Below are 59,811 nucleotides of genomic sequence, written 5' to 3'. Positions count from 1 at the left end.
TGGATGTGAGCACACACACATACACATGATAATCAAGCAGGAGCTCTCCAGCCTTCACAGCCTGCCTACGGACCCAGTGGAGAACCTCCTGGCCAGATGTCCTTGTCAAGCCCCCAGAGCTCACTCCTGCTTCCTTTACAGGTTGGAAGGACATTCCAGGGACTGATTGTCCAGTTCTTCCACCAGGACTGAACTCTGCGAGCCATCGAGCATAGAGCTAGGAAGTGTGTTGGATGCCATAGACTCCGCCATCTTCATTTGGCTGGATGAAGAAGGTGGGGTGCATTTGGAGGTGGCTGGTGTAAGTTTGGGACAATCCAAAACTGTCCCCAGTTCTCCGGAAATGGGAATATGTGTCCCTGAAGGCTGTCCAGGAAGGAGAGGAAGGGACAAAATCCCCTTCCAGTTGGCCCTTGACAACTTGGGGGAAGTCTTGTTTGGTTTCTGTGCTTTATGGGCTTAAAGCCACCAGGTGTGAAATTCCCGCACAGTCAGGTACCTTTTGGGGGACTTGCAAAGCTGTTTGCCCTTTTCATTCCGTTGACTTTTCATAGAAAGAGAACTTTTGTTGGACAAGAATTTCTTACCTCATAGAACTTCCTGGAGCAGCTGGCTTGCAGTCAGGCCTGGTTATGTAAACCCAGCTGGCCAGATGGGACCTCTGCTTCTCTGCCTTTTGGTTCAGAGGGTAGCAACCTGCACACTGCTGAACTCAAATTGAGTTCCATTGGAATACATGGACTTAATTGTGCTATTATTGAGACTTTTCTAATATCTGTGAACCGCCATTACAAAAGACTGGAGAGATTTTAATTCTTGCAAGTGCTGATCTTAATTATACTACTAATAAGTAAACCTGAGTGATAGATAATTGGATGTTATTGAGTGTGAGGGGCCAGGCCTTGGCACAAAGGACTTTCATGCGTGGAGTCTTTGGTCCTGGCAACAGTCCCCCTAGGTAGGTACTGTCATGATGCCAGTTCTGCAGTGTAGGAGATGGGAGCCCACAGCCATGGCTAGAAACAGTATGCACTTACAGAGGGCTTAGTCGCTGCTAGATGCTGTGCTCACATGGTCTCGTTTATCCTCACAGCAATCTCATGAAGCATACACTCTTTTCTGCCCTTGCAATGGGGAAAAGGAGGCCCAGCGAGCTGACATGCCCCAGTCAGGGGCCCCCAGGTGGTAAGTAGTGGATCCTGGCCTGGAGCCCCATGCTCAGCAAGCCCCTGCACTTAGGGGATGTATTGAGCCCCAGGTCAGAGGCTTTAGACACAAGGCTAGGATGCAAACCCCACCTGCACCTACCCAGTAGTGCTTCCAGGTGCCATCTGGTATCCACGCAGCTCACAGACCAAAAAGAACTGGCTGCTTCATCGTTGACCGATGCGTTGACCTATAAGGCAAGAGAATGCACCACCACACAGTGGAGGTCAAGCCACACGTGGGCCTAGACAAGGCACAGTATGGGGGACCCTTTGTGGATCCCGCGTCCTTAGATATAGACAATAGCTGATCAAAAAAGGTTCAAAAAATTGTTTGCTGAAGATGCATAGACTTTTTCCCTTGTCATTATTCCATGAGTAATGCAGTATAACAACTATTTACCTAGCATTTATGTTGTATGAGGTATTATAATTAATCTAGAGATGATTTGAAGTATATAGGATGATGTGGGTAGATTATAAGCAAATATTGGGGCAGGCACTGTGGTGTACTGGGTAAAGCTTCTGCCTGCAGTGCTGGCCTCCCATATGGATGCCAGTTTGAGACCTGGCTGCTCGACTTGTGATCCAGCTCTCTGCTGTGGCCTGGGAAAGCAGTGGAAGATGGGCCAAGTCCTTGGGCCCCTGTACCCACATGGGAGACCCAAAATAAGCTCCTTGCTCCTGGCTTTGGATCTTCCAAGCTCTGGCCTTTGCAGCCATTTGGGGAGTGAACCAGCAGATGAAATTTTCTCTCTCCCCCTGCCTCTGCCTCTGTCTCTCTGTAACTCTGCCTTTCAAATAAGTAAATAAATTTAAAGAAAAATAGCAAATATTGCACTGCCCTATATATAGGACTTGAGCATCTGTAGATTTTTCTTATCCTCAGGGGCCCTAGAACCAGTCCCCTACAGGGACAGGATGGCTGTGCTTGTACCTTGGATTTCACCTTGCTACCCATGGGCTTCTCACATTTCTTCTAAGCCTTCAGTCCCTGGGCATCAGCATTTGTGACTTCCCAAGTGTCCTTGATCATCCAGGGGGTTGCAGATGGATGGGACATCTGGCGATGGGACTGAACAGGTGTCTCGGGGGAAGGAGGGCTTTGGCTGCCACGCTAGCGGGTAGGGGCCTAATGCTATTGGCCATTGGTTCCCAACTTCGGTCATTCGAATGCCACTCTGCCAGTGTGTGCTGTGCCTGAAAACAATATGTAGTTTGTCTTAAGTAATTCATTTGAAGTTAAACAATCCCACCCTCATCAATAAGAAAGAATTTTTTGTACATAAACAGATGTCCCCAAATAGAAGAATAAAAACAACAAAGGAGAATCTCTGAGCGCAAGGCCTTCTTTTTCTTGGTTAAGGGGAGATTGGCAAAGGTACAGAGGGTTTCTAGGGCCTTGTTACAGAATCAAAAGGATGGAAAATGACCACTGAAGAATATTTAACCCTGTGGCTCCAGGCTATAGGTGTTTTGTTTTGTTTTGTTTTGTTTGAAGATTTACTTATTTGAAACGCAGAGTTACAGAGAGAGGGGAAGAGACAAAGAGCTTCCATCTGCTGGTTCACTCCCCAGATGGTCACGACAACTGGGACTGGGCCAGGCCAAGGCCAGGAGCCAGGAGCTTTATCTAGGTCTCTTCCATGTGTTTGCTGGGGCCCAAACACTGGGGCCTTCTTCTGCTTTTTCCAGGCCATTCGCAGGGAGCTCAACCAAAAGGACATGAGCCAGTGCCCATTTTGGATGCCAGCGTCACAGGTGATGGTTTAACTTGGTTTGCCACAGCACTGGCTCCAGGCTGTGGGTTATTTAAGGCTGTGTCCATGGACCACCTAAAATGATTTCAAGGGCCTACTCATCATGGACCCTAGGGGTTGACAACGGGGAAAAGGTATAGTCCCAAGAGAGAATGGATGCTCAGCAGACACTCATGAAGGGCACACAGCAAGAGGCACGCCGTACAGAGTGCTTTAAGTCTTCCTTTCGATGGAGTGTGGACCCAGAGAGGAGTAACAAGGATGTATGTCCAGGTGAAAACAGCCTCAGATGGTCATAAAGCCACCACCATGGAAATCCCCCCCATTATAATTATTTAGCCTCAGTTGTTCTTGGAGAAGCATGTATTCATACCAGAGTATTTTACAAGGTTTATGGAAAAATGAAATTGAAAGATACATTTATTTGGGCCAAACAATTTTGAAATCCATGCACAGTTTTTTCCTAATGTGTTTGCTATAGATTTTTGACATCCCTGTATAGTGGGGTTTCTGTTTCTGAATACAACTTTATTAATATAGCCATTTAATACCTGACACGGGGTGTTAGGACATGAAATGGGACAGTAAATAAGAAAATGTTTAGAAAAAATATCTTAACAGCAAAATTCACCCCATACTTTGAACAAAGTCCTAGGTCTCCTTATTTGAAGTTTTATTTTTTAATTTTTTTTTTTTTTATTTTTTGACAGGCAGAGTGGACAGTGAGAGAGAGAGACAGAGAGAAAGGTCTTCCTTTACCATTGGTTCACCCTCCAATGGCCGCTGCAGCCGGCGCGCTGTGGCTGGCGCAGCGCGTTGATCTGAAGCCAGGTGCTTCTCCTGGTCTCCCATGGGGTGCAGGGCCCAAGGACTTGGGCCATCCTCTACTGCACTCCTGGGCCACAGCAGAGAGCTGTCCTGGAAGAGGGGCAACCAGGACAGAATCCGGTGCCCCAACCAGGACTAGAACCCGGTGTGCCGGCGCCGCAAGGTGGAAGATTAGCCTAGTGAGCCGCGGTGCTGGCCCTTATTTGAAGTTTTAAAAGCTGTGTTCAGGGAAGGAAGTTTTTCTCTTTAATTGCTCAGGTATAAGGTATCCAGGTGACTATATCAAGTGACAGATTTGTGAAGGAAAGCTCTTCAGAAGGAAGTATTGTTATGTGCCACAAGATGAATGAAAAAATATGCTGTGAGAATTCCATTCATAGCTAAGAAAATGACAAAATTTATCTGTGGGGTTAGGAGTCAGAATTCTTGATGTGGAAAGGAGTTATTTGTTTTTGTTTGTGTGTGTGTGCCTTTTAAAAATTTGCTTTATTTATTTATTTTAAAGAGAGAGAGAGAGAGAGAGAGAGATTCATCTTCCACCCACTGGTTCACTCCCCAAATGGCTGCAACAGCTAGGGCCAGACTGAAGCAAGGAGTCCAAAACTCCATCTGGGTCTCCCACGTGGATGGCAGGGGCTCAAGTACCTGGGTCATCCTCGACTGCCTTCCCAGGTGCATTAGCAGGGAACTGGAACCAGCACTGATATGGAATGCCGGTCTTGCAGGCAACAATTCAACCTGCAGCACCAAAGTACTGGCCCAGGTTTGGTTTAGTTTGTGAAAATGTATTAAATACTATACTTATAACTTGAGTAGTTTGCTGTCTGCATCTTATATCTCATTTTAAAGTTGCACACTACAAATTTTAATTTTAATTCAGTTTCAAATCACAGAGTTTGGAAAACGAGGGCCTGTGGGTTAAATATAGGCTTCAGGTATTTCTTGTTTGGTTAGTAAAAAAAAAAAAAAAAAAAAAATTGACCCAGCGAGGGCATTTAGCGTAGTGGTTAAGACGCCTCCTTCCAACATTGGAGTGTTTGGATTGGATTCCTGGATAGGCTCCTGATTCCTGCTAATGCAGACCCTGGAGGCAGCAGTAATGGCTCAGCTAACTTAGTCCCTGCCACTCACGTGGGAGAACTGGATTGAATTTCTGGCTCCTGATTTGGGCTGTGGCCCAGCCCTGGCCTTGCAGGCATTTGGAAAGTGAACCACTAGATGAGAGCTCTGTGTCTCTCTGTCTGTGTCTCTCTCTTTCTTCCTCTCAAATAAATAAAATAAATGAAATTTTAAGTTTTTTTTTTTTCGACAGGTAGAGTGGACCATGAGAGGGAGAGACAGAGAGAAAGGTCTTCCTTTTGCCATTGGTTCACCCTCCAATGGCCGCCGCGGCTGGCGCGCTGCTGCCGGCGCACCGCGCTGATCTGAAGGCAGGAGCCAGGTGCTTCTCCTGGTCTCCCATGGGGTGCAGGGCCCAAGCACTTGGGCCATCCTCCACTGCACTCCAGGGCCACAGCAGAGAGCTGGCCTGGAAGAGGAGCAACCGGGACTAGAACCCGGTGTGCCGGCGCCGCTAGGCAGAGGATTAGCCTGTTGAGCCAGGTCGCTAGCTGAAATTTTAAGTTTTTGACAGAGCAGTAGTAGTCAGCTGGGAGTCTGGAGCTTGGGGGAGCAGTAAATATATACCAGGGTACTTCAAGAAGTCTGTGGAAAATGCAATGCATGCATCCAAGGCATCTTCAAAAAGCTCATGAAAAAGCACCTGTTATTTAAAAAAAAATGCATGGGTTTCAAGATGTCTTGGCACCCAAGTGAACTTACTTTTTAAGACCCTTTTTCCAGGGACATTTTGAAGTGTCCTCGCACTTGCTGTCTCTCCATTGTCCTCATTGCTCTTGAAAAGGCTACACCTGGGCAGCTTCACCGCCGTGGGCTCCCCACCAGACCTCTGAGTGTATCTGAGTTCAAAACCCCCTTCTCCACCACATGGCACACAGGTAACCCTAGGTTGGCTACCCAGCCTGAGTTGTTCCCACAACCTAAAATTGTAATTCAGTCCCAAAAGTTTTCTTTCTCTTTTTTTTCTTAACCAGAATCCAATGGGTACCTCACACAATGCACGCCACATAATAGATCCTAAACGAATGGAAATGATGCAATGATTAGCAGGAACACTCTCAAACAATGACAGTGTTTGTTGAAATGAAATTGAGGATCACTTGCTGCCTCCCAGCCATTCTCTCACAGCGCAGCCAAGCTGGTCCCTGCTTCAGATCCCATTTGCCACGTCAGGTTTTTGCTCAACCACGTTTAATAACCAGTTTCCAGATCTGGATATTGGGGGCTGTAAATTTCCCTGGTGACTGTTGCCAATGACAGGGAAGGAAAGACTTGTGTAATTACCACTTGTACTTCCACAAAACACATGAACTGAAGTAGAGAGCAAGGGTTTTAGACAATAAAACACCAGGTTTTTAAAAGGCAGGAAAGACCTGCCCCACTTGGATGATAAGAACTGTGTGCCTGGTTAGAAAAAGAGAAACAAGAATGACACTGGTGTGGCCGAAGCACCACGCAAAGCCTTTGTTTGGGAAAGAACCATTTCCCCTTTCCACCAGTGGCTGCAGATTCACACACCTCTGGCAGAAGAAATTAAGGCTTTAGGATTAGCCGTGTGTTGGTTGGGAGTTAGCAGCCTTGCCTGTGGCCAAAATCGGTGGCATTTATTTTTCTATATTCCTTTGGTGATGCAGTTACTCTTCTTAGTTGATTTTACAGAATAATTGTTTGGAAATGCTGCCATGCTGTTCAGCATCCTTCAAACAAGGCAATGTAATGAGTTGTATGGAAATATCCCAAGACAGCAACCTGCTAGGACTTTGGAAACTATGAAGACATTGGGAAATGCTCAAGGTCCTCCATTGCAAGGTGTTGGGCTTGGTTTCCAAATCTAGTTGACAATGTTCTGGTTTCAGAAAATGGAGATAGAGGTGAGTTGGCTTGAGTTTGGATTCCCCCAAAAAATTTGATTTTTGAAAATAAGAAAATGCGTAGTTCTTGATATCTTTCCCTTGCAGTGTCTTGTGTTAGCAAGACAGCATCCCTATAGCAGGCTTAGGCTGCATTTGCTTTTTCTGGAAGGAGCTGAACACAAAACACAGGACACAGAGGATTGAGAAGAGGATGAGCAGGTTGTGCAGTGAAAGGAAAGAGTACCGGAAATTTTAAAAAAAAAAAACATTAATTCTTTGTAATAGAGAGAGAGAGAGAGAGAGAGAGAGAGAGAGAGAGAGAAAGAGACATCTTCCCACCTCTGGTTCATCGCCTGAAATGCCTGCAATAGCCAGGGCCGAGCCAGACTGAAGCCAGGGTCGAGAACACAATCTAGGACTCCCACAAGGGTAGCAGGGACCCAAATACTTGAGCCGTCACCATGCCTGTCAGGGTGCACAGTAGCAGAGGTTGGAAGCAGACCCAAATCCAGACTTACACCCAGACTAGAATGTGAGATGTGAGTGTCCCCAGTGGTGACCTAACCACTGTGCCTAACACCCACCCCCAGAACTAGAATGTCTTAGGGTGATCAGTCCCAGATTTCCTGGGCTTCCAGAAATTATGAAATCAAGGAAGAAAAATTTCTCTTAGAGTCAGATTAGGCTGCTCAAAGAAACTGAAATTCAACAAACCCAAAAAAGGGGCCACTGTGAATTCTTCAGGAATCAGCTCAGAGCATGGCATGTGGCCATTCATAAAAGGGTCAATGTCCTCCTATCTTTTCTCCTGATGATAACAGCTTCCCTGAAGTCTCACTTTGCCCCAAAGCGGTCAAAATTGATAGCAGCAGAGTTGATTTTAAATCACTAAAGACCCAGACAGACAACAAGGAATAAACGTTTGCTCCAGGTATTTGGAGGAGCAGAGCATTCTGCAAGATTGCATGAGAGGGACCATTAACAGCACTTTGCTCCGTAAAACAGTTGTCTGAGCATGTGCCCTGGGGATTATTAGCTCAAAGCTCGGATGCCTCCTGGCTCACATCTAAGTCTTCCCTCGCCCCAGCCTATGACCTTGGATCACAGAGCTTCACCTACTGTTGAGCCTGTTCAGCTGAAGAGTAATGGACAATTGGCTGAAGATAAACTCAAAGGTGAGTAATTGCATTTCAGCTTCTGTATCATTCAAAGCTAGTTCTTGTTCATCTCTTCTCCATGTCAACATCAGAGTCATTGCAAGTTGCCCACTAACTCTTCTAACATGCTTCTGATCATCTCTAAAGAGCAGAACACCAGCAGCAAGACTTGTTTGTTGAGCGGTGCTCCGGTTGTCTTTCTAAATGGTGCTGGGAGGCATGAGTAAATGCAACAGCGCTTCGTAAGCTGGATACTCCATTTGGAGCAAGAAGATGTGTTGCTTTCCCCTAATACTTTGGAAACAACATGATGTAAGTTTGGTCATTGTTGTTGTTAAACCAAACTGTGCCAGTCCAGTCAGAGATAGCTGCAGTGATCTTGTTTAAAAGACATTGTTTTCTGTCAGGGGCAGATAACTGGCCATCAGCACCTCGTGGTAGCTAGCTAATCAGTTTGTGCATTTGATTAGAATTTCAGAAGGTAATTGTTTCATTCCCAGGTCTGTCTCTGGCTCAACATTTGACCTTGGACTAATTGCTTATTTTCTCCTGGCTTCAGGTTTTCTATCTTAAAGCAATCATAATAACTTCCAACTACCTGTCTCATCCGGGTATTGACTGGGTTGATGGGGTCATGTTTGTAAGAGCCTAGAAAATTCTCAAGAGAGAAAAAGTTCAATGTCTTTTGTGGTTTTCAATGGGAATGTTGCAAGGCCACAGACAGGTAGGGTCTCATTGAATGGAGCCAGTATAGCAGGAGGGTTTCTCTGCTTCTATATAACTAAGGAATGTCCCCTTTTGAAAGCAGAACTTCCCATCCCTCGGAACTCTCCGGTTCTCTTTGTTAATACCAAAATCTCAGTGTCCTGTGGTAAACCTAGCCTTCGCCTCTGTCTGAATAGGACAGGAGTTCTGAGGAAGGAGCTGCAATGTGATGGCCACAGGCAGTCACTCAGGGTGCTTCTGCTTCTGTAATGCAGCGGCTGACTTTGGGCCCCACAGACCTGGGTTGAGCCCTGCCTCTGCCATTTCCATCTGGGTGACCCCTATCAAATCACTCAACCTTTCTGCATTACCTTTAACCTGAGTACATGCCTAGCACACGGTGAGCTGTCAGGAACTCTGTGAGCCATGTTAATACTATGTGTAATGGTAATAAGTGCCTGGGTTCTCCACTGCATGAAGCTTTGCAGTGAATAGTCCGTCATCAACCAAAAATCCAGCACATCAGAGCTTGGGTGTCCCGGGAACATAGTGACCCAAGTCAGCCATTTTCCAAAGCCTCGTTTTGGGAGTGCTTCCCGGTCGGGGCACCGGATTCTGTCCCGGATGCCCCTCTTCCAGGCCAGCTCTCTGCTGTGGCCAGGGAGTGCAGTGGAGGATGGCCCAGGTGCTTGGGCCCTGCACCCCATGGGAGACCAGGAGAAGCACCTGGCTCCTGCCATCGGATCAGCGCGGTGCGCCGGCCGCAGCGCGCCGGCCACGGCGGCCATTGGAGGGTGAACCAACGGCAAAAGGAAGACCTTTCTCTCTGTCTCTCTCTCACTATCCACTCTGCCTGTCAAAAATAAAAAAGAAAAAGAAAAAGAAAAGAAAATCAAAAGGAAGCAACTTTGTATCAGGGATGTATGCAGCTTCCTGTGGTGCATTTTTCTGTCACTGCTAATTGGACCCAATCTCCCCCATTTCCCAGGTGCATCCCTATGGAGAAGCTCTGAAGAGTTGGCATTGGCTAAGAGAGAACTACAGCCAGTGTTATGCTAAACACAGTGACTATGTTTCCTCATTTCGTAGTCACAGCGGTCCCAGTGAGGTAGGTGCTGATGGTAGTCTCTTGTACAGAAGGGGAACAAGGTTTGGTGAGGTCAAGGATCCTCGTCAGTACCACTCAGTTACTCAATAGAGAAGCCAGTGTCCGGTCCTCACTCTGATTCCAGAATTCCGTTTTGGTCAAGAGAAAATAGCGTGTGAGGGATTGGACGCTTCGTTTAGCAGTTAAGATGGCCGTGTGCCGCATTGGTGCCCCTGTGTTCCACTCTGGCTCCAGCTCCTGACCCCAGCTTCCTGCTAATGCAGATCCTGGGAGGCAGCAGTGATGGTTGGAATAACAGGGTTCCTCCCATCCAACTGAGAGATCTGGACTGGGATCCAGGCTCCTGGCTCTGGCCCCAGCCTGACAACTGGGAAATGAATCAGTGAATGGGACCTCTCTCTGTCTCTCTTTCTCTCTCTCTCTCTCAAATAAATTTTAAAGATTTAAATTATAATTAATGCTGCATATGAAGATAATCTGCAAAGTTTGTGGAAAATGGAATTAAAAGATAAGATTGTTTTTGAAAATCATGCATTTTTTTTTTCATGGTGCACATTTCCCATGAATTTTTTCCAAGATCCTTCGTATACATGGATTTCAAAAATATTTGCACCAAAATAAACTCTCTCTCTCTCTCTCTCTTTAATTTGACAGAGAGAAGCAAGGGGACTCCTATTCTTGGTTCAGTTCCCAAATACACACCTTGGTTGGGGCTGGAGCCAGGAGCCAGGAGTGAAATCCAGGTCTCCAACATGGTGGCTAGAACCCAGTTACTGCAGCCATCACCACTGCCTCCCAGGATCTGCACTGACAGGAAGTTGGAGCCAGGTGCTGGAGCCAAGAACTGAACTTGAATGCTCCCCTGTGGGAAACAGGCGTTTTCACTAGTAGGCTGAACAATCCCTCTGAACCTTCTTTTAGTTCCACTTCCCACCAATTTTTTAAACAAGATTTATTTATTTATTTGAAAGACAGAGTGGCAGAGAGAAAGAGAGAGCGAGGGAAAATCTTCCATCCCCTAATTCACTCCCCAAATGCCTGCAAGATATGGGCCAGGCTGAAGCCAGGAGTCAGGAGCTCCATCAGGGTCTCCCCATGTGGATGACAACAAAGTAAGTACTTGGGCCATCTTCTGGCTGCCTTACATTAGCAAGAAACTGGGTCAGAAGTAGAGGTCCTGGGACTGGAACCAGCACTTTGATGTAGAATCCAGGCCTCTCAAGTGGTGGCTCAATCTGCTATGCCTAACACCTGTCCCTCCATTAACTTTTTGAGGTATGTTGTATATAATTTTAAGTTTGTTAATAGCCATGCTTTTAAGAAGTAAAAAGAAGCAGGAAAAAATTATTTTAGTAATGCATTTGCTTTAATATATCATTATAATGTATAATAATATAGAACTTAATAATGATATATTTTATAATTTTTGTACTGTCTTTGCAAACCAATTTCATTGAATACTTACGGTTTATCTTCCTTTGGAGTAAAGACACATTTCAAATGCTCAAAAGCTTTGTGTGGCTCATGGCTCAGACCACAGCCACCATTTGCAACATCGGCATCAACTGAGTTCATCAGACCTGAGGGTACTGGGGAGGAAATGAATAGATTCTTCATTTTGAACAAAAGCAGTAACCAAAAGATGTTTAGATGTACAGAGGGCATTTAACGTGTTAAATCTTGCATTCTTGATTTGCCCATTTTCCCCTTTTAGAACAGCTGTTCCTGGAATAGTCTGCTATCTGAGCTTTTAGTTTGTTGTGTATAATAAATATATTTATACGACTTTGTGCAAATAATGAACTATGGAATGACTGACTTCATTCACTACCGTAGGGAGAAAGATCTCTTGGGCAGGCAAGAGGAAAGGTACGGGAATTTTATATGATTTTTGCCTGCCTCTGTAGTCCTGCCCAGCGCACAGGAGGCTTGCAATATTTCCTTGTGGAAGAAACTGATGGATTCAGAAGAAAGTAGTTATTTTAAGTTTTATTTCTAATGAGCAAAGGGCATCTAAGGTCCTGCATTCTGCCCTCTGAGAATTTGGATTTTAAGACCCAACGTCAACCCCTACTGGATTTAGTTTGCTTAAACCATTTAATTTATGTTTCCAAATGAAACAGCATTGCAAAAACCACAGAAATTGAGTCTACTTTTAAAAGACAGTTGCTGACTTTCCCACTGATAGTCCCAAGTACGTCCACGTCCAGATGTGCTGTAGATGGAGGTGTAAGTCCCAGGCCGCGCCATTCGGCTCACAGCCTCCCCGTGCTGTAGGAGAGGCCCTCGCACACTGTCTTCCTGGCTCCGACCTCACTGGCCTGTCCTCAAAGCGCTCCCCAGCCCCCTGCCTGACTCACAGATGGACTCTCTTCCCACACCGCACCATTTGTACATTAACGTTCACTTCCTATGCTTTCTTCCTGGCTCAACAAGAAGGGAATCTGAGGATGGGCTTGGATCAAATTCTCTTTAGTCTCTGTAGGGCTGGTCCCAACCCCAGCAGGGAACAGGTATCTGCCATTTAACCCTAAATCCCACTTGCCTTTTGGACTTAAACATTAATTTCCCTAAGACAAGCAAACATTGTTGTATTGTCAGAATTCTTTCAACTGCAAATGATGAAAATCAAACTGATTTTACACAGTGAGCTGCAAGGGCTCCAACAAGGTCAGAGGGCCAGGGCCTCAGTTTCCTCTGCATTTCTGGGCTCTTCTGATTTCTGTACTTGTTTATTTTCAAAGCAGCTTTTGTCATGTGGTACTTCCCAACTCCCTATCTGGAAACTCCGCATCTACAGCCAGCCAGGTTAGAAATCTCAAGGGGAACATAGTCCCCCGAGCCCAATGTTGGGAGAAAAGAAAAGAAAGAAGGGAAAAGGAAAGAGGGAAGAAAAGTCCTGAGACTGTCTCTGGTAACCTAACCTGTGTCACAGGACTGATTGGCCAGGCCTATGCCACACACCCTACCAGGAGCCAAGGGTGGAACTAGCCCCACCAAATCCCCCTGCCTAGAAAGAGTGCAGGTGGATCCTGAGAGGAGAATCTACTAAGTACTCCTAGAGAGAAAGCAAGAATTCATGCTAGACAGACATCAGACAGGGGCCCTCTCTCCACGGCTGTCTTCTATCTTTAGTCTAAGTGGCTCTGCTTTTCCTCTTTGCTGTGTCTCCCACACACCTCACAGTGTAGCATTAATATTACTCTCATCACCATTACTGCACATGCCCAGAAATCCTGCTTTACCTAGAGTCCTTGAGAACAGGAGCCATCACTCATTCCTCTCTGTGTCTTCAATGCTTATAATTTCTTGCACATAGTGGGTAATTAGAGGGAAGTTTTTGTTTGTTGGTTGGGGTTTGTATGTTTGTTTGTTTTTTGGACAGCCCAAATGAAGTAGAAACAGATGAGCCAAATGAGAATTGAGCCTCTGACTTGAGTGACGCTGTTTAAATGTTTAAGGCATGATGTTATGGTCCAAGTGAAAGCTCTCTATCATTAACCAATGATATGTAAGGAAGGTGCCCAGAAACAAACTGAAGGATGTATCATTATAAGACTGCTGAGCTGGATTCAAAACAAAACAAAAACAAAAAGAAGCAATCTGATTGGTCCTTGTGAGTACTTCCTTAGGTGTATGGTGATGGGAAAATGTTGACCATTTTGATTTAAGCATGGGTGTTTAGCATCCTGTAGGCTCAACTTTTATAGTCAAAGAGTAGAGAGTCCATTTAATTCTTCCTCACTTCTCCTGTGGGAGAATGGACTTGGCCCTTGTCTTCTCCCTGGTTCCTTTCTCCAACCCTTCCTTCCACCCTTCCACTTTTTAGGATTCTTAGCTTCCATCTCTTTCTTTGTCTCTCCCTTTGTCTCTCCTTCTTCTCTGCTTCTTCCCTCTACTTTTGCCCCCTTAGGAATCAAGGCTGCTTATTTACAGAAGTTGCGGAATTCTACCTGTGTGACCTTGGGCAAGTTGCTTCATTTCCCGGAGCTTATTAGAATAATAATAATCTTTACTAATAATCAAGGCAGGCTCAATTACATTATGGCTACAAAATACTTAGCACAAACTACAGTAAGCTCTTTGGAGAACAATGGGGAATAATCCCATTTTCTATGAGGTTGTCGAGATGTTAAAAAAAAAAAAAAAACGACATAGGGGGACTGTTTTGCTAATAAGATCTCCCTGTCTTAAACCACTAACAGAACCCAAAGTGTCTCTGTTTTCTGAGCCTTCTATAAGATGACAGTGCTCTTCTGGGCAATAAAATGGCCACTGCAGAGTGTTTGTCTTGTAATGTCCATTGACCCTCTGCCCTGCTGGACCCCTTTGGATAGATTTCTAGCATTAGCCGGCCAGCACGGAGAGAATATCTAATGTTGAACTTGGATTTTGAACCCTTTGAGCCCTTTTCCAGAACGACTTAGCTAAGAGGCCACGGGCCAAACAACCTTGCCCAAGCAGCAGGGACATCCCGGATATGCTTACAAATAGTCTTTGAGGGCTCCTGTCTCACCTGTGCATGTAGAGCTTCCCTCTAGAGTCTGTTCATGTCTGACACTTTGTCAGTGTTCAGTAACTCCTTGTGGACTAAAATGGACAGGTCAACCTCTTCTGTCATATACAGTACTGAGGCAATGAGTGAATGGGTATGCCATAAATGCTTAAGTGAGTGGTTGATGGTACACAGGAGATGATCCCTAAATATTTATTGAATGAGCAAACAGTGGAATGAATGAATGAACAGCAAATCAGTTGTGTCTGTAGCTGGTACTTTCCATATGTTTTAAGCTGCTCTTTGATTTATTTTTTGTAGTTATAATTTAGCCCCAACAAACTGTCTAAATTTATGATTTGCTTTCATTTTCTGTTGGTGAATTTTGAAATAGATGTTGATCGTCTACGTATTGAGTCCCGTTTTCAAATAGCAAAGAGATGTTTTCCAAGCTCCCGGAACTGAGCCTGCCGCACAAGGGAGGGAGGGCGCTTCCATACCCCTAATCTCTGTTATGACATATCTCCATGAGTAAGGACTGGGGGCCATGGGGGAGGCTCGTGCCCTTGGCTTGAGCAGAAGAGGGTTGTCCACAAATGATGCGAGAGTGGAGCCGTCGTGTTCCTGTATATACTCGGTAGATAAATGTACCCGCCGGAATAGGTGAATTTAATCCTTGGCCGTCATTCATTTCACTCTCCTGAATGCTGTGGTATTTCCAAAGGGTGACTGCTTTTCTTCTGGGTTAAGTAGAAATCTGTGCTTAAGTCCAAACCACTTATTTTAGATTCATTCAGCGACATCGGGATCTTTTGTCCTGGCAGAGTTCCTCGTGTTTTCAAAGTCAATGTATTGTCACCTGACCTTGCAGGTACTGACAGAGCCCTGCGTCAAGAACCACAACCCTGCATCCACAGCCCGCTGAGTTCTTCAGACAAACCTGGGACCCAGAACAGAGTCATTTACCATTGACTGCAGCAGTGTATACAAAATTAGAAGGATTTGCAATTTAATTCTGCTATTTAGGGTTGTTTCAGGTCTGTTTAAGAGGTTGAGAATATTCACATAAAAGAAAAACATTAGGGACCGGCGCCGTGGCTCACTAGGCTAATCCTCCACCTGCGGTGCTGGCACCCCGGGTTCTAGTACCGGTTGGGGCGCCGGTTCTGTCCTGGTTGCTCCTCTTCCAGTCCAGCTCTCTGCTGTGGCCCGGAAAGGCAGTGGAGAATGGCCCAAGTGCTTGGGCCCTGCACCTGCATGGGAGACCAGGTGGAAGCACCTGGCTCCTAGCTTTGGATCAGTGCAGCGCGCCAGCTGTAGTGGTCATTTGGGGGGGGGGGGGTGAACCAACAGAAGGAAGACCTTTCTCTCTGTCTCTCTCTTTCTCATTGTCTAACTCTGCCTGTCAAAAAAAAAAGAAAAAAGAAAAGAAAAGAAAACTTTAGAATAATTCAAGTTAACATTCTGTAAGATGTGAAGTTACTATAGAGGCAACATTTTTTTAAAGATGAATTTACTTATTTGAAAGGCAGAGGCAATGTGCGGGGGGGGGGGGGTTTGAGAGAGAGAGAGAGAGGTCCTTTATCTGCTGATTCACTCCCCAGATGGCCGCAATAGTTAGAACTGCGCCGATCTGAAGCCAGGAGCCAGGAGCTTCTTCCAGGTCTCCCACATGGGTGCAGGGGCCCAAGGACTTGGGCCAACTTCTACAGAACTTCCTCAGACCACGGCAAAGAGCTGAATGGGAAGTGGAGCAGCTGAGACTTGAACTGGTGCCCTTATGGGATTCCAGCACTGCAGGCGCCGGCTTTACCCGCTATGCCACAGTGCTGGTCCTGACAACATTCTTGAAACACTAAAAACTGCAGTTAACTTCATGCATGTTTTGTGCACAGGTTGGCGTCAGGCAGACCAGGTAACTGAATTGCTTGCCTCTGTCCTTGTCATTTGCAAATGTTGCTGTTGTGTGGCTGTCTTATTATTTTTCTCTATCACTGATTTGATATTAAAAATCAAGTGTCACATCTATTGATAGGAATGCAAATTAGTACAGTCATTGTGGAAGACAGGAGACTCTTCAAAAAGCTAGAAAAAAAAAACATCATATGATCTAGCAATTCTTCTTCTAAGGAGATGAGAGCACTTTTAAAAAGTCCATAGGAAATGGAATTAAAAGATAAGTTTATTTTGTTGAAAAAATTTTTGAAATCCATGTTAAGATGTTTATTTAAAAAGTCATAGAAGTTTTTAGCCGGCGCCGCGGCTCACTAGGCTAATCCTCCGCCTTGCGGCACCGGCACACCAGGTTCTAGTCCCAGTCGGGGCACCGATCCTGTCCCGGTTGCCCCTCTTCCAGGCCAGCTCTCTGCTGTGGCCCGGAAAGGCAGTGGAGAATGGCCCAAGTGCTTGGGCCTGGCACCCCATGGGAGACCAGGATAAGCACCTGGCTCCTGCCATCGGATCAGCGCGGTGCGCCAGCCGCCATGCGCCTACCGCAGCGGCCATTGGAGGGTGAACCAACGGCAAAAGGAAGACCTTTCTCTCTGTCTCTCTCTCACTGTCCACTCTGCCTGTCAAAAAATAAATAAATAAAATAATTTTAAAAAAAGTCATAGAAGGGGCCAGCACTGTGGCATAGCGGGTAAACCACCGCCTGCAGTGCCAGCATCCCACATGGGCACCAATTCAAGTTCCGGGTGCTCCACTTCCAATGCAGCTCTCTGCTATGGGCTGGGAAAACAGAAGAAGATGGCCTAGGTCCTTGGGCCCCTGCACCCATGTGGGAGACTCAGATGAAACTCCTGGTTCCTGGCTTCAGATAGGTGCAGTTCAGGCTGTTGTGGCCAGTTGGGGAGTGAAGCAGTGGATGGAAGACCTTTCTCTCTCTCTCTCAGCCTCTCCTTCTCTCTCTGTGTAACTCTGACTTTCAAATGAATAAATAAATATTTTTTAAAGAGTTAATAGAAAATAGCTATTAAGAAAGATCTGTGGAGATATGAAACAGTGGGTAGAAGGGCGGGTACAGTGGGAAGAATCACCATGTTCCTAAAGTTATAATTATAAATAAATAAATCTTTTAAAAAAAGAAAAATCTATGGTAGATTTTAAAATTACCCTATCAGTATTAATTTATCTTTTAATACCCTTGTCCACGAACTTCCTAAAGTACTCTTATGTATCCAAAGGAAATTAAATCAATGTAGCAAAGAGTTGGCTGTCATTCCATATGCATTGTAGCATGATTCCCAGCAGCTAGGATACAGTATCAACCTAAGTGGGAATCACCAGAATTAGGGAGAAGAAAATACAGATGTGCATGGGATACTATTCAGCCTTTAAAATGACATCTTGTTATTGGGAAAACATAGATGGACCTAGAGGACATTATGCTAAGTGGAATAGGCCAAGTGCACACAAAGGTAAATACTGCACAACCTCAGGTGTACTCAGAATGTAAAAAAGTCAAACTCATCAAAGCAGAGAGTACAATAATGGTTAGCAAGTGGGGACGGATGGCAGGTGGGATTGGGGCGCGGGGGGGGGGGGGGCGGTGAGGCCTGAGAGCTGTAGGTCAAAGGATGAAAAAATTTCAGAGAGAAGGAATGAGCTCAAGGGTTCTGTTGTACAATATGACTACAGTGACTTACAAGAATCAAATACTTGGAAATCACAAGGAAAACAGATCTTTTTAAAGTTACCATCACAGTGAAATAAGCATGTGGTAATAGATTCATTCCTCAGCTTGATGTAGCCATTCCAAAATGTATACATACATCAAAGCATCATGTTGTATATCATAAACATGTTATATAATTTTTGTCAATTTAAAAACAATTTACACGTTTACATATAATTTTTTTAAAAGTTACATGGCAGAAATTGACCAAGAGAAATTTTCGTACTCTTATGTTGTCAATGAGATGCCAGGGTGGATTTTTCTTCTTTAGGCAAAGTCTATTTTAAATTTCACCCAAATGTGTCATAAGCTAAGCCTTCCAGGTGACCATGAAAGACTGTTCCTGGCTCCTTATCTGGAAAGGATACATCTGATCTGTATTAGAATCTAGTTAGAACCAAATGTGAGCCTTATCCAGCTGCTTTCTAATGAGCCCTTACACTTCTACCGGCTAGTTTCACAGCAAGCATACCTAAATCTGAAACATTTGAAAAATAGTTCATTTCTCTAGGTTTCCCTTCCAGAGAAAGAAAAGCCAAATTGTTCAAAGACCTGCTATTACATACCCAGGGGTGTGACGGTGTAATGGTTTGTTTGGGGACAAAATTAATCATTGAGGATAGCTCAATTGTATTTCCAAAGCTGTAATACACAGACTTAGACACGTGATATTAATGATTGCAAAAAAATACTACTAATAATAAAATTAAGCAAAATGAAATCCCAGTGTTTTCTCATTAAAAAGAAAATAGGCAAAGTCAGCTCCTTCCTTTGAGTACAGGGATTTGCGTTTCCTGGAAATGGTTCATCGATGTTCTCATCCCAGCCTGTGGATGTGCAGTGGCCCTTTTGTAATAAGGAGTGGACAGCACTGAGCTGCCTCCTGGGACTGACCATGCCAAAGTGACTTTCCTAAGCAAATGCCGGCTCAGAGAAGATCACGCTTCATAAAAAGTACGTGACAGAAGAGAAGGACCAGTGGGATACGGCCTGTTTGCAGAGTCTCTGACCAGACCCTTTCACTGTAGGCAAGCCCCATGTGGCGGAGTTCAGGGGAAGCAGTGGGAGCCCCTGTGGGGAACGAGGGCCGTACCTTCCAAAAACTGGCGTTCTCTTTATTTCCAGGTAGATAATGTGTGATGGTTAAGTCCTGGATGTGTAGAGTCTGATTAGGAAGGCTGAAACCTGCTTAGCAGTGATGGGGCCACAGGTAAGACCACTCCTCCATCATTTGTGCAGAGTGTATTTTCTGTGCCAGGTGCTGGGGGTGGTCCCAGCTTTGAGCAAGACAGAGGAGATCCCTCCTAAGAGCTACCTTCTAGCGAGGTCAAACAAAATAGACAAGTAATCAAGCCTGCGGGCAAACAAGAGCATCTTCAGTTAGGACGACAGAAGGGAGAGGGTGGGGTCTGCTTCTAGACCGATCTGCACATTGGGGAGCCGACCTAGAGGGAGTGAGGGTGCCCTGATCTGAAAGAACAGTGTTTCAGGCAGCGGGAAGAGCAGACAGCAGGATGCACTCCTCTGAGCCTTGCAGGCCACATGAACTTGTTTATCTGATGACCTCCGTGCAGTCCCTGAAGGGCTTGAAGCAGGGGAGGGACATGACAGGAGCTGCACAGAGGAGCGAGAGCCCGCATGCCCTCATCTGGCGTTCCCAGGATGACCCAAGAATGGCGACAGTTCAGATTCTTTTCAGAGAGCAGAGAATTCCAAGGACACTGCTCAGTGCAAGGTAAGGATTCCTGGTGCTGCTGAGTAGGGATGCTGCTGTTTGTAAATGTGGTGGAAGGAGGCTGGGGGGGGGGGGGGGGGCGAGGCCAGAGAAGCCAGAGGGGGTCAGAGGAAACCAGAAGTGGAAGTGAGACCAAATCCTTGACCACACTCTGTTGAATTGAACTTGAATTGGTTTTTTTTCTGCTGTGGCCGATGCTCGAGGTACCTGGGTGTGTTACTTAGTGCAATGGGGTGGAGGTTCAGATTCACAACTTCTGCCCCAGTAAAACAGCTTGGACCGATAGAAACTGTGGCCTCTTTGAACCTTCTCCTTCCTCCATGTAGTGCAGGCCTGAGAAGCAAAGCACTGAAGGCAGTTCGGCACGGTTGGCAACTGAGGCATAGGAAGAACTCAATAAATATTAGCAGCCGGTGTTGTTTATTCACTTCTTATTATTACCCGCCCCCCCCCCCTCTTCTGTCTCATCCTCACTGAATTCCATCTTGTAGAGGGCAGGTCACCATATGATTGCTTGTCACTTTTCTTTTCTCCTAACCCAACGCCTACCCTCCCCAGGCTCCTTGTTTGTCTCTGGACTTCACCTGAAACACTGTGGAAGTGAAATAATCCCAGTAGCCGCCATTCTCTGAGCCTGGAGCCTGCACAGAGGCTGGGCCCAGGTCCCTTGTTCATTCTCGATTGTTAGAACACTCTTTTTTTTTTGACAGGTAGAGTGGACCGTGAGAGAGAGAGACAGAGAGAAAGGTCTTCCTTTTGCCGTTGGTTCACCCTCCAATGGCCACCGCAGTCGGTGCATCGCGCTGATCCGATGGCAGGAGCCAGGTGCTTCTCCTGGTCTCCCATGGGGTGCAGGGCCCAAGCACTTGGGCCATCCCCCACTGCACTCCCTGGCCATAGCAGAGAGCTGGCCTGGAAGAGGGGCAACCGGGATAGAATCCGGCACCCTGACCGGGACTAGAACCCGGTGTGCCAGAGCCACAAGGCGGAGGATTAGCCTGTTGAGCCACAGCTCCGGCCTAGAACACTCTTAATAGCTTTACAGGTAAGGACATTGAGGTTAGGAAGACTCTGTGACTGCTGTACAGACCCTCAGCAAGAGGCAGAGCTGGGATTCAAACCATCATCTGGCTGACCTTGGTGTCCCTTAGTATGCAGCAAAAGCAATGCAAAGTCAAAGCATCCACCCAGGCCCCTGAAAAAGCACCAGGGACTTTAAAAAGCAAAGGCAGCTTCCAAGTGAGCAGGCACAGAGATCAGACCTAGTGCACGGAGCTTCCTTGAGTCAGCCCAGAGTCCCAGAATGTGGCCTGACCTCAAGGGAGCCTTTGTGCCCCCCTGGCCGGGGGCTGGTGGCAGCACAATGCGACCAGGTTACGTTGACTGTGGCCATGTGGTGGTGTGGAAGCCCCCGGCCCCCTTCCGGCCTCTTTGTCCTGTTTAGTGCTCCATCTGCGGGGCCCCTCTCACACAGCCCTGCTGGTCTTGACTCTGAGGCGAGGGAGTAAACATCTTCGGGCTCTTTATGAGTTTATTTCAGAAGATGGAGCCTGTTTGTCCCCGGGGCCATCCCTCTTTTATGGCCCGCAGCCCTTCTTGACAAATTCTAGTGACTGGAGAGAAACCCCGCTTTCTACAGCAGATCATTCAAACACCACCATAAACCCAGGGCCATAAAATATTATTTGCTGGGCATAAAAAGGGGGTAGATTTTCCCAGAATGGCAACTCAGGCCCTGCTTTCTCCCGCTGGGAAAGGCGGCACAGGGATGCACTCATTCCTAAATTCCTAATCTTGCGTTCCACTCTGAAATAACCCTGTTGGGAGAGCAGCCGAAAATATTGATCCATTTGTGCTACAGACTCAGAAACTTTGACAAGTGGAGCGGGGTGTTGCCTTGCTGGTGTGCCTTCTGTGTTGAACACACAGACCCCAATGTCTATGGGTTCCGCAAGGCGGAATACGAAATCCCACCCTTGGAGGACTATTGGGTTTGCACCTTCTCTCGGTCCAGTTTTCTGGTCATTTCTCAGCCAACCCGATCAGCAGCCCCCGCCATGGCATGGTCCTTTTGAATGAGCCTGTCTCTCAGGGCAAGCCCTCACCCTCACTCCCCCACTGAAGACTCAAAGGAGATTCCTAGTTGGCCCCTCCTCAACAACCTCATCTGAATTAATTCGCTCCTCTCCTTACCCGTTCATCTGGCCAGGAATGAGCACTCTCCAAGTACCAGGCCCTGTTTTGGGAAATGGGGTTCCAGCCCCAAGGAGCGCAGAGGAGGCCCCGCTGATTGTTCGTGGGGGCAGAAACTGCACACACTTATGGTTCCTATCTCCAGATAAAAGTCACAGTCCTTTATTTGAAGCCCTTTGACCCAGACAGGTTTGTTGGAAATTTAGAAAAATTTTGAAAGATAAAATGGGGCATTATCACATATTGTTTTTCCAGTCTGGGAAAGTACCCATGAATTAAATGTTAGTGTTTCCTTCAGTGAAAAATTGGAATAAATCAGGACTATCAATGGCCTTGTCACCGAGGCCCAGTTTTGCCACCAAAGGAATTTGAAGACCCCTGTTTTCAGAGTTGCTTTTTTTTCTAGAAGAACAAGTACTGAGTGCCAGGTAGGCACCTGACCCATGCTAAGTGCAGTCACGGCCATCACGGCTCACCCTCACCACTCCCCTGGTTCTCAGTGTCTTCTATTGTCACTCCCAGGGCTCTCCTGCACTGCAGACCATGCTGTTTCCTCTGTTGTCTCTGTGTGTTTGTGTTTAAGAGGACTTGGAGGTGCTCAGAGGCTCAAGGCTTGGTCCAAGCTTTCACAGCTGCAAGGTGGCTGAGCAGGAGCTCGAACTCCAGGCTGCAGGGCTGGCATCCTCAACCAGCACCCAACACCTCCAGCTCGAGAGAAAAGACGGCAAAATAGGGGATCCAACAGCTGGCACTGTGTCCACACAAGTGAAGGCAAGTGGAAAGCAGAGGCAATTATCCAGATAACTCCGTGAAGGGCCCTTGGTCAGTGTGCCAAGTACTTCTGGACTCCAAGGCACTCCGGTGCCAGGTGGCTCTGTGGCCTTTGGGAGCACCATTCATAGCCAATTAATGTCCTGCCATCTCCCCGACGGCTGCACAGAGCCTGGGTCGGGGAGACGGAGGCCCAAGGGTGCAGCTGGCTTGCCGGCCCTAGGCATCTGAGGCCACTGGGGGTTGGGGGGCGGGGGAGATGAGGTGCCAGGTGCAGAGACCTCCCTCTTGTGTTAGAATTTCCTTCCGGTGGACAGATCGCAGGCCACATGGGAACGAGAAAATGGGTCCCCAAGTGGTCCAGGAGAGCGCTGAGAACCTTCAGCGCCTCTTCCTCCTGGCTGCTCCTGTCCCAGGCGAAAGACAGAGCAGGCCGGAAGGAGCTGGGTCGTCCTCTGCGGCGGCCAGCGGGGTGCTGGAAGCCAGGCTGGGGAGGGGTCTAGGGTGCTGTGTAAGTCAGGACCAGGAAGGGGGCTGCGGCGCTGGAGCCTGGGTCTTCGCACTCTGGGTGTTACGAGAGAAACTCAGCAGCCACCCCTCAGAAGGACCCAGGCCACAGATTTTGCACTCAAGGTCAAGGGTATGCCGATGGATGGCGCGAAGTGGAGTGTGTGTGTGTTTCTTCCACCTTCCGCAGCTGGAGGAGCGGTATGATGGCGAACGGGAATTGCGCTCCCGCGTGAGGCACGGTTTGGGGGTGGCGCTCCTGGCGTGCTGGGGGACCCCGGTGGGGGTGGGGGTCCGCACACCCAGCCATCCCGCTCCGCTGGAGTCCCAGCGACTTCAGGGATCTGGAAGGGTCTAGAAGTTCCGGTGCTTGGAACCTGATTTTGTCGAATTTCGCCCTCTTCTCACCTGCGGGCTTCCTCCGAGTTCCGCGCGGCAGGACCACGCGTCACGCCCAGGTGGGCTGACTCGGAGGCAGAAGAGCAAGCGTGCCTCCGGGTACCCCGACCCCGGCTACACTGGGGGCCCCTGCAGGATGCGCGCGCCTACCCTCTCCCGGAGGTGAGAGGGAGGAGCAGGTCCCCCACGAAGTTCCAAGTTGGGCCATTAGTCTGTGGCGCCCCAGTCCGGGATAGACGAACCAAGGGGAGCAGCCAGGGGAGTTGGGGTTCAGCCTCCTGCGGGTCGGCGGCCCTGGAAGGGGCACAGCTAGGCAGGCGGCTGCAGGCAGCGGCTGCGGTGCGGACCTCTCCCTCTCCCAGCAGATGCCTGGGGGATGGGGAGCCCAGAGAAGGGGGCACACGGAGGGGGGTGCACCCCGCCTCCTGCACCCCAGCCCGTAGTACGGCTTTAAAATCCTGCGGAGTTTGTCATAGGCCGGTCTCACCACGCATGCGCATAGGCAAAGTTGAGTTTTTCCTTTCTTTTTCCCCCCCTTCCCTCTCTCTTTCCAGCCGCCTTTGGTTCTGCAACTTAATTTTTTTTTTTTTTCCCTGAGAACACTAAGGGAAGAGGAGTCCGGAGAGAGGGAGGGAGGGAGAGAGTGGGGCAGTTGGCCAGGAGGGTCGGGGGGTGGGTGGGGGGGACACGGTCCCCGCGGCCGGTCAGTCTGTCTCGGGGCGCAGGATCGCGTGGAAAGCTGCTACGAGCTCCCAGGCGCCGCCTCCGCCGCCCGGAGTCCCGTTCGGTGCGGCCGTTGCCCAGCGAGCTCCTTCCGCCGCCGCCGCGGTGTCCCCGGACCGCCCGCCTGCCCGCTTTCCCGCCCCTCGGACCCGGGCACCCTCGGAGGAGGTGGGCGGCCTCGCCGGCCATGGACCGCTGGAGCTGAGTCGCCGCTGCGGAGCCCCGAGCTCTCGCCCCTCCCCAGCCCCGCGCCCGTGGTGCCCTCGCTCCTCTTCGCCCTTCGCCCTGCAGAGGCGAGGAAAAGCGGGAGATCAATCCGAAGAGAGCGAGAGCAAGAAAGAGTTGCGTAGCGGGGGCGCCGGCGTCTCCCCTGGGGCAGTCGCCCATTGGCCCACCTCGCGAACCCGGCGCGCGGCAGAACGTTGCGAGGGGCGTCTTGCACTTATTTCGCTACCCGCTTTGGCCGGACCCTAAAATGAAAGGACAGACTTTGGCTGGGACTCTTGCAACTCAATTGGCTATCGGTGCGTTTGCCGCGGCATCTCCCGGAGAAAAAGCTGCGCGCGCCTGATTGTTCCGTGGCCGCGAAGCTACAGCGGGTGTGCGTGTGCGGGTGTGTGTCTGTGTGCGTGCCCAGGCGTCCACACGCCAACTCGCGGCCGTAGGAGCAGCGCCTGGAGGCAGACGTTTCGGCCACAGAACCGGAGAGGAGGAGCCGGAGATCGGGAGGCGTGAGCCGCCGGGAGTTTGCAGAATCCGTGGTGTGCATGAACTGAGGGCACCTGGGCGCACGCATCGCCCTTCCCCCGCCTCCCCGCCCCGGGCCAGAGTTGAGTAGTGGGGCATTTTTTTTTTTCACTCTCTTGTGAAGAATTTTTTTTTATTATTTGTTGTAAAGTCTTTTGCACAATCACGCCCACATTTGGGGTTGGAAAGCCTTAATTACCGCCGTCGCTGATGGACGTTGGAGAGGGAGCGCCTCGCCGCGGAACAGTCGTCTGCGCGCCCTCGCCGGACCCGCGGCTCCCTCGTTGCGCCCGGGTCGGGCCCTGCCCTTGCTGCCGGCCGGCGAGCGTCTACGGCTCCTCGGTTCCAGGGCGCATCTCCGGGCCGGGCCCCACAGCCCGCTTCGGCGCCGGCTCACTGCGCCCACCCGACGAGCGCCGGAGGACTTCGCAGCCCTGTGCCCAGACGCACCCTTAGGTTTAACCCGGCCGCTCCGCTCGGATTCCTCGGCTGCCCTCGCTCGGGTGGCGACGGCACCCTCGTTGTACCCCACCCCCCCTCGCCATGAAGGTAGGTGTTCCGTGCGCCGCCGAGGCTCGCCAGTTTTTAACTTTTTTTTTTCTTTCCCTTTTGGAAGTTCACTGGGTTTACTACACCTCTCTTCCTATCCCTCCATTTCTCCAGCCGCCTCGAGAGGCTGGAAAGGCAGCGTCGCTGGCAGGGACCCCCTCCTCTCGGGCCCCTTAGCCCCCCGCGCAGTGCCTCTCCGTCCTGGCAGACCTCTGGTCGGCGTTCCGAGAGTTCTGCAAACATTTTCGACGGGAGGAAAAGTAGGGAAGAGCGATGGCAGAAAAACTGAGTGCGGTTCACGGACGCCTCTCTTTTTACCCTGAGAACCTAGAGTGTAATTTACTACATATATTTCAGTAACGGGATGATGATTCAATTCAACAAATATTTACCGAGCGCCCACTGCGGGGGGACCCCAGGGAGTGTGTAGCCCGGACTTGGAAAGGGGGCTCCTTGGTTGGGAGAGCAGGCAGCGGAACTAGCGGCCCACCGCCCCAGAGCTACGCAGTTCCCCCAACCCACCGACGGAGCCCGGGCTGCAGGCTCGCCCCGGCCGCGTAGCCGGAGCAGAGCAGCAGGCCCCTGTGCCTTTAAGAGTGCCTGGCTGGGGGCCAGCGCGCACCCCGGCGCGGGGAGCGGGGTCGCGTTATTAGCATTATTAGCCGCCACTGGGTGAGCCCAGGCACTTTGCAGCGCTGGTGGGGGCGGGGAGTCGTGGTCGCGAGAGCTCTGATCCGGTCGACCGGGAGAGCGCGCCCCGACCCCCTGAGTGGAGTCCGCCCGGTGCTTTGGAAAACACTTGGGCCTCCGCGTTGGGCGAGCAGGCGGGGGCCAGTTTGTGAACTCGTGTTTGTTTTAATTGTCAGTTGTATGTTAAAGCCGAGTCACACACTCGGAGGGTCACCCAGAGTTCACTTTTAAGAAAAGTTAGCGTTTCTCCCTGCAGTATATAAACTTGGTGTTTTCCAAATAACTTTTCCCTCTCTGGCCTCCAAGCCTCGACCCCTTATTTCCACTATTTATTTATTTATTTATTTTGGTCTTTACCATTTTTAGTTTCCTAAAGAATATGGTTAGAATTGGAATTAAGATGTTTCCTACAATCAAACGATCCCCTACTCCTCTCCTTCCTTTACCCCAAATGTTAAAAAAAAAGAAGCCACCCCCACGACCTGGAGCCCCCACGGCGCTGTTTTACTCCGATCCCAGTCTTGGCGTGGGGGGCCCTGCCCCTCGGATCGTAGTGTGGAAGTAACTCGGGCCCTGCCGGGTCCGCACCTCCCCAGCCCCAGCGCGTCCACCGCCGAACCAGCCCGACGCAGGGGCTGGGTTTCTGGATGGCCGAGGCCGGGGGTAGTTTGCAGGGGGCCATTCTGGGAGCGCGCGGCGACTCGCGGGCAGTCGAATGAGGTGTGTGTGTGTGTCCTGGCGCGTGGATCGCTGTGCTGCGGGGGTGCGCTCTCGGGTCCTGGACACACTATTCTTAGTCTTTCTGTCCCGCGACTCCCTCAACAGAAGACTATCCCGGTAGGCCAGGCCCGAGAGCCCCTGGTCTCCCCCCGCCCCGCTACCCAGAGCGCTGCGGTGCTCAAGGGGTTAGCATTGTGCGCACGGAGCTCCGAGTCTTAGCCGCTGCCTTTCCTTCCCTTGCCTTGCGGTGCCGGCTGCCCCCTATTGGCCGCCTTGAGGTAGGGCACCTGTGCGCTCCGTTTTTGGGGCGGTTTGATGTTGTGGCTCCTCTGTCTCTCTCCCTCTCTCCCCTCTCTCCTCCCTCCCCAGCTCCCTTCATCCCTGAAGACCACCAGGCCCCACTTTTCCAGCAGGGCCCTTCGAAGGCCCCAGGGGTCGAGCTGCAGTGCAGAAAGGGACGTGAGTCCGACCCAGCAAACGGAGACTGGGACAGCTGGACGGAGGGGTGGGTACATCTGGGCGGGGGCAGGAAGATGTCGCCCCAGGAGGCCTAGAGTCAGTTGTCTCACCAAGTCTGTGTGCGCAAGAGCAAGTGTGGCTTTCCTCTCGTGGCCTCAGTTTCTCTATTTAAAAAAAAAAGCGGGGGGTGGGGGGAAGAGGATGGATTACTGGTGTTCCAAGTTCTTTCTCGGTAGACAGTGGGCCACCTCCAGAGCGTTCAGCTTGTGGGGACATCATGTGTGCAAAGGTGTGTGATGTGTGAGTGAGTGGGGTCTGGAAAGTCATCCGAGGGAGTGGGCGGGGCGAAGAAAACCAAGGAGAGCCAGCCAGACCATTCTTCCCGCTCGGAGCCTCCTAGCTCCTGGACCTGCCAGGCGGTCCGGTCCGGGTCCTTTCGGAGGCCGGCCCCGGGTGGTCCTCGGCTGCTCAAGTCCATAGCACCCATTTGGCCTGGAGCATCCCCCGCAGCCTTTGCTCTGGCTGTTCCCCACCCCCTTGCATCGCCACCCTCGCTGCAGCGCTGGGGCCACGCACCTCCATGGCTGCGTGGGTCAGCAGCAGCTCCCCCGCGCCAGCGAAGAAGCCTTGGGGACCAGCGGCTCCTTTGTCTGCCTCCCCGACAGCGGACCTCCAAGCGGCCTCGGCCGGCCATTCTGCCTCATCTCTCCGTTTTCTCCTAGTTCTCCCCGGGGGCAGGACTTCTCAAGTTCTGGCTTCAATGGAGTTTTTTTCTGCAAGTTTCTCCATACTACCTCTAGTTGCTTGAGCGAGAGATAGACAGAGACACCAGACTGGGGAAAACAAGCTCATTTCCAAGATTCTTTTTGGAGTTTCCCATCCTGCTCTTTGCCTCCGCAAGCCTCGGGGTCAAACTCACTGCTTCCGCCTGGTTGGCACGTCCCTGTCCCTCATCCTTTCTACTCCCAACTCCTGGGCCTTGGACGAGGAGGCAGCCAAAGGAAATACCCTGACCTGGGGAGGGCGTGTCAGGGACCAGGGAGCAGGATCATTACCCAGCCCCTTTGTCCTACTTCCTAGGAGGACCTGGGTGCTGCGAGGGTCTGCACCCCTGTGTTCCGCCTGCCTGCCCTTACTGCCGTTGATAAAGGATTATGCTCACCTTTTAATCCAACACAAGGCAGGGAGGAAAGTGGGTATGGAGAAGGGGGGACGGTGGCAAATGGGGAGCCACGTCGTTTTTTAGCGGCTCCAGCTTGGAAATCAGGGCACGCAAATGCACTCCCTTCACCCCACCCCTGTGCCAAGCCGAACTTCTGCAGTGCCCCCTGGCCCTCCTGGGCACACTGGGAGGGAGCGGGTTTCTACAGGGTCAACTTCCCTGAGCCCCTGCTCCAAAACATTCTGCTCGCTCTTTGGGATTGTCAGCTTTGCCCAAGAGCTTTTGTTTTAGCCCGGGTGTGAATGGCTGATTGAAGACCGTCTGTTCCCTCCAGCCTCGGTAAACAAATGGGGATGTTTCACCCCATAGAGGCCACGTCTTTTATTGGCAAGTTCGCTGCGGGTTCCTCCAGTTTCTCAAACTTGTGGGGCCTTTGCTGGGTTGCACCAGGAGTGGAGCGGGAAGAAGGCCAAGGTGTTTCCGGGCGAGCAAGCGAGGTTAAGTGGAGACCCGATTTGCGCTGGGGGCCCGTCCTGTCCCCATCTCCTTTGCGACACCCCTGCCTACCTCTACCCTGCAGCTTGGGGAGACCCGAGTTACAGAGACTGGATGGCCTCCGCTCCCAACTGGACCCTCTGCTCTAGGAACTGATGGGCACTCCCCGGGGGGTGTCGGGCGGCCAGTGGGTTCGGTTTGTGTGGCTTCGGCTCTAACAAAGAGATCCGCTGTAATCCGCCCGAATCTGTTATCAATTTCTCCACTGCCCGCGCCCCTCCCCGCGCGCCCCTCCCCGCGCGAAGCTCGGAAAGTGCACGCTTCCAGCAGCCCGCGATCCAGGCCGCTGATTCGGAAGCACAGCGGGACGTGTCTGTGCACGCGTGTGAGTGTGCAAATGTGCTCGCGTGTGAGTGTGACTGCGTGTGTGCGCGCGCGCCTTCGGTCAAGCGTTGGGGAGAGTCGGCTTTGCAGTCTGCGTAGCGCGCACTGAGGCCGACTTTGCAACCCACCCCCTCCCCTGGAGGAAACTTGACACTTGCAGTGGGGGTGGGGAGGGAGACGGAGCTTTCGCGCTGGAAGTCCGGGGAAACCCCAGGTTTCCACTCTCCAGGATGCGCCCCCAGCTTTTGCGGCACTTTGGGGACGACTGGGCCGTGGGCGCTGGGGACCACAGAAGCATTTCCTCTTTGAGAAGCCCAGAGGTGTCCGCGCCAAAGAGGCGGCTCGCAGTGAGGGGGAACTGCGGTGCGCTCCAGAGCCCCGTGGTGTTTCCAGGGCCGTCCGGCTCCCCTGAGTCCATTTACTGCACGATTTCAGGCCGCCTGGAGGAGCTTCCCCTTTCTTTGCTTTCCCAAGAAAGGGGCTGGCTCCCCCCCCCCCCCCAGGGGCTGCGGGTGGGCTGCACAGCACAGCGTGGCGCAGCAGGGTTGCACTTAGCAAAGACGTGAAAAGGGACTTTTGGAAACCCGCTCCTCCCACCCGCACTCGCCTCACTGCCGCCGCCGCCTACAGGTGGAGAAGTCACCAGTGGGGAGGAACGGACGCGAGAGCCTCCAGGGCCAACCGGCTCCTGTCCCTGAAACTTTTTGGGAAAGGCACCTTCACTGCCCGGCCGCCCGCGCCCTGGAAACCAGGGGCCTAACTGCGCCCGGAGCCAGCGCCTCTCTGGCCCCGCGGGGGACTCCTCTGCTGTGGCTCTGGCCTCGTCCTGCACCTCCCACCTTTCTTTCGGAACTGATCCAGCTGGAGGCGGGGTGGCAGCAGTCCAAGGCTAGGCTCTCCGTGCGTGCGTGATGGCGAAGTGGCCGGCGACCCCAGACCAGGACCAAGGGAAACTCCACGCCCCTCGAGCTCCCTGCCCCCCCCCTCAGCGGCAGCTGCCAGGAGAGGGGGTGACATGCCAGAGTTTGTGGGGCCGGCGGGGAGGGGATCCTCTCCCAGGACAACGGGGACCAGAGCCCCCTCTTCCTACTGGACTTGCTTCCCTTCTCTCAGTCTGGGGGTGGGGAGGGCGGGGTAGGGAGGCCACCTGTGGGAGGGGGCCCCCTTTTCCGGTTTCTTCGGTTAGGATCTCTCTGCCTCTTAGGCCCTAGGCCCCCCATCTTCTCCCAGCCCGAGTCTGGCTTAGAGCCGCGCTGCTCTCCGCATCTGGAAGTGGCTTTCTCCAGCTCGTCCCGTAAACTGATTATGAAACATACGATGTTAATTCGGAGCTGCATTTCCCAGCTGGGCACTCTCGCGCGCACTGGTCCCCGGGGCCTCGCCCCCCACCCCCTGCCCTTCCCTCCCGCGTCCTGCCCCCACCCCCCACCCCCGCGCCGGCCACCCCGCCTCCTCCGCAGCCGCTGCCGCTGCCGCCGCCAGCGCGCTCCACTCGCCTTCGCGCTCCTCTGGCCCCTGGAATTAAGTCTGGCTCCACTTGTCGCTCAGCCCAGGTCGGGGAGAGGACTAGGGTGGCGGCGGGACCCAGCGCAGCTCGAAGTAGCGGGGAGCAAGGGGGTGCGGGACTGGAGGAAGCAGGAAGGAGGCAGCGCCTGGCACCGGGGGCTTTGCACAGCATTGAGACATGTTTGTAATCGCTGGCGTGCCCGGCGCGCAGGATCCCAGCGAAATCAGATTTCCTGGTGAGGTTGCGTGGGTGGATTAATTTGGAAAAAGAAACTGCCTATATCTCTGCCATCAAACAACTCACGGAGGAGAAGCGCAGTCAATCAACAGTAAACTTAAGAGACCCCAGATGCTTCCGTTGTTTAAACTTGTATGCTTGAGAATTATCTGAGAGGCAATAAACATACGATCCTTTCTTCCCTCTCCAGAAGTCCATTGGAATATTAAGCCCAGGCGTTGCTTTGGGGACTGCTGGAAGTGCAATGTCTTCCAAGTTCTTCGTAATGGCTTTGGCCGTATTTTTTTCCTTCGCCCAGGTTGTAATAGAAGCCAATTCTTGGTGGTAAGTTCATTCTATGTGCATACTGTTTTTTTTTTTTAATAATTGGTTTGTGTGAGGCTGGATGATAAGTGTGGGTGCCTTTATCTAATACGTTTGCATGTGATATCATTTACTTGTATATATTTTAAAATCAGAGTTTTCTCTTCACTTGCTAATATTGTAGAGCTTATCTTCAGCTCCATAGGGAATCAGAACCTATAAATGCAGGCTGTTTTCTGTGGGGCCCCTGTTCGGCTGTATGGTTGTAGTGCATCATGTAATGAAAGGGAACAGAAACTGACTTCTCCAGTCATTGTAAGCTTATCTATAAAATTTCTGGGTAATAAAAGTGAATTTCCACTTTCATTTTTTTGTCGCTTGAGGTTATTCACCTGCAGAGTTGGAAGCAGGCAGCGATGTGGGCAGATAGCAGAGTGCGGGTGGAGAAGTGTTTGAGCCACAGGAGGTGGACTTGAGGAAGCCCAGTGGCCCTCGGTGGGGGCCTCGGGGCCGTGGCCATGGCGCAGTACTCCCCGGAGGGTTCCTGCAGTCAGAGCCCTGGCTGTTTTTTCCTGTCCGTGCCCTGTCTTGGATCCTTGACAGCTGCATAAGGAGCCCTTCTAGCATGTCCGCGGCAAGGAGGGTTTTCTTCTTCAGTGTGTGTATGCTTGTCCCTCCGTTCTTCTGTTCTTCTCTCAGCTGGGAGGAACTGCTTTCTCCTCCCCGTGTCTAATTGGCTCTGCTTTCGGCATTCGTGCATTCGCAGGGCAGATGGGTCGGTTTGTGGGCCACAGTGAGTCACTCTCTCGAATGCCACAGGCCGGTTCCCCAGAAACCGCCATTTCCCTCTTTCCCCTGGGGTGGGTTTCGGAAATATCTGTTCAGGTAGAAGGCGAGAGGGGCAAGGCGGGGAGTGAGAGCGCTCACCGAGGAGCCAGCTGGCGGGATGGGGATACACAATACCTCCGTTTTCTGAGTGCCGTTTACACAGAAGAGGTTTATGCAGGCCTTGCCATACTTTGTCATGAGGACAAGCAGAAAAAGCATCTGTGTGCTCAAAGCCAAGTATTGCTGACATGCTTCGGGGCCCCAGCGCGGGAGTTCCCGACAATCTTGAATGAACGCACATCTCCCAACCCTCCCCCCCCTCCTTCCCACCCTGTGCAGGTCCCTAGGTATGAATAACCCTGTTCAGATGTCAGAAGTATACATCATAGGAGCGCAGCCTCTCTGCAGCCAACTGGCGGGACTTTCTCAAGGACAGAAGAAACTGTGCCACTTGTATCAGGACCACATGCAGTACATCGGAGAAGGCGCAAAGACGGGCATCAAAGAATGCCAGTATCAGTTCCGACACCGAAGGTGGAACTGCAGCACTGTGGATAACACGTCCGTCTTCGGCAGAGTGATGCAGATAGGTAGGACGCCCTTGGGTCCTTCTGTTCTTAAACGTGTCCATAAAGGGTTTCCCTGGGCAGGGGAGAGTCTTTGGGGTTAGCCCTTGTGCCTGCGGAGGAGGAGGGTGGCTTCCAGCTTGCGGGTTTTTGTCATTATAGAAAAGGATGTTCGCTGCACTTGCCACACCCGCTTGGAAGTTTTGGACTTCTTGAACCACATCAGGAGGGGGGGGCATCCCATACGCTTGCCCTGCCTGAGAACGCTTTGCTTCTCTCAAGTGTGTTTTGTGTAAAGTAGAAGCAAAAACACTTACTTTGGTTTCTCCAGAGTTCATGGGGGAAAGCACACCCTTTTAAGTTTCAAAACTCTCTGGACTGCTAGAAGTTTCTAACAGAACCTAACACCGATGTGGCCCAAGCCATCCAACTCAAGATGGCCCTCTTTCAGAAAGCCTCATGTGTTGGAAGTTGACGAGGTTTTAATTTTCTAAATGTAGGTTTGTCCTGAGGCTATGGAGATATAGATGCTAGACACGCTTTAGTTTTAGTCCCAGAAAGAATTTTAATTATAAGTGATCCAAATTATGCTTATGAGTTTGACAGTTGATATAAAAGCACATACTTGAATCTCAACCTAGGAACTGTTAAAAGAATGTAAATGTATTCTTCACAGTCCAGTGTTTAATTGTAAATATGCCATTGAACTTGTTGCACTATTCAGGGAAGAGAAGGCATTTAAACTGGGCTCATGGTAAAACGCAGGAAAAACCCAGTTTGCCTCGGGTTTGGTTTAATAGGCGAGGTTCCTCCTTGACTGAAGTGGTCCTGTGTGTATTTTCTAGTGTGAATATTTTGGGTCTCTTTACTTTTATGCAAACAAGCCCTTATAATTAATATGACTGCAGTGACTCCTAAAATAAGAAGCCATCCATCAAAGGAATTAACTGTTTATACTCACCGAAGATAAAAAAGTTGGCTTAATATCCATCACAGATGGATAAAATGCTTTTTAAAAAAGCCTGAAGAGTGCATTCATTGAGAACAAAAACGAGTTGTCAGTGGATGTTTGAGCTGAGCAGCTTCATAAACTAAAATAATACAGGACTGGAAGTGTTCCTCGAACTGAATGGGAACAGGGCTTCTGCTCCAGCCTTCCATAGGGCTTTGTCTTTTCTGTCAATGATTAAAATGTGCTGCTGTGGATGCTGGGATCGGAACCTAGAAGTTGAGCTGCGGGAGCACACAAGTTTGCCTTGAGTCTGAGCTGGCTCTCGCAGTTAACTGGAGGTGTGGATGAGATGTACTTTTCCTGCCGTTTGATAGGGTGAGGTGGCCACATGCTCTTACAAAACTGGATCAGAATGGTAGCTTGTCTTCTGTGCCCTCTGCTACGCCCTTGCTAAGCTGCCTGCCTCTTTCTCATGTGTCTTCGAGCTAACAGAAATCATGCAGCAGGGAAAGCAGCACTTGGAACTGTTTTTCTGTGTAGTCACTCTAGCCGGAAGCTGTGGGAGCCTCTTCTCATCCTTGCACATAGCCGGTTTGGGGCCACAGTTGTTCAGAATAAGCTATCATTTGCTAAGTGAATTTGAGTTCTGCTGAAGATTTATTTTAAATGCGGTCCCAGATTCAAAGAGCCCGCTTCCCTAGGGAACAAGCGGAACCCTTGCTACAAAGGCCTCTATTTAATTGTCCCTCGCCAGTGCACTCTCTGGTCCTCAGCTGTGTGGTGCCACCGTCTGGGTTGATGGGAAGTGGTTGGGACGGGGACTTCCTGACAGCCTGCTCAGATCCTTCCTCGCTGCAACCATCAAGTTGGCCGAGGAGGCCGGCACATGCTGGCCGCATCCTCTCTGCCACAGGCCTGCCTGTGCCTGCTTCTCAGAGCAGGAGGCTACGGAGGGTGGCTTGTGGGGCGCGGATGGGGGCTTCTCTTTAAAAAAAAAGCAGCTGCAGAGAAGGAAAAAACAGGATAGGCTTTAATGGAAGCAGGAACACAGACCCAAAAGAGTGGGGGATTCGCTTTGCTTTCACTTTTCCACTGCAGAGTGGGTTTGAAGAGAATGCACTAAGGAAAATTTGAAACACCTTGGATGCTCGAAGGGGTGTGTGAGTCCACTCCAGAGCATGGCGTACGCCAGGGGCATGGAGAGTAGTTCTTGTCCGTGAGAATCTGACCCTGGGTTGGGGGCCTGTGTCTGGGCAGCTCAGGCTGCCCCCTCCGACACCCCGCACAACTCATTTTTCTAGGGGGCACAATTGCTGGGTTGAAGGCCCCCTCTTCCTGGTGGAAACTCCTCATTTTTCATCACGCTCCTTTTTCCTCCCAGCTTTTGTCCCCCTCTCGTCTTTGTTTCCTTGGCATGAAAAGATTTGTCGGGAGAGCACCATGTTTAAGGGGACTGAGGGTCTCGGGAGATGGGAATTTTGCCGAGGGAATCCTAACTCAATCAGCAGTATTCCCACCAGGAGGATGTACCCACGGGCTGTTAGCCAGCGAGCACTTTTCAAACCCGTTTCCCCCACGCACTGACCAATCAACTCCTTGGTTTCACCTGGATTTGTATTCTTGGGCATAAAAGGGACATGCTCAGGATAGATTGAGGAAAAAAGCACCATGATTGTGTGTTGTATACAAGCCTTCTATGCTTGGTACACAAAGATCAGTGTCTCAGTTCCTTGTGTCCTCCAAGGAGCTCTTCGTCTCCTGTTGTAGCTACACCCTCCCTGTTCTACCCGTCTCCCACCCAGGGCCATGGTGTTTTCTGTTTGATCCGTGTTACTCCTGAGAGAACTTCGTACACTCTGTCTGCTCTCTCATTCAAACACTGGGATGTGATGCCCCACAGGAACTCTACGGATGCTCCTGCCAACCTGTAGTCCACCCCTCAGGTTACTCATGTTTAAATTGTGGAAGGCTGTGACTGCAGCACGGGGCAGGGAGGCCCAAGAAATGCCGGGTGGGCACAGTGGCACAGCCATACCCTCCAGAACGGGCCCTCGGCGTGTGGCCAGATCCCATCGCCAGCTGTCCTTGCACTTCTGCCATCTCTTCCCCCGAAAAGACTTACCAAACTATCAGGGCAAACGGAGGAGAAACCCATTCTGGTACAGGGATTTCAGGGCCGGAAGGGAGCTTTTCTCCCACTAGGTGTCTAGTTCAATACCTTTATTATTTTACAGTTACGGAAAGTGAGCCCCCTCCTCAGCCTGGTCCAGCCCAGGACCAGCGTCAGCAGGGGCGAGTGTCAGCTGTCGCTGATAGTACCACCTTTTTATTAAGCAGCTTCTTGTGGAGTAAGGTCTTTGTGTCTAAGTGGAATTTAAGGCGGTCTGTAATCACCTTTTTTTTTCTTCCTGACAAATACGGTTCTTCTAACTGTTCAGGGGGAAATATTCACACGTTTGGATGAAGGAGAGACATTTTTCCTTCTTCACGCTGCCATTTGAACACTTGTGGGGGGACGGGGTGGTTGCAGGAAGTGGTGGCTTGAGATGCAGACGTGCGTGCTCTTCATGGAGAAGCGTCAGCCCAGTGAGCTCTGGGTTTCAGAGGCGGCAGGGGTGATGTCTAATAGCTTTCCGAACAGGTAGAGCTAGGCTGTGTGGATGGAGACGCTGAGCAGGGAGAGCGAGGCCGACTCCAGTGTGGCCACAGCTCCTGGGGCCACTGGCAGTGCGTGGCTGAGATTTAAAGGGGCTCCATGCCTAGCCCAGCCCACGTTCCCAAACCCCATACAGCTCAACGTGAAAATAATGTATGTTTCGTGCTAAAGTAAGTACAAGGAAGTCCACCCCAATTCGGAGTTTGCCTTCAATGACTTCTTTCATGTGCATTTTTGGAAATACGTTTTGAATGTCGGCAAAAGAGCAGGAGAGAAAATCAATCCGGCTCCACTTAAAATCCTGCCTTGGGCTCTGGAATGCGCCAGCGGGGCTCCGAGGTCTGCTACACTGTTGTCATTTGTGGCCTCTGTGTGTGCTGGGGAGTTCTCGGGGCTAAAGGTGGGTCGAGGGGCCAGCCAGAGCTTGCCCTGTGCCTGCTGCTCCCTCTGTGGGTTTCAGTGTGTTGGAGCTGTCTCTGCCTACCTCACCGGGGCCCAGAGCTGGTCTGCTGGGGGCTTATCCTGGCCAGGTTTCTCAGAGTCCCCCCAGCCAGGTGCAAGGCCAGCGTGGGCGGGGACTTTGCCCCCCCCCCCAGCCCAGCCCTGCGGGGTGAGGCAGGCTCCCGCTGACCCGGCATCCTTGCCCGCAGGCAGCCGCGAGACGGCCTTCACGTATGCAGTGAGCGCCGCAGGAGTGGTGAACGCCATGAGCCGGGCGTGCCGAGAGGGCGAGCTGTCCACCTGCGGCTGCAGCCGGGCGGCGCGCCCCAAGGACCTGCCGCGGGACTGGCTCTGGGGCGGCTGCGGGGACAACATCGACTACGGCTATCGCTTCGCCAAGGAGTTCGTGGACGCACGCGAGCGGGAGCGCATCCACGCCAAGGGCTCCTACGAGAGCGCGCGCATCCTCATGAACCTGCACAACAACGAGGCCGGCCGCAGGGTGAGTGCACGCGGTGGTCCCGTCCCCCCGTGTCCTCTGCAGCCACCCCCTTTCCCCTCCTCCGTGTCTGTCCCTTCCCTTCATGTAGCCCTACCGTCACACGGGCCTCCGTGGAGAGCGGTGCCCCAGCCCAGGCGCTCCAGTGGCTGATGGGAAAAGCTCAGTCCCTACCTTGTGAGTGAGTCCCCAGGGCCGGGGGCTAGCAGAACTCAGCCAGGACCCCTGTAAGTGCCACCGCGTGGTCCCTGGAACCTGGGTGTGGATTGGGGGCAGAGTCCTCAGTCTGGGAGGCTGAGGGAACCCTTAGATCGCAGCCCCCGGCCTTCCCTTCGCCTTGTCCCCCCTGCATTATTAGGGGCTGTCTGATGGACTGAGGGGTTCTTCTCCCCCCCCCCACCCCCCACCAAGGGCTTTTCTGAGAAAGGGAGAGCATTTTGAGCAGGGTGGCATTTTGCCGGCTCTTTGCAGGTCCCGGGACCCTCCTGGTCCCGGCTCGTCCTGCCATCCTTCCCCTGGTGGGGCTGCTGGGGCGATGGAGAGCTTGCTCCTCTACAATGGTTAAAAAAGACCCTCCTTGCCTGCGGTTAAACACATGGCACTTCATGGCTGCTTTAAAATGAAGGGGTGAAAATGTTTCTTCCCTTTGGCAGCGCTGAAAACCAGGGCCATTATTTTTTCAAAGAACGCAAGGTGGGTGCCAGGAACTTTGGGCTCAGAGATTGGACTCTTGTGTGTTTTGGGGCGAGGAGAAGGGAAGATAATCACAGAGTAGGCCAGAGGGACTGGAAGGAGTCTTAGAGCCCTCATTTTAAAGGTTGGGAAACTGAGGCCAGGAGAACCACCTCATGGCTGGGGGAGGAAATGAATGGATTCAAGCATGAGCCGGGGTCCTCGCTTTGCTTTCATGCCAGCATCCCAGCTGAGAGCGGAGAGGTTTGGGAATTGGAGAAATCGAGGTGGGCATGCTTGCTTGCTTCTTCGGAGACTCAGTTTCCAGGCCTGCAAACGGCCAGAGCCGTGCCTCACTTGGGGGTGCAGGGAGGACAGAATGAGGTCATCGGGTGGGATGAAGTAGAAGAGAGTCCCAGGACTCGACTCTTTCTGACCTGCACAAGAAGTTTCATTTGGTCCGAGCTAAGGTTTGAGCGAAGCCGGTGCTAAGTATTTGATCAATGAAAATTTAGTGATTAAACACGAGGGAGCAGGGCTGCAGGCAAGTCAAAGACTGCCACTCCAGCTAGTGTGTCTTCCCTTCTGGCCTGGTGGGGCAGCAGGGGAGAGGGCAGGCAAGGGCTAAACCTGGCGGAATTTTGCCTGTGGGGCCCTGCAAGGCAGGGCGTCGTGGGGGAGGAGGGGTGAGGCCTCTGCTGGCTCACCCTGCCCATTGCTGTGAGCCCCCGCAGTGTGGGTGGCTCTCCCAGCTGCAACTGACCCCAGGGGCATGTTCTCTTTGGAAACTCTGCTGGTGCCCCTGTTTCCCAGGGGCGTATGGCTCTAGTGGGGGTGCCCAGTGCCTCCTCCTAGGAATGCCTCCAGGCCAGAGGTGTGGCTGAGCTTTGGAGCCCAGGCCCTTTTTGCTACCTTCCTAGCCTCCCCTGGGGACAGGATGCGGCAGGGTCTCAGCAAGCAAGTAGTGAGGTCAAGGACAGTCGGGCTGGCAGGAGGGTGCGGGAAGACTTGCAGAGCGCCTTTCCAATGACCCTTGAACCACCTGCGTGTTTCACTAGTCCTGGTTCTGGGGGTGAATTTGTCAGAGCAGTGAGTTCAGCTTGGATCACGGCGATGGAGGTCACAGAGCAGACAGCTTTTCTCTCCGAGAGTGGGGATGCGGGGTGGAAAGTAGGCCCTGTGCCAAGAAATCCTATTAGAATTTCCTTAGGGCATTAGCCTTTTAGTTTCCTCTAAGGGGAGCAAAGGTTAAATATATTTATAAAACCCTGCCTGAGATGAGCTGAGTGCCTCACGCCCTGGCCCCCTTTAGAACAAGGCCCTTTACCAATTCCTGGACAAGGAAGGTGGCTGTCCTTGGGGGGAAGTGGCTCCCTGTCGCCGGGCCACACCACGCGGACGCTGGAAGGTCGCTGGCAGGAGGAGCTGCGGGCAGCAGGGACTATAAATAGGCAACCACCACCTCCCAGACTGCTAGCAGGGCCCAGCGCTGTGGGCACTGCTCCTGGGAGGCCCGAGGTGACTGGGCAGGGGCCCAGACACCATGCCCTCGTCACCCTGGAGAAAGACCAGATGTGTACAGTGTGTCCTGCGTTGCCAAGTGCTTTCCTTGCCTCCCCTAATTTTATCCTCCGGAGAGTGCTGGAAGCTGGGAGCATCGCAGTTCCCTTCACAGAGGCTCAGAAAGGTATAGTCAGTTACCTAAATTGAAGGGCTGTCAGCGCACAGGTCCAGTCTGCCTAATTTCCAGGGAGAGTGCTTTTGGCCTGGGGGTGGTAGCAGATCAGGGAAGGTGCAGGGAGGTGGGGGTTGGTGGGGGGACACTGGCAATTCAGGCCCAGTTCCTCCACTTTGAGGCTGTGTCGCTGTGCTGTCACCTAATTGCACCTACGTGACCATGTTGCTGGGATGATGAATGTCAGGACCCTTCTGACAGTCCCTGGCACACAGCAATAATGGTAGTAGTGAGCCAAGATGTAAACCCTGTCCCCACTGGTGCAGGATGCCATAGGTGCCCATGGGGACATCTTGAGAATGGGCTGGGGGTCCAATTGCTGGAGTTCAGTCATGGCACCCCTACTTCTCACTGGCTGGGTGGGTAGTGCATCTTTCTGGGCCTCACTTTTCCTTCTCTGTGAAATGGGAATGTTAGCTCTTACCTCACAGCCTGGCTGTGGGAGTTCTTGCAGGTGAATGACCTGGGAGCAGTCTCTGGGTTGGGTGCTCTTGTGTGGCTGCTCAAGTCTCCCTGCAAGCAGAGCAGCAACTGGAGTGACTTCCTGTTTCTCCTGTTGCCAGTCAAAAACTGTGATGGTGAGTGGTGATGATGAGGGAATAAGAACAGATGCATTCCATAGTTTTTAAGATTTCCAGTAGAGGAGGGCAAAGGGGAGACGACGCAGCCCCTAACCTAGGTGGGTGAACGTGGCCCCAGCCAACCAAAGTCAAGGACAACTTAATTAGTTAACACAGCCCTTTCCTGCACCCTGGTTCCTCCGTGAACTTGTGCACTGACCACCCCACCCCCGTTTTCCTGCAGACGGTGTACAACCTGGCCGATGTGGCCTGCAAGTGCCATGGAGTATCCGGCTCGTGTAGCCTCAAGACGTGCTGGCTGCAGCTGGCGGACTTCCGCAAGGTGGGTGACGCGCTCAAGGAGAAATACGACAGCGCGGCCGCCATGCGGCTCAACAGCCGGGGCAAGCTGGTGCAGGTCAACAGCCGCTTCAACTCGCCCACCACGCAGGACCTGGTCTACATTGACCCCAGCCCCGACTACTGTGTGCGCAACGAGAGCACGGGCTCGCTGGGCACCCAGGGCCGCCTGTGCAACAAGACGTCCGAGGGCATGGACGGCTGTGAGCTCATGTGCTGTGGCCGGGGCTACGACCAGTTCAAGACGGTACAGACAGAGCGCTGCCACTGCAAGTTCCACTGGTGCTGCTACGTCAAGTGCAAGAAGTGCACGGAGATCGTGGACCAGTTCGTGTGCAAGTAGTGGGTGCCCGCCCATCACCCAACCCCACTCCCAGGACCCACTTATTTATAGAAAGTACAGTGATTCTGTTTTGTGTTGTTTAAATATTTTTTATTTTCCCCCAAGAATTACAACCGGAACCATATTTTTTTTCCTGTTCCATCTAAGAACTCTGTGGTTTGTTATTAATATAATTATTATTTGGCAATAATGGTGGGGTGGGAACCAAGAAAAATATTTATTTTGTGGATCTTTGGAAAGGTGATCCAAGACTTCTGTGGGTAGTGGAGGAGGAGGAGTTCTCACGTCTCCTAACTCAGCTGTGTGGGCCGAGTACGCATCCAGCAGGCCAAAGAAATACCTTGTCTTTTCCTCAAGTACAGGGTCCCATGGGGTTGGTAGATCCGTTGGATCAGGTAAGAATCAATGCACAGATCAGCATCTCTAACCAAAATGAAGTGCACATGCTCTGGGGCAAGATAAAAGGCTGGGAGGGGATGAAGGCGCGGAGGGAGACTCACCTGCTGCCAGCCTGTGTTTGACATTTTCAAACTGATCCTTTACCATGTCAGAATCTCATTCTCAAAGCAACAAGCACTATCTGTGTGTCACTCTTCTCAAGTGTTCCACCATCGACTTTAATTCTGATGGCTTGTGGAAGTCGGGGAGCAGGGAGGGAACTTGCCAGAAACTGGAAGAAAAAACAGCACAGCACAGGAAAACTATTTTAAGACAAATCCTATCAGCTGGTATGAGAATTTGGCTTTCAGATTGGGAAAGGACACCCCAGGTGACTTTGTGGTTGAGGAAGGCATACTGGTTTCAATAGAAAGGGAAATAGCTTACCATTTTCTTAGGGATGCTTGGATAAAAAAAAACAAAAAAACAAAAAACAGCAAAAGTCACACATGAATTCCGTTCAGATGTCAGTAGCCCAGCCCCGCACTAGAGCTAAAGGCCCGCTAGAGGAGAAGCGAGACACCCACCTTCCTCCTTGACCTGGGGCCCTCGCTCATTCCTCTGGCCGTGATGTGGTACTGGCCACGCTTCCAGACGGCAGCTCCGCTGGGTCCCCCTTGATTCTAGGATGGGAAATGAAACATTAGGGGCTCCACTTGGCAAACAGTTCACCACTTAGGGATGAGGTGTTTTTTTTTTTTTTTTTGTTTTGTTTTTCCCTGAAAATTTTGAGAAGCAGCCGTTTCTTCTGTTTTAATGACATTCCTTGGCTGCTGGAGCTCACAGAGGTGTCTCAGCGTGTCACTGTTCCGATCCTGTGTTTAGACTATCCACTCGAGCTTTTCCTATTATACTGCAGGGGTACCTGAAAACTGTTCCTTGTGTACTTGAACAGTTGCATTTACAAGGGGGGAAATGTGGTTTAATGGTGCCTGATATCTCAAAGCCTTTTGTACATAGCATATATATATATATATACATATATAAATATAAATATAAATATATCTCAGTGCAGCCAGTGGTTTAGATTTACAGTTTACTCTGGGGTAATTTCTGTCTTGAACATTGTTGTCCTTCACTGCAATCCAATCGGGATTTTTCCAAAATTTTTTTTTTTTTTTTGACTGTTGACCTTGGGCGAGGTCCCCTTCAGCGCCTCAAAGCAACCTTGCTCTGGAGGCAGCGTGGGGCTCTGACTCCACAAAGCCGGTCGGTATGGAGATGTCTGGGATCTGTCCCACCCCACGCCTTACCCTTGAACCTGTTTCTGTGCACCTTGTAGAGAGGGCATTATGTGTCGTGGACATGGACACCAAGAGATACTCAAAATTCAGAACAGCCTCAGCATCTTCCTTCTGCAGAGTGGAAGCCCTTACCCACTGGATTCGGTAGTACCTGGTAGTACTTATTTGAGTCCCTAAGGGAAATCCAACTCAAGACATTCATAGCTAGTTTTAAATGTTTTTTTTTAAACAAGGACATCCTCCCCCCACCCCCACCCCCCAAAAAAAGTCCCATCAACCATATTATCTCACAACTTTCCACGTCTTAAAAGTTTGGGAAGATAATGCATCTCCCGTCATCCTCCTAGGCTTGGTGGCCATCATGTCACACCTTAGCCAGCTGTAGCTCTTAATTTATTGCACAAGGATATTCACATCCCCTCTGTTGCAGTGAATTGCAAGCAAAAGATCTTGACATTGAAAAGCACTAATTAGTTTAAAATGTCACTTTGTTGGTTTTTATTATACAAAAACCATAAAGGACTTTATTTGCTGAATCAGATTTTGTTCCTTTTTAGTGATTCATCTTTATGAACAGAGTTGAGTTTAACAATCCTAGCTTTTAAAAGAAACTATTTAATGTAAAATATTCTACGTGTCATTCAGATATTATGTATATCTTCTATGGCCTTTATTCTGTACTTTTAATGTACATATTTCCGTCTTGCGTGATTGTATATTTCACTGGTTTAAAAAACAAACATCGAAAGGCTTATGGCAAATGGAAGATAGAATATAAAATAAAATGTTACTTGTATATTGGTCAGTGGTTTCAGTTGTCCTTCAGATAATTTATGTAGAGCTTTCTGAAGAATCCATGAGGGATAGTTGAGGACTACTCCATGTCAAAATGATACAAGATTGGAGAATTTCACCAGAACCAAGCTATTTGGAAGCTTCAAAAGATTTCTATGTGTAACAGACAAAAGGGGAATTCTCCTTTCCTATGTATGTTTCTCAAAAAAAAAAAAAAATCTAGCAGATGGCTTAAAGCTGGTTGTAGGATCGCTCACATTCTTCTAACATTATGCGTGTAACTTAATTGTTTTAGAGTGTGTTGCTCTTTTTACAGCCCAGAGAAGAACCCAAAAGGCACATGCTTTTACCCATGACCAGATTTTTAGTCCAAAAAAAAACCCCAAACAATGTACAAGTATCTTTTGTGTTTACCACTGCAACTATTGCACCTCTGTTTGAATTTACTCAGGCCCGTGTGCCCCCCTTTGAAAGCGGTTTCTATGGAAAACAAGCCTCCGTCTGCAGAGAACAAAAACTCATTGGGAACTGAAGGTTCGTTGTGTGAAGTGCAATTAATATGAGCTCTTGTGCTTGATGAACATGTGCACTGAAATCTGCCAGTGCTACCCCAGATTGATACGCTAGCCCTTCACTTTTTTTTTTTTCCTTTTCCCTTTCCGGATAACCTTGTAACATGTTGAAGCCTTCGAAGGATGCCAAGAATGCATTATTCCACAAAAAACCAGGAGACCAACATACAGAGTGTTTAAAATAGCATTTCTGGGCAAATTCAAACGCTTGTGGTTCTAGGACTCACATCTGGTTCAGTTTTTCCTCAGTTGTATATTGACCAGTGTTCTTTATTGCAAAAATATATACTCAATTTAGCAGTGTCAGCATATTTTTTCTTCTCATCCTGGAGTGCATTTACCATCTTCCCAATACAGGAAAATTAACAACCACAACAACACAAAAATGTTACATACAGGCAGCAACAAACAGAGCCACGTTCAAGATCGTCCCTACGGGCTTCTGTCAAAGGAAGATGTTTGGAGTTTCAATCCAGTCTGTTCAGTTCCACGAGCTACTGACCTCCCGAGACTGGCACTAAGTGTTAGCAGCCTCTCCGGACTCTTAGATGATTTTGCCAATACCAATTTTCAGTTTAACACTACTCAAGTCACTGAAATGATCAAATACGATGCTATAGCAGAGTAAGTACTCCAAATCAAAGATCAGTACCAGCTGACTCTAAGAAATCATCAGCAAAAACAACCCCCAAAGACAAAGTGGCCCATCCTATGAATAGAGGCAGGTAGAAAAGGTACTTACAACTTGAAGTATATATTTAATGCAAACGAGCACCAGGGCACAGGTCTAAAATACTGCAATATCACTGTAAAGTAGACTTTTAAAGTATTTATTTTTTTAAGAAATTATTTTCTAGTCTCCTCTCTATGGAGTGGGGGAAAGGAGAGGATATGTTTGCAAAGATGAAATAAATGTTTCATCTGGGAAACATCTAGAGGCATGAAATAAAACTCAAAAAAAAAAAAAAAAAGGGATCTTCTAATTTACCTGGTCACACAAACTTTACACCTAAACCTCATGATTGGATAATACTTTGTTTTAGTGAAGCATCATCGTGTTAGGCAACTTGAAGATATGGCTGTAGAATTAAAAGTTGATGTGAGTTTTTAAAAGTATATCAGTTGGAAACTAGAAGATTGAATTAAAATGCTGTCTTGGTATTTCTAAAGGAAAAATAAATGGAGGGAAAATTGCATCTTAGACAATTTTTATATGCAGTGTACAATTTACTGGGCTAGAAATGAGATAAAGATTATTTATTTTTGTTCATATCTTGTACTTTTCTATTAAAATCATTTTATGAAATCCCACGCAGTCACGTGTGTGTGTTTAGCAGAGAAAATGTTCCCTGAAACACGAGTTCACTGGGCACGGGTTATGCCCTAGAGCATCCAGAAAGGACACTAGCGTTCCTAGGCACGTAGATGATGCCATCATTGAATCTCAGGGACTTTGTACTTTACTGCTCATTTTTCTTTGGCCTCTTGTTCATTATTCCATTTTTTATTTACTTTGCTAAAGCTAATATTTCAGAGAGTTCTGGGAGATTCTTCTTCAGTGTGGGCATTTAGTACACTGGGATGGGACTGCCATGAAACTCCGGGGCAAGAGAAGATGGACTGCTATGGAGAGCGAAATAGAGCGGCGTCCCAGGAGAACAGACTTAGTCACCTGCAATATTATGCTGGTTGCTTTTTGCATCCTGCCAGTTACATCTGCGGGTCAGGGTTGCTCAGTCTAGACGCTGTTGAACTTGGGGCCAGAGAGTTCTTTGTTATGGAGATCTGTCCCTGGCCCCTCCCCTGAGATGCCAATAGCCTTCCCCACTTTCTGTTGGTGATAACCAGAATGTTTCCAGACATTGCCAAATCACCTCCTTTGAAAACCATGGCTTTCAGTAGAGGGACTGAGGTTCTGAACACCTGGGGAATCCCTGCTGACCAGAGCGGTAGACCCATGAGTAATGTGAGGCCCACCGTGGAGTGTAAGAAATGCAACATCTTTTCCAGGGCAGCCTGGCTTAGCAGGTAAGAACACAGGCTCTGGAGCCAGACTGTTGGGGTTCAAATCCCAGGACTGCCACTTGCAACTCTGACCTTGGGAAAGTTGCATAACTTGTGTGTGTGTCTGAACCCTCTGTCTTTAAGATGGGAGAGAGAATTACATGCTTCCTCTTGGGGTTCTCGTAAAAAATAAAACAGACTAACACTTATGGAGTGCTTAGTACAGGATGTACCGCCTAACGTAGTAAGAGTTCAGTAAATGATGGCGAGGAGGGGAAAGTGACAAGGACAGGGACACTGGAATAAGTCTGAGGTTAAAGCAAGGAAGTGTAGGGCCAGTGCCATCTGAAACACCTAACATTGGCTCAACGCTGGGTAGGCACTCCCAGCTGTCGACATCATGCTTCCAGATGTGTTTTGTTTGACATATCATTAAAAAATACTCAAATGAGTCATCAACATTTAAGAGTTGAATATTTCACATTAAAATTTGGATTTCTGCCTTGAGAAGTGGAACGAGCCAGCCGTCTGGGTGCATATGCCATAGATCCCACGAAGCAGCAATCTGTGGGATCCAATTAGCCACTGCTCCTCCCCTTTCAACAGAGCTGGGCACGTCTGCTTAGCCATCCACTGATACCACCTAACTGGCCCCTGCAGGCTTTTGCGTTATGATGGTTTTTAAAAGTGATCTCCCTCTAAGTGAGGTTTCTCAGCCTCATTGCTATTGACATCCAGGGCTGGATCACTGTTCTAGGGGTCTGTCCTGGACATTGCAAGATGTTTAGAAGCATCCTGGCCTCTTCTCACTAGGTGCCAACACTCTCCCATTGTGACAACTCAAAGTATCTCCAGATGTTGCTGAATGTCCTCTGGGGGGCAAAGTTACCCTGGGTGAAAACCACTGGTCTCAATCAAGAAGGTCTGCATTTGTAAGCAAAAAAAAGAAGTTAAAGAAAATAAACCAAAAGGATTTATCACGTGGTATGAAGAAATGCCTTGCATGTTGCAAGACCCCAATATTTAATGATGGCATGAAAAGCACAGCCATATCCAGGTTTTGGCTTTGCTGCTCACCAACAGCATCACCTTGAACAGATGCCTGATTTTTTCTGATTTTAGTGACCTGAGTTGAGATTTGGGGACAAAAGCAGCCACTCTATCGGCTTTTAAATCTACACGATGTAACCTGCAAAAGGCTGCCTCCAAAGCCCAATAGCAGCATTTCCATAAAAGGATGGAATTAGTTTTAAAAACAAAATATGGGAATAAAGCTGTTATGTAGCCGAGTTAGCCACTGCTTGAGACACCAGCATCCCATGTAAGAGCTCCAGTTCAAGTCACAGCTTCTCCCTTTCTAATCTAGCTCCTTACTAACAGGACTGGAAAAGCAGCAAAAGATGGCCCAAGTATTTGGTCCCCTGCCACTCATGTGGGAGACCGGGACGGAGTTCCTGGCTCCTAGCTTTGGCCTGTACCAGCTCCAACCATTGCAGTCACTTGGGGGAGGGAACCAATGGATCAAGATTCTCTGTCAGGCTGCATGTCAAATAAATAAATGAATAAGATTTTTTTAAAAAAGACAACAAATCATCAGCTAGATTCCTAACCAGCTTGTCCCTGCCGAAACAAACAAGAACTCCGATTTTTGATATGTGTTATAAGCATCTCCTTTCTCACTGACCCAGGGGCTGCTCCACATGCAGTGTGTCATTTAGCAAAGGACTTCGATGTTCATGAGCATACTGACAGTACTAATATCAAAGAGCAGCAAGAGGAAACAAACCTGCTGTTTCACCCTGAATTCATCCAATATATTTGACTCCTGTTCATGGAACACTGGCTACTATCCTCTGGCTAAGTTGGGAAGTGGTGGTGGTAGTGCCTCTTTGGCAGGTTTGGTTGGTATCATGTGCTTTCTTGAGGTCAAAAGCTTGAGGCTTGTGGACATAAAGGGAGGGGGAGTGAGAGTGAGCTGGTGACGGGAGCTGCATCTGCCTGCAGAGACAGTTAGTCCACTCGATGAGGATGGGGACAACGCGCTCTGGGAGGCACCAAGCGAGTCCTGAGACCCAAGGGGACAGGAGGAAGAGAGAGAGGGGAGAGGAAAGCAAGAAGAAAAAGGATAAAACAATGGTGCAAACTGCAGAAGCAGCAAAAAAAGGAGAGAGAAAATTTAGATGTTTTCCGTCCACTGCCTTCAGACAAACTGTGTGTCTACTAATAAAAATTTTTTTTTTAAAAAGCATGGAGTAGACATTTAGCCTAGCCATTGAGATGCCCACATCCCACAATGGAATGCCACAATGATACCCACCTCTGGCTGCTCACTCTAGTTTTCTGCTAATGCAGACCTTGGGAGGCAGCAGAGATGGCCCAAGTAACTAGGCACCCACATCGGAGACCTGGACTGAATTCCCATTCCCGGGTAGAGGCCACTGTGGGTATTTGGGGGAGTAAACCAGCGTATGACAGATTTCTGTCTTTGCCTCTTAAAAAAGGTATTATTTTTCAAGTATTTATTTCCCTTGTTTAAAAAAGATTTGCTTATTTGAAAGACGGAATGACACAGAATGAGAATCAACCTTCCTTCTGCTAGTTCTGTCTTCAAATGGCCTAAACAGCAAGGGCTGGGCCAGGCCAGTCAGGAGCTAGGAATGCCATCCTGGCACCCATGTGGGTGGTTGGGGCCCATCATGTTCCACTGATTTTCCAGGCACATTGGCAGGAAACTGGATTGGAAGCAGAGCAGCCAGGCCTTGAACCAGTGGTCCAATATGGGACACTGGTGTCACAAGCACAGGCTTAAGCAACACCAAGCTAAGCATTTATTTTCTAGGCCTGGCACTTGCTAAGGGTTTTATCTTTCATCCAATTTCAGCAAGAATCCCAAGACTCTTGTGAAGTTTACTTCTGCCCTCATTTTACAGATGAGCAGCTGGAGGTTTGTAGACCTTCAATCTGCCAGAGAGTGCATTTTCCCACCAGAGATTCAAGCTCTCCCTTCATCACTGTGACACTGACACTGGGAAGTGGCCACCTAACCAGGCCACCCAACCAGAGACAATACTTCACATTTCTCACACATAGGGCGATGAGATGACTAGTTGTCTCCCATGGAAGATGAACAGAAGAGATGCCTCTGTGAGTTCTCCCCTGCATCTTTCTCTTCCATCAGCTGGGAGCAGGGGACTCCGAAGTACTAAGGGTTGATGGAGCCCCAAGTTGGAAGAAACCTGCATCCTTACTCACAGAGTGGAGGGAAGGCAAGCACGTCCTATGTTGCAAAGCTCTGCTCTATGCCATCACTGACATTTGGTGTTTGATGTCAAAGTGAGTCAAACTACCCAACACTATTGCCTCTACTGATGCTTACAAAGGCTGCTCCTCAATCCCCAACTCAGTGGAGTTCCCCTAACCAGAGCACTCATAAATCAGGAGAGGCCTCTGGGTGCCTTCCCACCCCACCCCTGGGAGAACCAGCCTTTCATAAGTAGGCCATTTCATCTAGACACCCCCATCCCCTGAGAAACTCACGCATGTCCTCATAAGTCCATGATCCTTATCAAGATGGTATCTACCACTTTGTCTTGATTCAGACTCTGATTTTCTGTTTGTTGCTGTCATTTTTATCTCCAAGACTTCACTCAACTCACCAATTTATCGTTTACACAGAAGGAAGGCGTATTTAATGCACACTGACTGTGTGCTAGCACCAATTTTGGTGGTGGGGTTACAGAGGTGGGTAAAGAAACTTCCATCCTTGTGTTCTTAGATCACTCATCCTGGAGACCAACAGTCACAGTGTCAGAGGGGCAGGGAAGGGCAGGGTGCCAGGGGAGGCCTGAGGAGGAGAGCCAAACCCAGATTTGGGGAATCAAGGATGCTCCCTGGAGAAAGGGATGTTTTAGCTTGATCTTCTAAAGGCATGTAGGGGTTCTCCAGGTGAAGCAGAGGAAGCCTGAGTAAGAGCACTCAAGAAGAAGGGCACAGCTTGTGCTGAGACCCCGAGGTGAGCAGAGATATGGTCCACACCAGGACCTGAGAGTCTGGGGGTGCGCTAGAATATGAAGGCAAAGGGGAGTGGTGGAGCTGAGTGCAACCCTCAGCAGCTCAGGCTGCAGTCGGGCAGAAGCTGGGATCCGCAGTCTAGACTTCCTCCTGGGGGGATGGGGGCTATGCAAAGGTACTCAGCAGAGCTAGGGCATGCTCAGGCCTGAACCTGAAAGATGCTATGGAGATGCTTCCGCCTTGTCAGTTCCGTAGTCACTACACCCTCATGTTGCCCATGGAACCTGAGGCCTCCATGACCTCAGGGACGTTTTGGTATTGCATCAGCTTGGCTCTAACCTCCACAATCCTGGGCTTCCAGCCAAACTCAGGGTGGCCTCATAGCTCTGTAACCAAGACAACTCCAGCCAGATGCTTACTATCTCCGCCACATCACTGATTTGCTGTGAGCCTTACCTCACTCTTGTCCAGGGATGCCCTCTCCATACATGCTTCCTCTACCCACTGAAGGGCTTGCCTCCTGTCCCTCGCTTCAGGGGCCCTCAGCACAGCTGCTCACACCAGTGGTTCATGCCTTCAGTGCAGGTGCTGCTAACTGTGCCAGACTCAGGGTTCAGGCATTCTCAGGCTTCAACTTGCCTACTCATGGTTACAAGTCGATCAAGTACCATGTGAATATCGTCCCCACTTTACAGATGAGAAAATAAGTCAATCACTTTATCAATGATCACTTGCCAAATAACACACCACACCCACACCAACATTTAGTGGCTGAAAACAATAATCATGGCATTTGCTTGTGACTCTGCATCAGCAGTTTGGGCTGGCTTAGGAGGGAGGGATCCTGCTGCTGTTTCTGCTTGGAGCCTGGCAGAAAGGCTAAGAGCTGGATGACACCAGGTGCCTCACTCTCTAGACAACAGCTGATGCTGGCTGTTGGCTAGGTCTTGCTTAGGTGTGGTCTGCTCTCTTTAGGGAGGCCACCTGGGCTCTTTCACACTGTGATACCACATTCCAGAGAAGGTGAGATTGGAAGCTTCCTAGCTCTCTTGATGCCTAGACTTGAAGGTTCTACTGTATCATTTCCAGGGCATTCTACTGGTCAAAGCAAACCTTGATTCACAAGAGGTGGAAAAACACCCTGCCCCTTTCAGCGGGAGGAGGACAAGGTCCTAGTGCACAGGAATATGTGCAAAGCACAGGAGACATTATGCAGCCATCTTTGCATTCTTTCTCGCTACACTAAGATTCCACAGTGAAGAAATGGTACCCATCCTTCCTGTCTCCTGTGACAACACACACAGAAGGGCACCCTTCTCCCACCTCCACAAATACACCACAACCACACTAAGAGGGAACTATGAAAAATTTTAGTCAAGACAAACTGGCTCCAAGCTTTGCTCCTATCAGCTGTCTGTCCTCTGAGCAGTTACATAACCCCTCAGAACTCCCATATTCTCCTCTATGACAGGAGACGGTGATGGTGATGGTGATGGTGAGAATTGCTTATCAGATAAATGAAAGGCCTTTCACAGAGGCAGTCCCCTAGCAGCAGTAGGGATGCTGACGGTGGCCCTCTCCGGCATCGGGGAGGAGCCAGCCATGGTCTCATCGCCGCCTTTCCATGACTCATGAGTCTCCCTGATTCAGCAAATTACAGGGCGCTCCCTGAAAGGCACTGGGAGGGGTGTCCTGGAGGTTCTTGATGGGGTTCAAGGCTGGGGAAGCAGAAGGTGGCGAGGTAGAGGATGGGCTTAGCATCAGCTCAGACTTGCTGATTCCTCCCCCCATCCGAGGGAAATGCTGTAGAACATTCTCTCATGCCTTAGGAGAGACCTATGACATGGGCAAGGTAGGGACTCGCCTCTGTTTTGCAGAGCAGGATTCTGGGGCTAAGAGGGAAAATATGTGGCCCAAGTGGTGTAGCCTGGTGCTAAGGCATGCTAGACCCTCCCTCACTGGACCCCACAGCACTTCCTGTGGGTGGTAAGCTGTGCCCCTGGGGGCAAGCAACTCAGCTTCCTCTCAGCCTCAGTTTTCTCATCTATAAAATGGAAATAATGAGGTCTGTGTAACCACAACACAGGTTTATTATCCTCCATTTACCAAGCACTTCACCTGCTGGGCTTGCTTCTGGGTATTTTTACTTACTTTGCTTAATCTCATGGCATCTGATAAAAGGAAGCATAACTCTGCTCATTTTAAAAGATAAGGAAAAAGATGCCCCAGAAGATTAAATATCTTCCTCTAAACTACAGAACTAGTAAGACACAAAGCCAGGTCTGACTGATTATACGAGTTTAGCCTTGGCTTGCCTCCACGAGGTGGTGATGCCTCAGGGGTGCTGGGAAGAGAAACATGGAGGGTTCGGAATGCTACAAACCCGACATTTGATTCCTGGCCCAGAAGCGGTTGGCCTATTTTTCCAGCAGAGGCCACCTCAGAGTCCCTCCTGTAAGTTCTCATATGCTGATGCCATTGGAGACCCTGGGGGGTGTCAAGCAATGAAGTTTCTATCCTTGATGAACCAGCCCAAGAGAATCCTCCACCCAGGCTTCATGACCGACCCCAAGGCCCTTGCACTGTCTGGATTCCAGTCGACCTCAGGCCACCATTTTGCTGTGTGGCTTTGGGCAAATTCTTTGCCTTCTCTGGGCCTCAACATCTGGTACAGGAACAAGAGTTTGGATGGAACCCAGGAGTGAGTTGGATTTCTTCAGTGATCTCAAGACCCTGGAAATGGATGCTATACGGAGGTGGAAAATAGGACCTCAAAAGCTTATCTTTGGGAAGAGAGAGAATGTAAATGATGCATTTATGTATGCAAATGATACTTCACGTAGGGAAGGCCGCTCTTTGGCATGTCCTCCTGTTACCGTACCCACATCCCTCCCAAGCCATCCAGGGGCACTCTGCAAAGGGGGGGAGGGGTGCGCGGACGGGCAAAACTACCAGCTTTGCAACCAAAACGACCTACGTGATCTTGGGCTAGTTCCGCGACCTTCGTGAGCTTCCATTTGCTCCTCTCTGAAAGGGGCGAACCCCAGTCCCCGGGCAGGCGTTTTCTGAGGATTACCCTCCACAGGGTTTGTGCAGTGACAGGCAGACGTCATCACTAACAAACGGTAGCTATGACACGATTCTCTTAATCTGCAAGCCCTCACTTCGGCCAAGTCTCCTTCTGCCCTGGATCAAGAAGCCTGATAAATTATTAGCCAGCATCGGTTAGTCCAACTGCCTGGCGCATCGTCTCACGAGCCTGTGTTTGCCGAGGCGGAAGGAGGGCGGAGTCTAACTCCGCTGCCCCTCCGGCCTCCCTGGGCGTTGGCGGAAGCAGTTCCTGGGCGTTGGCGGAAGTACTTCCGGGGCAGAGGTCGACTTCCTTTCTGGGGACCGCCTCTGACGCTGGTGACGTAGGCCGTGCGTGGGGGCTGCGTGCCTTTCATCTCGCACCTCTCAGTGCCTGTGACAAGTCCTTCCGCGGGCGGCGGGAGCCAGAAATGGGTAAGACCCTCTCGCCTTCCGCCAGGAGCTCACTGGCTAGATGGAGGCCAAGTTCGCGGTGCAGTTCCTGAGGGAACCGGGGCAGAAGATGCGGCCTGAACTCCCCTCCTCGCCTCCAGACGCTGGCAGCAACACCGCACGCCAAGCGCGTTCCCAGAGAGCAGCTTGAATCCGGGTCTCGAAAACCAAGAAACCAGTCCTAAGTGTTTTCACCTCTCCCACTGCTTCCTCCTAAATTTCATTAGGGCTGACAATTTGTATATCCACTTACAGCGTAATGTGATTTAAATGGCTGACCGTAACTGTTCGGAATGGAGTTTTCCCGGGGCGCGGTGAGCGGAGGCGGCAGCGGGGGCCGTCTTCCCAGCCGAGCGGTGTTTTAAAGGCCTGGATGTGGCTTGTTCGACGTGCCGCCCACCCTGGGAAATGGGCAGCCCCGCCTCTTGGCCCCCTTCCCTCTTCACCCTGCAATCACTTTTGTTCTTGGAGGCTGAGCTATCTTGGAGCTTTCAGCGTGCAATAAAGCATGCCCCACCGCAAGGCCCGTGTCGAGCCAGGATGGCTGGAGGCACCCGCCAAGCCAGTTGGCGGGCCCATCGGCATGGTTAGGCCGAATTGATAGTGTGTGTGTCCTGCGTCGTGGCTTCCCTTTCTGTTTTGGCCTTGTAACTAAAACAGAGCTGATGCCCAAGAGATGGGATGTTCAGTCTTACGTAATCCTCTATCTCAGTCTCACACGCACTGTGTGCGTGCTGTTTGTGAAGCAGTTGTATCGTTTGCTGAATGTGGATCTGAATCCTCTCCATGGCTCATTTGGTGACGTCCACCATGTGAGTGTTCCCTGAGTCTCAAGTTTCCTAACCTAGAAAACTAAGCTTGTGCTTTCCACCCTGCAGACATAATTAGGTAAAATCCCTAGCAGTGCATTGTCCAAAACAAGACCCGTTAGCCAGGTGTGGCTACTTAAATTAGTTAAAAGTCAGGTCCTAGAACTAGTGACATTTCAAGGGCTCAGTAGTAATAAGCACAAGATGATAGCCTGCTATAGGATTTTCCATTACCATGGAAAATTCTACTGGATAGCATTAGCCTAGAACCATCCTTACATCCATTACATACACAAAATACACATAAAAGAGAAAATACAACCTTCACTGCCTCTCACTAGAATGAGCACCTGAGATCAATGGTAGATTCAATGAAGCCAGAAACACATCCGAGAGAGCACAGGATCCCCCCATCGCTTGGTATTTTAAACTCCTCCATCAGGCGTCATGTTCTTGGGGACCCCTCTTTTTGGATGTCTGAGAGCCACACAAGGAAACACACTCCATAGAGCAGCATTAGAACAGCAGAGATTGTAGAGCCATTGACTCCGCAGGTGGCTACAGTGCCAGGGGTTGTGGACTCTATCATTCAACTGCAGTTGCAGAAGCCAGCCCCAGCTATGGTACACAGTAAGATGCAAAGTCATGGGAAGAATGTGGAGATGTCTCCTGGAATCCAAGGAGGAATCTGGTTGGCTCTGGGGACCTCAGGTCATGAATTTGTGAATTTGCCTTTGCTGTGGTTTACAAATTTGACAGAACTTCATAATTGACTAGGAAATTCATGAAATACAGATCCTAAGGGCCCTCCATTGGATATTCAGATCCATTATGCTTGGATTGAGTCCTGGAAAGTTGTTTTTCTAGGCTCGTCAGGTGAGGCTGAAATAGCCATTTGGAAACCTGTGCTGGATCTGCACCCTGGGTGACCTTGCTCCTTGGCTCTCAGCTTGAACACCATGTTCCCAGCAAGAGAATGTGATTGGCCTAGTGGTCTACTCATTGTCCAAAGAGCACAGTTTGGAGGTGGGGATGGACATATGGTATCTAAAGCCTGACTTCTGGAGGCACAATTCCTAGATTTATAATATAATCCAGCAAGACCATTACTATTTATCTAAAACAACTGAAGTCAGGATTTCAGGATACACGCATTCTCATGTTCATTACCATGTAATTCACAAAGCCAAGACGTGGAAGCAACTCGAACGATCATCAGGAGATAGAAGATTAAAGAACATGTGGCAAATACTTTTACGTACAATGAAATACTCTCCAGCCTTAGTAGGAAACTCTGTCTTAGGAAACAGAGTAGATCAACACACGGGACATTATGTTAAGTGAAACAAGCCTATCACAGAAAGACAAGTACTGTGCGATTCCATTTCTGTGAAGTAGCTCAGAGAGTTAAACGGCAGTGACCAGCGCTGGGGAGAGGGAGAAAAGCAGAGTTGCTGTTCAAGAGGTATGAAGTCTCATTTATCCAAAACAGACACCTTCTAGAGATCGGGTATAGGGCATCGTGCCTGAAGTTAACAATTCCTTCTGTATTAGATGCTTATAAATGTGTCATGACGGTAGATCTCATGCTGGGTTCTTAGCGCAACAGAAAGGGAGAGAGAATTTTAATAAGGTGATTGGACACACAAACTGATGTCCTTTGCAGGTAATACTATTTCCAGGACTTGGTTTTGTGACCCCTAGGAGTAGTGAAGCAATGTGCTATGCAGTAACAGACAACTAGTAGCTACAGTTTCTTCCTTTGCTTTTTAGGGAAATTGTTTGAAAGTATTTCTCTTACCATGTCATGCATTATTGACTTTGCACTAAAACTAGTGGAAAACGTATAGCTAATCCTATAAACGTGATACTGAAGGAGCATTACAGTACCTGGCTTGCTGGTATCCAAGGGTTGTCGTCTGTGTGCACTCAGACCAGATGTCCTATTTCATAAAGGAAATGAAGGGGTAAAATGAATCATGTGTACAAGAAAAAGACAACACTGCATCACAGTCATTATCTGTAAGTGGCAGAATTCCTTGAATGTGATTACTTTCTTGCCGTAATTTTTCTACGAAGAAAATTAATTTTCTGAAATAATTGAAAGTTGTATTTGTGATGTTGAAATCAAGGTAACGACTGGGATGTTTGCAGTCACCCCTCATGAAACCTTGGCAAGGGGCAGGGGTTTGACTTATTGGTTAACTAGTGGTTAAGATGCCTGCATCCTACATTGGAGTGCCCGGGTTCGAATCCTGGCTCCACTCCTAATGCCAGTTTCCTACTAATGTGAACCCTGTAAGACAGAGGTGAATTCTTTTTTTTTTTTTTTTTTTGACAGAGTGGACAGTGAGAAAGAGAGAGAAAGGTCTTCCTTTGCCGTTGGTTCACCCTCCAATGGCTGCCGCAGCTGGCTCGCTGTAGCCGGCACACCGCGCTGATCCGAAGGCAGGAGCCAGGTGCTTCTCCTGGTCTCCCATGGGGTACAGGACCCAAGCACTTGGGCCATCCTCCACTGCCTTCCCGGGCCATAGCAGAGAGCTGGCCTGGAAGAGGGGCAACCGGGACAGAATCCAGCGCCCCAACCGGGACTAGAACCAGGTGTGCCGGCGCCGCAAGGCGGAGGATTAGCCTGTTGAGCCATGGTGCCGGCCAGAGGTGAATTCTTAAGTGCTTTGCTTCTGCCACCCATAGGGGAGAGTGGATTGAGTTCCCAGCTCCTGGCTTCAGCCTGGCCCAGCCCTGACTGTTTCAGGCATTTGGGGGAGTGAACCAGCAGATGGGAATTCTCCACCTTGAAGTGTTTCTCCCCACAACCCTCTGCTCCACCTCCTTTGTGTGTGTGTATGTGTGCTAGTGTGTGTTTTGGCCTCTGAAATAAACTGAGCTTTGGAAAACACTGGAAAGGGATCTGTTAATTAAGGGCAACCTTCATGCCTAAAGTTGGAACCTATTTTAGCTTTCAGGGTCCAGGATTCCTCAACAGCTTGGCAATTTGTTATCATACACTTCATTCCCTAGGGTGGAACAGGAGCTGTCTTCTAGGCCAGCTTCCCAGTCTAGCTGGGGACTTTCAAGGAGTTTATTTCCTGTGTCCCTAGGACAGAACCCACTCTCTAGTTGTGTGTGCAAAAGTGCTGACTGAATACAGAGTCTAGGACCAACAGAGTCTAAGTCAGAGTCAGGACTTCACAAGCCTGGGGTTGCAGGAGGATCAAAAGATGACTCATTGACCCAGGGGGCTTGGTGCCTTTAGATTTCTGACCTGGAAGAGCAGGGGACCACCAATATTTAGGCAAACAGATGGGCCACTGAGCAGTGGTTCTTGAGGAATGGTGCCAACCAGCCACAAAATTCAGACCATTGCCAGCAGCCAAGGGACAGGAAGCCGGGGGGAGATTCATGATGATGATTATGGTCATTGTCATACTGCGAGCTGTTTATCTTTTTTATTTCTTTTATATAGTTGTCATTTTGCATTGGTTTTTGTTGCCTTTTTCTTCTTCCCTTTTTGTTTTGGCAATACACACACACACATACACACTCACACATATGTAAGATTTATTTATTTGCAAGGCAAAGTTAGAGAGAGATGGTCACAATGGCTGGGACTGGGCCAGGCTGGAGCCACGAGCCCGGAACCCCATCCAAGTCTTCACTTGAATGGCAGGGCCCCAAATATATGGGTCATGTTCTGCTGCTTCCCCAGGTACTTTAGCATAAATCACAACTCTAGAATACGGAATGTTTTGTTTTTAGCTGTGAACAGAATTTTCTAACACGTTAGTTCCAAAGAATTTAGCAAAATAAGCAGATTGTATGGGGCTCATTTTATCTTTTATACTAAAGAGCTGACCTTTAGAGAGTCCACCTTTATTCCCAGCTATTCATTGGAACTGCAGCCAAGGGTGGTAGTGTTTGACCTGGAGCACATGTGGGTTCTATTCCTGGCTGTACCAACTACTGCTCCAGTGTTCTAGATCAATTACAAACCCCTTCTCAGTTTCCCTATCTACATGGCTGGGAATAACATGATTTCACAGGGATAAAGAACAAATGTGGTTTCTCATATTAAGAGCAGATGACAAAGAGCCAAGCAATAAAATAGGATTTTGTCTCTGCTTTTGCTGAACTTTTCTATAAAGCTGGATTATTCAAAATTTTGCTTTATTTATTTTGTTAGCCACAAGTTAGTGTCACAAACTGAGGATCAACAGAGTAACATAGCATTTCTTAAAAACAAATGCCTGGGGACAGCACTGTGGCATAGCTGTTTAAGGCACTGCCTGCAGTGTCAGTATCCCGTGTGGGCGCTGCTTTGAGTCTCAGCTGATCCAGCTCCCTGCTCATGTGCCTGGGAAAGCAGTGGAGGATGGCCCAAGTGCTTGGGCCCTGATACCCACGTGGAGCACCCGGAAGCAGCTCTGGGCTCCTGGCATAGCCCCAGCCACTGCAGCCAGCCATAGAGAATGGACGCTCTCTGTCTCTCCTAACTCTGCCTTTCAAATAAATAAATCAATCTTCAAAAAACCCCAAAAAACACCAGTGTGTAATTTTCTCAGATGCTGAGTTCATGAAGCATTTTTTTTTTCCCAAAGCCAGATGATCAAAATTCAAGCACCAGGTTTTCCTCATTGGTATGGTATTATCGTACATTATCAAAAAATTAAAAAGAAACACTACTCAGTGCTGGTGAGCAGATGGTGAGAGAAGTATTCTCCAACATAGGTCTGTCAGGATGGATCACGAATGGCTCATGTAGTCACTCCCAGCCATCCTGTTTGCAGGCATCCATCATAAGGAAGTCATCAGGGCTAGGTGGGTGAATAAAACTTTATGGAGCGACATGCTGATTGCAGTATTATTTATGGTAGTGCAATATGAGAAACAACCTCCATGTCTGACAATAGGGAAATGGTTATGGTGCACCCAGATGATAAGGTATTATTCTGCCCTTAAAATGTGGTTTACAAAGAATTTTAATGACAAGGGAAAACAATTCTCATCTAATATTGAGAGGAAAGGCAGGCCACAGAAGGGTATAGGCAGCCTGAGTTTAGAGATAAAAAGAATGTTAAAGAAGGTTTTGCTCTTCATAAAGGCCTTAAAAATATGGGGCGGTGGTAAGGGCATGCACCACGTAGCAGCGGCTCTGGGTAGGAGGAATGACGTGCCACTTTTTCTTTGTACTTGAACATATTTTCTACAATGCAAGCTATTATTTTTTGGAATAAGGAAGAGGAATTCTGTGGTGGTTGTTTTTTAAAGCATGGTCTGGACTTCGTGAGGCATGAAGGCTCCGGGTGGAGCACCCTGT

The 59,811-nt window shown here is 49.7% G+C and overlaps 1 protein-coding gene across 2 annotated transcripts; it reads left to right on the top strand.

The window, feature by feature from the left end:
* Positions 1–25,280: 25,280 nt before the first annotated feature.
* Positions 25,281–45,119, top strand: WNT5A (Wnt family member 5A). 2 transcript variants are annotated; one of them, XM_062201103.1, is made up of 5 exons: positions 25,281–25,530; positions 31,375–31,508; positions 32,655–32,905; positions 37,140–37,432; positions 40,641–45,119. In XM_062201103.1, exons 1-5 carry the CDS (start codon positions 25,525–25,527, stop codon positions 41,097–41,099), a joined length of 1,143 nt encoding a protein of 380 aa, XP_062057087.1. In that variant the 5' UTR covers positions 25,281–25,524; the 3' UTR covers positions 41,100–45,119. The 2 variants fall into 2 exon arrangements, with proteins under 2 accessions (XP_062057087.1, XP_062057088.1); XM_062201104.1 differs by lacking the exon at positions 25,281–25,530 and adding an exon at positions 30,918–30,993.
* The last annotated feature ends 14,692 nt before the right edge of the window (positions 45,120–59,811 follow it).

The sequence above is a fragment of the Lepus europaeus genome, chromosome 9 (assembly GCF_033115175.1).
Source record: "Lepus europaeus isolate LE1 chromosome 9, mLepTim1.pri, whole genome shotgun sequence".
Classification (NCBI taxonomy): domain Eukaryota; kingdom Metazoa; phylum Chordata; class Mammalia; order Lagomorpha; family Leporidae; genus Lepus; species Lepus europaeus.
This window is presented reverse-complemented; position numbering and strand designations above follow the sequence as displayed.

Bases quoted from the DNA above. Each gene is read 5' to 3' on its own strand.
- WNT5A (XM_062201103.1), top strand. The intron at 31,509-32,654 runs GTAAGTTCATTC...CACCCTGTGCAG, and splicing joins ATAGAAGCCAATTCTTGGTG to GTCCCTAGGTATGAATAACC. The intron at 37,433-40,640 runs GTGAGTGCACGC...GTTTTCCTGCAG, and splicing joins ACAACGAGGCCGGCCGCAGG to ACGGTGTACAACCTGGCCGA.